This window comes from Saccoglossus kowalevskii, chromosome 19 (genome assembly GCF_978046115.1).
Source record: "Saccoglossus kowalevskii chromosome 19, keSacKowa6.1, whole genome shotgun sequence".
NCBI classification, from domain to species: Eukaryota; Metazoa; Hemichordata; class Enteropneusta; family Harrimaniidae; genus Saccoglossus; species Saccoglossus kowalevskii.
In genome coordinates, this window is record NC_140659.1 from 11,882,000 (window position 1) to 11,954,088 (window position 72,089).

Here is a 72,089-nt window from a genome sequence, read left to right on the forward strand (position 1 = left end):
TTAGTATGACAATACAATAGTGAATTGGTCCCGTTAGCTGAAGAACATCTCAGTGGTTCAGTTTAGTTCTTGTACACATAGATTTTACAATACACAATTTTCACAAACAGACAAGAAAGTGCTAAATCAAGATAACACGACGAAACTTCGACAAAGTCATCAACATTTTGGGAACGAATGTTCATATACTCGGCTATTATGACCTGGCTATCTAACCTGCTAGTCATTGACGTTTTGGGTTAACATACTCATATTGCATATTACAATTATATTCCGGCAGAGATGAAACCTCATATTTGCTTTCAGAGTTGCGTTGCATCGTCTGCGTTTGAATAACGTGTTCACGTCTCATTTGTGCCTGAGTATACAGCATAGTAATGTAAGTGAGATTTTACTAGTATTCGTGATTTGTTAACAAGTTCATTCAGATGAGAGAGACAATAATGCGATGCATACGGGTCAGATTTACACATGTGTTTTCAATAAAATACACTTTATATCTACATCCGTTTGTAATCTGATTGACGCTGATGGATTGGAAAGTGGGAAAATATTCGCTATCAAAATGCCACGGTGCAATAACAGTACAATAACACAAGTTATTGCTGTTCGTAGACGTCATAATGAGAACGATATGAGATATTGATAACTTCCTTGGGTTGATGAGTGTATTGCTCTAAAATAATACATAAACGATGTTATTGTAGTACACCAACTACTACGCCCTTATGAGCCGTAGCTAGACGTTCAATATAGAAAGTGTGGATTTTGTTTTAGGATACAAATAAAAAGTGGCGCTAGGATTGGATATGTAAAATATAATATCTGTTGAGCTATATTCTGTCAATGGTATTTAAAAAAATACGAATTTAATAATAAATATCAATTAAAAAATCGGTTCGATAACTCTGAATTAAGATATTTTTTAAAAATTAAAATAATAATCTAGAATTTTATAAATGCCTTATTAATATTGATAAAAGTAAAATTCTTGAAGACAATAACAAGTTGAATTAGAATGTTGAATGAGAAAGCAATATTCCTGGCATTAAGTTGTATAGTTTTACTACGCTAAATTGAATTCAGGAATAAAAAAAATTACGATCGATCAGAATACTGTATTCCAGATACAATAGTATCTAAAACACACACAATGCATTTAACTGATGAATAATTAAATTATTTAATTTATATTTTTAACCTTAATTTTGATCCAAATTCAACCTATAAGTTTGATAGTGGGAAAACTGGTAAACTTCTTTGATGCATAATTACCACAATTACATTAAGGATAATTGGCCTAATTGTAAACATCGCAAAGCTGATCACAATCTTATATTGTTACTCCTATAAAAAACACAATGCCGTATGAAGACTAGACATATTCATTTATTTTATAAAATATGATATCGTCGGCAAAATTGATCACCTTCAAAACAATTTACATTATTATACCCATATAATAAAACAAGCTGTCGTTATATGATATTTTTTTTCAGATTTATAATTGCAAATATTAACACTGAACCACCAACCTATACTAAATTGCAGTAAATAGTTAATATATAAGATATCTCGCCCTGGTTATCCCTTCATGCAGATGATTCATTAGTTCCTGTTGGTTGAGTCTCGTGTGTCCGGAGGCATTTTACGGACGTGCTTTGACCAATTTAATTCAAACTTTTCATAAATATGATGTATGGTGACTTGCTTGCCGATTAACTTTGTTATTTCTTCCTCTGCAGGATTCCATAATTTAGTGACAATATATTAAATTTTCTATTTTTAATAAATGGTTTTGGAATTTTTGGTCAAAAATATTTGTTTACTTCTTTTTGAAAACTTTCTACTCCGATTGGTTTTTATACTTAGTGCATATGTGCCTTGGGTTGACTTCTATTAGATTAGTTCATTTTGTGACATTAGAAGAACACTATACAAATCCATAGACATATCAATCAACCAGGGTTGTTGAAATCACTACTTAGGTACTATTAAATTTATCACTGATAAGATCTAAATATATATCAGTTAAGACTCTTATTATAGAATTACAGCCATTTGAACATTTTCACTATTCCAGAACCGGATCTCAGTCGTGTGTGGACGGACTTAGTCCACACTTGAACATAATGGGACTTTAATGTACTTGGATTGGGTCCGGACTGATGGTCACTTTGTTTTAAAGAATGTAGTCTTCACATCTACATCATGGCTGTACCGATTATGCTTAACTTCACACATACACCATACCAGAATAAACACGTGCATTTATCTCAAAAATGGCTCGCGGGTGGCCATCTTGTTTAAACGAATATAGTTCCACGGAGCCATGTCTCATACAAGCCTGGCCCAATCAAATTCAAACATCACACATTGGGTTATATATTCTGAAACCGTAAGTTACAGCGTGCCGTAATTTTGCGGCATTGCAGTGGGTATTTCCATCCTACTATAATAGGAAACGCTAATTCCAAACATGGAACGATTGCGAGCGTAAACGTCCTCTGATAATAAAAAAAAACATGGCTGCCCCCAAGGTTTGACCGGACCCCACACAAAGATGATCGCTAAATCTGATCTAAACACTTTTGGATTTCGGAATTTCCATGATGTATTCTTGGAAAAAAAGATGTATAATAATAAGGTTATTACGAGGATACTGCAATATATGCACTCAGACAATACGCTGCGCGTCGGTCGATACTCCCACTGTACTGTCTTCGTGCATACTTTGCAGTATCCTCGTAATAACCTCATATTATTCCGACCCACCTCCATATTTAGTGTAGGGTATTTTCCGAATCCACGACCCCCCCCCAATCATAACGTAGGCCTGCTACGTTATGATTGGTCAAAATGCCTTTGTGACCACACATATATTCACGATAAACATCGACTATGTTGTTTTGATTCAGTACCTAACAATGAATAGAAATTATAAATACTAAAGCATTCCAGAATTTAAAACTAGTTAACTATAGTATATGCTGAGAAATCGAAATAAAGTGATGAGTATTAGAGAATTTACTTACGGCTGAGTATCAATGAAAAGTCAGATTTCAGAATAACGCGAACAATGCTTTTTATTCGAATTTCGGTAACACTCTTTCATTCGATGGCATCGAACTAGCGTTACAACGTAAACAAGTTCATTCAGAAAATGTGTTGATTGTGATATACAAAATAACGACTGTGCGTGGTTTGAAATTTCGCTATCGCTCGGTGTATCTAAAATGCGTCAATGCCCATTCCTATTTCCCTGTAATTTAATTTGGATTTTTTTTATATTTCTAGTTGTGAAAAACGTACACCAAATTTATAGTGGTATAGAGCACCCCATGACGTTTGTTCTTACATGCAAAACCTTCTGTTTATTTCATAACTGTACAGTAATATATAACATATACTGCTCTATGTGGCGCTTCATAACTAGCCGCCAGCAGTAAACTGTCACGTGTCCGATCACTATCAGCTGATCTTCGAGACAACGTTCACAAGATAAGATTCTAAGATAATTGGAGAGATAGTATGTGAAATGTATGTAAAATCCATGATTTCATATAATTTTATATTCATATATCAGTACTTTTTTTCTGGTCTACGGAATATTTGATAAGTATCGGCAGTCTGCTGATAATTGAATTTTAAAGTTGCATTCCTACTTTATATTATATGAAGAACACTTACTATCGATAATTGTGTTTAAATTTGTCAGTTTTCTGTCTGAAAAGGGTTCTACATGCATCATCTGCAGTTGAAACAGTTGATAATAATAGGCAACCAATTAAAGCGCCCTTCATTACTAATCGTTATTTGAGCTTTAAAAATCACTATTTCGTAGGGACAAACTGGTCGTCTTTGGCTTTGGCATCCCCATTGTGGTGCACTCACCGGAGGTACAGTGGTTTCGGCCTTCTTCTGGTATAATCCGTGTGCGTATTTCTACGAATCTCTTATGTTTGAATGATTTGCTAATTTCGTGGAAATGAATCGATCACATGCGAGTAGCAAATAAAAAATAATGTTGTTTCTGAAATAATCGTTCAAGACTTTCAGGAAACTGTTGAGACACGTACAAAAGGAATTGTAATTTATCATATGCAGGCGAAAACACGTGATTTGCCAATTACTTTAAACTATTCACAGTGACGTCTTTATATTCATATGTATCTGTCATGGGGATATTGCCATCATTGCATTAAAATTATCTTTCCGTTTCATTATCGCTATTGTCTAAATATAAACTAGAGTTATAATAGTCGATGTATCTTCATGTGAAAATCTAATTGCTTCTCTTTCAAATAATACTGAATATTTTTAGCGTTTGACATTTAAATATACCATTATTCACGATATTAATCGACGCTATCTTGTTTGTGCTCTCGTACTTAAGCAGGTAAGTTCGCATGCTCATTGTGACTTATTCCTAAAGATTTGGACAGTTGTGGTTCTACGACTGAGCGGTGAGTACATTCAAAATGTAAACCCTTACGGCGTTAGATACAGTAGGGGTGTACTCATAGTGGCGGTGATCATATCCACGTGAGTTTAATTAATTGTTACTAAATCCAACCGTTAAACACGCAAATGTAGAATTGATAAGCTATATTGAACGTGTACTTTTATTTGCTTCCTTGTAAATAGTTTTAGCTGGCAGTATTATACGTTGTACTGCCATGGTATAATAACACTATACCATGGTATAATTAAACTGCTTAGAACAATCAAATGATATATTTTTTGTGAATTACTCGCGGTGAATACTTTTAGTTTGTCGAAACCATTCTAGAATGTAATAATCTTATTATATCAAATGTCTTGAAAATGGTTCGTCATACAATATGCATATTGTACTATTAATTCATTATTACGCGCTAGAAGCCAAAGATCGCTTCGAAACACTATGGTGAAAACTGCAGACGCGATGACGGAAGAGAATAGGTGATTTTCCGTACAATTGCGAGTTCTCGCGAGATGCATGAAAGACGTGCGTCGAACGTCTGCCGCAAAAATCGAACGATTTGATTTTGAACTAAAATTTCTTTATTTCGTAGCTTATATTGACCGGCCGATCTTCGACAGAGGAATATTGCTTCCGAATACCCTTACTTAATCGAAATTGCCTATCATCAAATGTGGACAGCACATTATTAAGCATGGAAATGTCCCCGAAATACTTTCGCATTTGTCGAATCCCACGCGATGTTTGACGCCACTACGACGCTATGACCTTTGTTTGTCCTGTTTTTACGTTCGATTTCACGCATAACGCGTGATTCTCGCAGTGTAAGGAAAATGGTCTATTAAAAACATGCCGGGGATCAAAAACAAGTCTAGTTCTCAACGCCACCTTGGGGCTTCTGTGTGTCTAAGAACAGTTTTTTTATGTTAATACGACAGGAAGCTACATTATAAAGGTTTATGAACAGGTTAGATAAAGAAACTATATAAATGTCAGATATAACAACGGAAAGTAATTAGTGTCGACATCCATTGGTGAAGATAATATCGTTCAACTCATGTGCAAATACTTAACTTTTCAAAATAATATATATCAAAATATTTGATGTACATATCATCTACATATATATAGAATAACTTAACGAGTGGGGGAAATAATCGTTTGTTCCGGGAATTGTCTGGAGGTCACGAATTTGATATCCTGTTTAATCCATATATCCATTTTTATGCTATTATTAGTAAACGCACAAACTGCCGCTAAAATGTGATTTGCAAGTGCGTATTCGAAACTCTTTTAATAGAGAATGTGTCTGATTTATTTAAACGATCGCCGTTTATGAATACTATTTTCGGTAAGTTTTGGAGCATAAATATGTTTACAAATTGGTGCATGACTACTAATTACACAATTCTTGAGAAATTCTCGCAGGACCTGCCTGAAATACTTTTTCGTACACCGACTAGCCGAGTTTCATACATAACCAAGCACAAATTTTAATTTCCTGTTATCTGAAACTTTCAAAATTATTCGCATAACAGATTTTCCTAATAATCTTTCAAGTAATGTAGTCTAAAACCACGGCCATATTAAGATGTTGACGTGTATTGACAAAGTCAGCAATTATGATATATATATATTTATATCAATTTGTAGTGAAAATTATAACATTTCTAATACCAACAGTCATTTGCAGATGTATTATAAGAACAGTTGTTATTGACACTAAATCTGTCATAATATAATCATAGATACGTAATTTAATGAGATATACAGAGAAAATTGACGACTTATATGTCTGTCAGTTATATTAGCTAATTTATTGTTTTTAATGCGATCGGTGTTGTCTACCCGTATCGTGGTGATATCTCGTTATAACATTGAAACGAAACAATATTTGAATACATGACAAATGGCAAAATGGTCGATTTCGATGATGCTGTCATACTTGCATTTCTTAGCTGTTTCAAGCACGAAAATCAATTACTACAACTTTCACGGTTCAAAATTTAAAATAATCACCACATTTTTTACATTGATACGGTGTATCATTCAAATAAGTACAGTTTTGAAACGTTGACAAAATACAGCTGAGGTGCCAATACATTAATATACTGGTTCGTGGGCACTCGGAGTGATTTTTGCTTTTCCTTACCAGGACAGACTTGGCTAGATAGTGTTAAAGCTTTGGAGCTTTCAGGGGTGGAACATACTCAGAAAACGATTTTAAAACAAAGGAACCGAGTCACGCATATGTGATTAATAGTCCCGAAAGTGTGCTATTTGATTGACAAGTCATTGGACTCAGTACGGTGAGGCGGTGTGTGACTTCCTGTCTTGGCTCCATCTTTATTTACCTCAAGCGCAAAACACACAAGACGTAGTCGCTCCCAGCATGCCAAGCGAAATGGAAAACACACATACACATACAAAACAAAAAAACAAAACATACGGTTGTAAATGATAAATAAACTTTTTCACGCTTATCTCGCAAACATGTCGACAACCTTTAGCGTGGCAGCTTCCGGTGGTAAACAATTTTCGTTTTCTGTAACGATCACCGCGCCGATAGCATTGTGATGCAATGGACAAACACCACTGCTGTTGATATCATCGATAACTAACTTTTCAGTGCCAAATTACGCAAGCGTAAAATCCTCGGTTTTGAAAATAAAAAATACCCTGGAAATTAAAGCAAAATTGGCAACGACATGCTGTTGTTAAACACTGCGGAAAAATCAAACACTCTGCGATGTCATCTTGGGCTACTTTAATCGGAAACCCCCTTGTCACCTAATATGCACCAGTCGCCGGCGTGTAAGCGATTGAGTAGTAAACACTGCGAATAGCCGTTGTGTAGCAAAATATTACGGCCCATTTCAACCGAGTCGTCTAACTGAAACTGGAATAGTGTTGAACTTCACACGGTTCATTTCATCGAAGATCTTGAAAAAGTTCGTCATACAAAGTATTTCTAAAGGTTTGAAGAAAGATAAATTTAGACTCAGCCCACCGAATGGTGATCGCTATGTCTGTATAACCAGGGAGCTCCCTGGTATAACTATGTATGAATATCTCATCGGCTTTACGTAATCCATTGTGTCCCTCCCTCAGTGGAAATGATAACACGACACCATGACAGTTTTCAAGCAAGGTTCGCGAACGATTTTTCGTCTGTTTCCCTCAAATTGTAAATATTTTTATTTTATTTTTTACGTGATGATTGAATATCATCAAGCGTCGATGTGTTTTGGATTTTGGCAGTTAGTTCTGATGCGATAGCCGCTTTGGGTTTATTTTTAAAGCTTTGCATTCTGTGTGAAAGTGTGAAATACTGACCGGGATTGAATTTACGGTAAATATCCTGCTCGACAACTTTCTATCTATACGCCTTGACGCAACATAGTATGAAAGTTTCATTTGAAATAAACAACAATAGTTAGAACTACTTAGTATTCAGATTTGAACGTCCCTGGCACACTGAATATCACAAGTGGATTTAATGGATAATTTGCATAACCATTCACTTTTGCTAATGCTCATTATTAATATGGCTGTAACAGTCTTGAATTTAAACCTATTCTCGTTTTGTAAAAAGCGAATATAGTGCATAGTATGGAGATCCCCCAATTACCTTTTTTCACATGTTTCCTTTTTATCATTTATGTACAGTCTTGCTAAATCTTGCTAAGCATTCAAAAGAGAGAATGTTTTTTTTTCTTATTTTTTAAAATCGTTTTTGTTTATGTTCCACTGTTCACAAAGCTGTGAAATTTTAACAATCCACAGAAAAGACTGTACGGGTGATAAAAAAAATACCCCAAGTGCCCACGAACCTGTACCTATAACTTAATTCAAAATTGGGGAAATATAGAAACCGAAAAACGAAACATAAAGTTAATTTTGGTTTGATTGTGTGTCGCGCCCGAATGAACGGTAAATTTCCAATAAGTTCCACGAAAAGTAATTCAATTGATTAAGCAATGATTCACAATCAAAACAAAACTTTCTCGGCTTTCTTTAGTCATTTATTGCTGTCACCATAGCATAATTCTGTAGTTTACAGTCACCTATAAATCAAAGCGTTAAAATTAGCGCATCGCGTCGCATTCGACGTGGGTCCGCGTGACGCGTGTAAAATGCAAGTTGTTTACATGAAATTAGAACGCGCTGAGTGGCGCATACCGCTAGTAATATAAAAAAAAACATAACATGTATATTACATACCAATGATTCAAACGAATAAATACATCATGACTGAAACGTTTTATCATAACTCGATAATAGGCCGATGAATCCAAATAACTTGTTTGGAGTTCCCGCTACCATGCGCGTCGAATAGACGTTGATTCACTTCCGTTCAGCAGAAACATGCAGTTTTAGGCATTTTTTTTAACTATAACAGCTGCGGTTTTGTGTCGTACATGTTGATTCTATTGTCCAGGTGAGCACAGATACATGAAATTATGATGAATAAAATCACTGAAACGATAATAGCTATTATATTGTTAGGGTCTAAGAATAACCAATCTACAATGTTTTATATTGCATATATGATTTAACATAGTATAAGTTAAATCAACATGAACATCAGATATGAATATTTATAAATATTTCAGCTTTCGCACCAATTATCAATATATGATGAAATGTTTCACTAAAATGATTCATAAATAATGGTGCAATGTATATATTTGACATATAATCAACAATTACAAACAGCTAAACTAATTTATTATACAAATCACTTTCAAAATGTATTCGAAAGTTTCATCTTCTGCCGTAAAATGACTAATATTTACTGGGTTTAAATTTCATTAGCATTTCAGGCCTATTCAGTGGGTTTTAACTTCACGGTTTCATCATTTAGATAATGTGTTCTATGCTCAATTTGACATATTTACTGGGTTTTTCAGTCAGCGAAACATCAAGCAAAATTAAAACCAAGTGAATAATTAACTCTTTTACATTATTGCATAAACAGGGGCCGTCATTATAACCATACATTGTTATATGATATATAATTGTTCTATACATAATCTTGGATCAGTGGGATATTTTTATTTTTTGTTGCGTGAAAAATGTATAATTTTCAGTAATACTCCCGTCAATGAGAAAAAAAACACCAGGGCAGTGCAACAGATAACCTCTGACCTGATCCGGAAGTTGAACTGAGTTACATCGCATACTGCCGAAATCGTGACTTGTCGTGCGCGCATTGATTGAAGTTAATAAACACGTACCAACCGGAGCAGTAATCGATCTCCGGGAGGTTCGAGAGTAAATCATCGCCGAAGTCGTGGCAACGAAAGGAAGCTAGGGTGAAGTTATTGGGAACGTTATTTTCAGAAACGCTTGAGAAGCTGGCGAAAGCTGTTTTAAAATAGGCACAACTAACTTACCGAAATTTAAGTTTAATTTTTTTGAAATCTTTGAAATGAAAAGTACCGTGCTGTATATAAATTTTAAAAAACAACAAAACCATGTTTTATTTTCTTGTGTTGGGAGATCTCTGGCGTGTCTTCAGTAGTTTGGTCGAGCGGCGGCGGTAATGTGGGTTATTGCGTCTTCATATTCTCAAATTTTCATCATCGGGTGTGTGCGAGTTTAGCTTGCCGTCCTAGTTAGCCGATGTTTTACATTAAATACACGTTTTGAAAATAATGCTTCCAATAACTCAGATCATGGATGACGAATCCACCATTATATACTGTCTCGTTTTAAAATGACAATCATTGTGTTCGAGTTACAAACATCGAGTTACATAAATGACCACGCCCATATTTTAGAAACCACGCTCACTTTTGAGAAACCACACCTTAATTGTAACTCGATGTTTAAATGACAGTTATCCGAACTTCTAGTTACGGGAAACATACACTTTTGTTTTTGTTGAACGCCCACATTTAGTAACTCGAACTTCGAACGAAAATTTTAATTAATTCCATTCAATTCCTATATTTTAGATACCATTGAAGTACTTTATCATGGACATGAACAAGATATTTTGGTTTATATTCATAATGGGAGTGGTGTGCTTATCGGGACCAAGTAAAGCCGCACCAACATCAGGCGTTCGCCAATCTTCGAGTGGTAAGCATATATTCATCAAACTTATAAACATTGTTCACATGAAAGATGTTTTTCTGAATTCATAATTGTCTGAATTGAGAGTAGATTTGTGTTTGCTTTTGTCCTTTGTCACAAGCTTATGTTCTTTACAAACAGACGAATTTCGTGAGGAAGTCTTCAAGCAATTGGGAGTTGTTGGTCTATTCAATTCAAGTGATGATATCATTTTACCCGAAGATATTTTCACTCTATTTCAATAGGTAATCACTATAACAATTCTGATTCGCAAAACGAATGTATTCGATTAAAGTGCTACATTCGTCGTCCGCATTATGTTTGATACGAAACCCATAGCAAGTGTTCAATGCGTGTACAATACATTGTATGTTTGAAATTCGAACACGCGCAACGCAACGACCGTAGCGCTTTAAGCGACTCTGTCGCCGCAACTGCGCTTGCCTGTGTGATGGGTTTCACCAAGCACCTATAGTTTACAAATCAAAAGCATCTACTTTAGTTTGTAATGTGATGTAATTTGCATTTGCATCCTACAAAGGTAGTAAATAGACAAATTGTGCTTGGTTCGACCACATTCGAAGAATTTTAGGGATAAATAACGACATACAACGTTGAATTATGTGTCATTTTGTAATGAAACAATGGAGTATACATGTTAGGTTTTTGTGAAATTCTCCGTTTTCATACGTTGAATAATAATTCTTTGTTTATCAACAGATCGGAATATTTGAATATACGAAGTGGTGTTAATTGGCTCCTGTACCCGATGCGCCGGTCGCTCTAGTTTCCAGACTGACTGTCATTATTCTATTAGTTACTGTAATCAAATTTCTATTTTTTTTTTCAAAAAATAAAATTAAATCCAATGTCGTGACGATCCCTAAAATATGACGTCAGTTGAGAATAGTTCAGCAGACTATTTCTAACTTTGCAGCAGTTTAAAAACATAATATGTCCACGTTGACATCGTTGCCTGTTAAAAGAAATTGGCAGAATTTGTTTTTGCATATTTATAAGCACCATATTATCTTACATTTGAATAAAGTGTGTTCTTGCAAAATATATCGACTTGTTGCCTTGTGTTGACCACGTTTTGTTGTGTTGAACATTCGTAATGTAATAATAATAATAAATAATGAGCGAAACACTAATTTAGAACTTACTTAAATATGTCTGTATTTGGTATGTAGTGAAGCACATTTTTGATTGGCCATGTCCTGGCAATAACAAATACTCCCCTGTTGTTGTACTCATTATCGATCACATATACGTTCCATAGTGAATATACGTTATGACGACACGTGATTGCGATTCGATAAAGCAGCGTGGATGTTTCAGCAAAGATTAATATCAATGAGAAAAAGCATTTATCTTTGAATTATCTTCACACACTTCGTCACACTAGCAGGGAGCGATGATGACATAACACGTATTACTGTGTTATATTAGTTTTTTCACGGTGTGCATGATGCTATTGATATCTGATATGCAAATGCAGACGAATAATGTAGTTTCAAGTAGGCATCACGTTGGAAGAATTGATGCAGTTATATGTATGTTGTATTTAAATTCAGTGACCTAGGAATGTAACAGTAGATAGTTAAATAAAATTCGTGCATGCATATTCCAAACATCAGAAGACAAAATCACCTGCATACATCTGGAGTTGTATACCCAGGCCCGAGACTAGAGGATTGGACCTGGGTCCTTGTGTAACGTACTCGGATAGGTGAAAGCAGCAAAGTAGCAGGTAAAAAGAATTAATAGTAGGTTGTCGCCGATCGTGGTCTTGAATGAGCCAGACAGCACCGAGCTTTGTCTATGCTAACAATAATTGGATAATTACATCATCGCTGTAGCCTGCTTGCACCAGGGTATTTAAAACGCGATTTCCGTTGTTGTAACTTCAGATAATGCCCATCTTTTAAAAATCAAAATTCCTTGTCACTACAAATGCGTTGAGCCTGTCTATGTTTCCCCACTCTTGAAAACATGTCAAAGAATGATGATGAACAGAATATTCCATATGTTTTTCATTAGGGCTATTGGCTGGAGGTTAGCTTGTGGTCCACCGTCTTTTTGGCAATGTGATAACTACGTCTTCTCCTAGTGTCTCAATAAAGCTTCAGTGCTCAAAACATTTACGGTATGTACGGGTCAATGAACCAAGTGCGTCGTAAACCAACTAGACTATACCTTGCAGCCATACAAAAAATGATATTATCAAGTTTAATATATGGGTGTGTAACTCCTGTGATATGCGATGAAGATCTCTGACATGCAAATATTTTCCTGGTTGCTAAGCTACTGTGCGGTAAGGAGGGGGAGTCGATTAAGCCGATCACCAGGGAAATGTATGTTTCATTTTTGTATCGAACATGTTGATTCCGTACTACGAGCATTCGGGTTAAATGTACACAATGTTATTATTCACACTCCACTCTTGGCCAGGATATAATTTATAATATGTACATTTGAAACTACCAACATGTATGTATATTCAATTTGTGAAAAAACGACTGGTTATAAAATATGACCCGCCTTACTGTCGTGAGCGCGCTCTGTAACGTAGTAACAATCATTATGGTACTAGTATCACGCAATTCCAAGTCAAATCTATAATTGTACATCGTAGGTTCAGAAGTTATTTGATGAATAAATCATTCGATGTGTTTGATATGTTACCCGTGTAAAATCTTGAGACTATAGTGCGCAATGTTATTTCACTTTAAGCGTGGCACCACAGCAATTTACCAAAATCATTCGGGTGACGATACTAGTTGTTAAATTTCATTCCGTGTTATTTAGAGACCCCTTCAACATATTGGGGTCGAGCAATTTGATTAATGGAGTGAGAAGGGCTAGAGGCTAGAGGACGAAATCCAGATTATAGTAATTGTTCATTTTTTTTTTCAGTCAATGTCAACAAAACTCAAACTACAGCCTCTCATCCAATAATGTCTGTGGCCTCGAGATTATGACAGCTTTAGCGGGATTCTCAAAACGCCGACGGGTTTTATGATCTAATCTAACCTTACAAACCTTTCTACGGATTGTGACGCATTTACAGACATACTGTACCATGCTTTGTGCTAAATGATTATATCAAAAATATTCGATTCCCGCGCCAGCAAAAATGCATGCAAAATTGAAATTGAAATGCTTTTATTTTTTACTACATCGTGTTATATCATCACAGAATTTAAAATACATTGTATAATAGTAAATTATGAATTAAATTCTTCTGATATTTTCATCATTGGTGATAAAACAGTAGCACAAATCATTGTGACAGCTTCCTCCGTCAAATTCGTTCATTTCACATGTACCCCGGCAGTTATATGGGTACGGGTTCTCCTCGTGACAGATTAAATTACCTGCGTAAAAATATATGGAGCTTTAAAAAGGACAATTTCGTCGTCAGTGTCTATGCTTGACCACAGTCAATTTACTAGGAGAGTGACTGTGGCTTGACGGTTAAAATGCATACTGTATTTCGCATATATACAGCCATACAATACGAAATGATATGAAATACGAAATGATAGGGCTAAATGAGTTTGTGACAATAGTGGGCAAAAATGAAAAAACGCACATTCTCTGCGCAATGCAAAACAATGAAATGCGAATACAAATTTCTGTCACGTCGGTGTGAAACAAAAATTTGCAGACTCCGTCCCCTATTCATGGTGTTCCGTAAAACATTAACAGTCCCACCCCAAGTATAAGCAACCCAAATAAACTGACAAACTTCAATATTACAAACTGAGAAAATATGCTGACAAACAAAATTTGTATTGTCGTTGTGATCCATTTACATCACAGAGGGCATATTACAGGACCGGTCTATTATTATAAAAATGTAAACAAATGACGTCATTATGATATACAAAACAACATGAAAACAAAACAACATTATACATTCAGTAAATCTAGAAAACTGCCTCTACAAATTCCGTTCCCGAGACATGAGAACCACTGAATAAGAACCGTATTGTTGAGTAAAAATACTCACCGTGTTCCACGTCATCCAACGGAAACCAACGCTCTTCTTGGCTCGTTCTATAAGAAAAACTTACAACAACGACGTAAACCAGCAATATAGTTGTGATCATGTACGCCTTAGGTTCCCCAGTTAGTCTGACCATCTGTAAAATATATATAACAAATGACACAGCAGTTTATAGTTAGACAGCATTTTAATAGAATGTACCAAGTTTTTCGTTTTCTTGGTGTTTTATGAGTATCAGTAACGAAATCGATAGTTGTGTTTATGTGAGATTCAATATAATACAAAAACATACGTACACTTAAAGTGAGAATGCAAGAATATGCGAACAAGTTCCAGACAATCTTATAGTCCTTTGTTTTTTTGTTCATCATCTCAGATCATCCGCTATATCATCACTGATTGGTCAAATTTATCACGTGACTGTCTTGCACGCAATTATGCAATGACACCTAACAATGTCACGCTCACCTTTAATGTATAATTTATCCTTGCAATCAGATATTCAATTCATCTATAAATATCCGATTTCATATGCGAATATTAGCAAACATATAAAATTCATGTTTTCACCGGAAATATATATATTAATTATTGATTTGTCATACTCGTCTATAAATAATAAACGTGACCATACAAAGGCGAGAATATGTTGAATGTATATTTGAAACAAATATAATAAATTTAGATGTAAATATATTGAACTTCTTGTACAGGTTTCAGTTAAATTTAGCTTTATCTACTAAACGTGTGGTCTGTAATTGCTATTGATTTCTATTGGGAACTCGCAGATCTGAAAAAGTATATATACTTGGAAAGGTGTGAAAAAACATTCTTTTTGAACATTATGCATAATGACTTATATATGCTTAGCTGTACATATTCAACGATAAATATAATTTGGATGTAAAAGTGAGGTTGGAATCTCTATGTAATTTTTATAAACAAATTCTAAAAAAGGGAGTTATATAATCATTTTAATATAAGTGTTCAATGGATGAATTATTCATTCCCAAAAAGCTACATCAATGACTTAAATGCAGTATATGGTACACTACGCTACGCCCACCACACACTCTATATGAAACTCATGATGACCATGGATTGGGTTGGCTTGATTTGAGACACGTACGTTACTGTTAGGCAGTCTGTGTACAATAACGCCCGACTGTAACGCACGTGAACGTGTGATTGCATCGAATCTAAGATATTGCATTCTGCATATTAATAGTATATGTTGTGTAAAAAGAAACATATATCTCTCAGATATTGAATTATTGATTTGTTCTTTTGTGCTAGCCATTGGCGTGGGGATGTAGTTTCAATATATAACGCGTACATTTATCAGAAACAGAATTCAGCTTGAAGTAATATGATACATTTGAATTAATATTTTAGACACAATTAAACTTTTATTTCAAATCTAGAACCCTTCTAATAATGTAAAATTTAGAACAAAAGTTCTAACAAAATGTATTAAAAGAATTTGCTGGTTTATTTGATGAATAATCGAAAATGTATGTAATATCCGTGCCAAATAGTGGATACACTGTAAAACAACTTGTCAAGGCCAAACTTCACACGCAGGTTTAATTTAAATAAAATATTATTTTAGTTATAATTACGGATTTAATTAGGTGGTAATGAGAACCATGGTAATTATCTCTTTTTTAAAGTCGTTTTCGTATTAATTACGGCGAATTGTTCACAGCGACAAAGGAACATATGCATAATCGGTTTAGAGATTTATTACCTCACTTACATCGTGACGACATTAATATTACTAAAATATTACTATAATATCTAAACAAAATCTACGCAGTATTGCGCATACTCACAATGCGATACGTGTATATACGTATATCTTTGATCGTTGTATTTCATTTTTTACAATGCGTTGCTGATTTATGAGTAGGAAGTAGAACTACATTGTATTCGCCAATTTCTCGAACACGTCAATTTATTCACATAATTAGAAGGAAATGGCCGCCGATATCTCGTTGAGATCACGGGAGCCGCGAGATTTGTATTGCCGCTCAAATAATGCTCTATTTTGATAGACAAAAACACGTCTCGCTGCTCAAAATTATATATTACATATTTGACAACTATACGCAAAAAAACTGAATAATACAAAGAATTTAAAATTTTAGAGAATTCCGAGAAATGTTTGCTTTATTCGTTTTAACGACATTGGCGTCAAAACATCTACCGTGCCTGAACATGGATGTGTATGGCGTTTAGCGAATGAACATCATAACTTACATTGTATGTAGATTGTAAATTATTGAACGAGGTGGCCATAAATTACATAAGATATATTGCAGATTCAGTTCTTGGTATAATGAAAATAATTATATTCAGGTTATGCCATCAATATTGCATGGTATGTAATGAATTGTTTATACGTTTTTACAAATACGTTACCAATGCGTTCAGTGTCAGAGCTGTTAATTGTGCATAAAATATACTATAGGACATGCATATAAACACAATATACAATTACATTCGGTCGCGCCCTCTAATGACAGAGCGGTTTTGTGACGTCATAATGACGTATATCGGCGAAGTTTTTACTATCTTTCAAATCGACAGTTGCGTTTAGTTTCTAATCGCTCGTCGACTATAATATACAACATAATCTTCATTGATGGCGACCTCAGATCAAGACGAAACTGATGTTGTAAATGACCTTCCTCTCATCCATTCACGTCATAGAAGCGCCTTGACACTATAGGGCGCGATTTGTAGAACATGTTTATTGTGGCGGTTTACTACTCCTCAAGTGTTTTGTCTGGCAAACGATTTATAGTTCAGGAAAACAAACTCTGGTCATGTCACTATAATAGGTAGAAAAGTGTTATCAGTGAGTAATAGAAAACCGAATATTGTTTCTTGTGTTGAGTGGGAAATATTTGGGAAAAAAAAATTACACAACAAAAAAAGATAACTTGCGCGCTTAAACCCAGGGACATTGTTAATAATTGATATGCATATCTGCAGACTATTATTACTAAAAAGTGTTTGTTGACGTCATCACGTCTACACATTATTACATGATTTTCTATTGTTTCGCACTCGCAGGTGGTCCAACCTTCTCATATGGTATTGATTAGAAAGAAACAAAGGACGTGAGATAATGACTATCGTCAGAACAAACTGACACGCACTTACTTTATGTGTAAGTGGCTGTATGTATGTATTTCAGTGTGATCGTGATAATGTTGTATTGAAGCGCTCATTTGACGGCAGTTCTCTTTTTGAAGGACGTGGTGGCCCTGAGAAAGGCAGTTTTTGTTTGCGTGTGTTAGGGATGCGACGGGCAAGTTGGATATGTTTGGGCATGATGGTTACACGTTTGGCGTGAATGGCACACAGGTTGGTGTCTTCGAAAAGACCTACTAGGTATGCCTCGTTGGCTTCTTGTAGGGCCATCACGGCGGAGCTCTGGAATCGAAGGTCGGTCTTGAAAATATTGTGCAACTTTTCGAACCAGACGTTGGAATGACAGCTTACGGATCAAGAGCTCTCTATATACTATATTAGCCGGCACTTCACGCCAGTTTATTGGTCGTGATTGGTGAATGAATTGATATTGTGATTGGCCGGCAGATACTGGCCGTGATTGGTCGAATTAACGGATTCATTTTGGATGAGCGTAACCTTGCGCATAAACATTACATTGGAAAATCCCGCGCATTACATCTGACATCACACGCCCGCCAAATTAAACTTTTTATCTTTTTTTTTAAATATATAGTTTTATCTACATAAGAAGATTACAATACTTTTAATCAGACATAGTGTGAAGCTTTTATGCACACGTGATTACGTCATCGTCCAAATCATATGTATATATGTATGTATACAGCAAATTCTCTTCGAAAGATCACTAAAACCTAAATATATCGCATTCATTGCTTTAAAACATGCCTAGCCGCGGATAATGCCTTCTGCGTCTTTCTATCCACACAATATATATGGCTTTGAAAAATTATATTAAAGGGTCGTGCCGCGTCCTGTTCGATATGGTACTCATAGCGACGTATACAACGCGTGTAAAATACATTGTTAATTTACATGAAATTTGAACACGCGCTGAGCAACGACCACCGCGCTTTAAAGGGTCTTGTTGGAGAATATAAACCAAGACAAGTTTCAATCTGCTATCGTATTTTTATTTCACTAATTTCATGCCTCATGCAATTACATTACAATTAACGAGTCTATCACGCCGTCACTTGAACATAATGAATCTACAACGTCATAACCTCCACTTCACAGAAATGCAGCATTTGAGTCTTGTCCTGGAGTTGAACGCTGACATATCTTCCACGCATTGATTCGCCACAACCGCAATTCATGATGAGTGTTTCTTGTCTAGACCGTTTTCCCATTACCATCATACCGCACACTGGATTGTCTTCAAAGTTCTCACTATCACCAACGCGTACTTCTGCGTTCTTCAAACGGAATGCTGGAGAACAAACACAGTAGCAATGTTAACACTGAATCCCGATTTGTTTATGCAGGTCAAAACGTATTGCACCATAGACTATTTATTTGTGGGTAAAATGAGCTTTGATTCTAGACATTATGTTTCAGCAAGTGGGATATTCAGAGACATAAAAACAGCAATACTATGAGGTTATTACGAGGATACCTCAAAGTATGCACGAAGACAATACAGCGGGAATATCGATCAACGCGCAGCGGAGGTCGATGTGATGGTGTACTGTCTGAGTGCATACTTTGAGGTATCCTCGTAATAACCTTATTATTATACATCATTTCCTTCCAAGGATACATAATGGGAATGTCGAAATCCAAAATGTTTAGAATAGAATCAGCGAACTTCTTTGTGGCAGCCATACTTAATTAATACTTTGTTTTCATTATTACAGGACTCTTACGCGCGTAATAATTCCATATTTGGAATTCGCATTTCTTAATATGGTAGGATGAAAATATCCCGTAAAATACCGCAAAATTACGGCACGCTGTAACTTATGGCGTTACGGTGACGGATGAATAATAATAATACAACTTACAACAACAGTCCTGTCTATTAGTAATAATAACTTGATATACATCTTTTGATTCGCCAAGATCTAGCTTCCACCACGGCTGAAATTCTTTGTTGGTTTGTATGCAAGATTTTCCCGCTTTCAAATCACCGTTCTTGTTTCCATCCACTGCACGGCTTGCAACAGCGCCATTCTTGTTAGTTGAGCTCTGGCTGGCAATCTTACCAACGGCGATATTGCTCAGACCATCGGGATTTATACATGCTGTAATAGAACATGTGAAACTAATTACCACAAATTATAATTACCGGAATTATAATTGTTGTGCTCACTTTTTGAAACGAAGTATTTATGTTTGTATAATTATATCATTGCTGTGTGCTGTATTGTACATTTTTATTGTTTGCTTATTCTATTGTTATTAAAGTTTACATATTCTGTCCATATCTCGACTTACCTTCAGTTGGTGGAATAGTTGTTCCTATGTTGAAATAAAATAGTGCATACGTTATTTTTTTTATAATATGTATATATATATTATGTATGTGTACACTTTATATGTGTATACAGTGAGATTCGTTAAAACACATCAATGACTATTTGTAGTAACGACGAACTAAATATTTACAGGATTGCCAATCATTGGTTGTCAAATCAACCAAAACTATCAAAAAACTAGATTACTATGAATAACCTAGCCCGTTGACACACTATTGACTACCAATCATTGCCTGGCTTGTGGCAAATAATAAATTAGAATTAACAATGAACAATCTCGACAACAATAAATAAATGTATATATTTAAATCATAAAAAAACACAACACCCTTTTTATACTTGGTTTATTGAACGATATTATTTCTTTCTTCATCATTGATTACAAATCAAGATAAGTCGTACAGATTCAGTTGACATACATTGTTATTCCACATATTTGATATCGTGGACTAATGTTATAGGAAACGATGATGAACAATACAACTAACGCGACTTACCGTCTTCTACTAGCAATGTTGTTGGGACAGGAGCTATAACAAAACGTGAAATTCGATAAGAATTAAAATGATTGTTCTTTGCCATGTTAGATTACAAACATGAACTACCATCACATTATGTTTGTCTGTTGTAAAACAGATTATAAAATAACAAATTGTATTGCAGATTTGAAGAATTGCTCATTTTGTTCCTGTTCTTTAACGAATAGAAATACTACAATTGAAATAACGTGAAAGAATGTGTAATTTATTTGCTAATCATAGCTTAATTTCGTAAAACTATTGGGTGACTTATACCCATTTTACAACTTATTAAAATATATAAATGGGCATTTAGAGGAGAAAAGTAAAACTGATTGCAGGGACTGTTAGAAGAAGATCCCAAACTTGAAACGGCTTTTACATTGCAATAGGTTCATTAAATCAAATCATGTCTATCTTGATGAGGTTTTTACTTACGTGGAGGTCTGAAAGTTCCTTCTTGACCAAAAGCCATTACCTCCACTTCACAGAAATGGAGCATTTGTTCTTTGTCTATGAGCTGAATGCTAACATAGCGACCCCTCAATGATTCGCCGCATCCACAGTTCATTATGATTGTCTCTTGTCTAGATCGCTTACCAAGCACCATCATTCCACACACTGGGTTGTCTTCAAAGTTCTCACTGTCACCAACGCGAACTTCGGCGTTCTTCATACGGAATGCTACAATATACATCAACAAGTGAAAAGATTGTCATAAACATTATGAATCGAATTTGTCAAATAAATGCCTACTGGTGCCATACTTTATGGCGAAGCTCCACATATACGTAATGTGCGATTAGTTTTAAACATGCTTTAACAACTGATGTTCAATGATAGTAGGAGTAGGAAGATTAAAGCAACATTGTCATGAATTTTGCTGAGGAAAGCTGTATCTTTCTACGAATACACATTGAGCTCAATTTAAAACTTTAAATAATGTAAAAAATCATTATCCAAAACGAGTTCTTGTAAATGCTTCTGTGAATGTGATGATGTAACAAAATTACAGTATACGGAATACAATATGACACTTCGAATACATCACTACATGTGGAATATACCACTATATGTGAAATACATCGATATACTTTAAATATCTCATTACATGTGCAATGAGTGGGTCCCACGATTATGAATGAGACTCACAGCAACAATCCATTCTATTGGTGATGACGACTTGATACACATCTGTGGGAGCTCCCAAATCTAGCTTCCACCAGGGCTGATACTCCTTATTGGTTTGTACGCATGACTTTCCAGCTTTCAGGTCACTGTCCTTGTTACCATCCACGGCACGACTAGCAACAGCCCCATTCTTATTAGTTGAGCTTTGGCTGGCACGCTTACCCACGGCGATATTTACTAGGCCATCAGGGTTTGTACATGCTGTTGAGGTAAAATTAAAAGCAAATAACAACATGTGTTTGCAAAAACAATACATATGTATAATTCATACGTATCGATAAGTGAGTGTATTTCTACTGTTGTATGTTGGTCTGTCCAAATTATGTATACATATACGTAAGGTTATACTTCGAGGAACTATAGTATCGATGAGGACTAAATATTCAAATGCAAGCACGGCAAATACATACCTAATGTTGGTGGGATAGTTGTTCCTTCCTCAGCTGTAAAAACAAACACACAATATTAAAATTAAAATTAAAAATTAAACTTCAAATACGGAATTCAGTAATTAGTTGTTTTTTTCTATAACTCATGAAAAGCAATCAATGGTGTACACATGTTTGGTAAGTATTATATCAATTAATTTCGTTATCAGCTGTGTATGTACCAGACTATACAGCCACAATCGTTATTTGCATCGTACCGCTACACCTATTTATTTATCTTCAACATTTTTGAAGTATGCCACATTGATTGGTAAATTATAAAGGTGTGCTATATAGATTGTAGCGGCAAATAGTTCATTGAAAATGACTACCGAGATCCGTGGCTACCGTTGCGACCAAAAAACCCATGATAATTGTTTATTGCCCCTCCAATAAAGTTCCATTCTACCCCGTCTTTAAAGTGTAACTGAATTGGGACAATTGACTTTCTTTGTGTGCAAAATTTATTTATAAACAACATTATGAAAACAAAACAAGTGAAAAATGAACATAAATTAAATAAACTAGCAATAATAATGTTCTGGATAAGGAAACGCCCACGTCCAATTTCTTGGCCGACTCAGAACGAGGCTTCAGCTAGAGAACCTAATTAGCATGCAAGGGTGATTTGTGACGTCACGGGGGGAACTTGTCATCGTTTCACAATGGCCGCTATACGCATGCAGTGCTCGGAAAGCGACACGGAATCTATCTTATCATCGTCTGACGAGAGTTATGAGATCGAGGAATATGATGACAACGAGAGATGTCACGATTTTGTTTTACAGTGCCAGGGACAAAGTGGCCCATACAGGTTTGAACCTGCGAGAAAATACGCGATGTGGGTGATCGTGTGCCTCCCCAAAATGACCATGACGATTCAGGCACCTGGTTAAGGCACAGGCACAGAGTTTGAACATCGTGACCGAAAATCTTAACGTTGTTATTTTTATTAAACTCCACCTGAACAATGTATCAATAATGTTAGAAAATCTGCACTCTAAAATGTAAATTTGTGTGCGTCCGGTAGGATGCGAATACCTACAACTGCAAGATCGAAACAAATGAAATTGTACTGATAAATGATTCGGGCGTAAATGATACGTATTGATAAATGATTCGGGCACTGCAGATAACGTTATGAGGAGAAGCTCCATTCCAATATTTCCTGGTGTTCTTGACGGCTTTGGTCCACTGAATTATTGTTGTTCCCCCCCCCCAAGGAGAAGACAAGCCGAAGGACCATAAAAGCATAATATTACACGACTTTGTGTATTTGTCAATTTTGCATATATTTGGTATATATATGTTCGTATATATCTAGAAAAATCACGTCTTTCGTTAATAATTTCATTTGTTTGAAAGGTCCACCGACCGTGTCCCAATAATTTGTTTGGAATATCGATCCCCGTTGGTTTCTCCAAACGGTCCCGACGTCCGCCATTCAACACAATCAGCATTTATATATAGCAATTCACCGAGATCATGTTCCGTAATTTGCTGTAAAACCAAATAATGAAACAAGTACTATTTATTATATATTTTTTTACCTCTCGAAACTACAACAGTGCGTAGAGTTATTGCAGTGGAATAGTCGCCTTGAAATCGATGGACCTTCAACTATCCATTTCTCACCTTGAAATTAAAAAAATCAAAGAGCATCGGGGGATATATTATTAACCAGTCTTGCCAATCGCTAGCTTTATGTTATTCGAATCCATAAAATTCATGAGTTTTTCGACATTTGTTGGCAACTTCGCGCTAAAAATGGATGAAAAAGTGGGTGTGGTTCTCTCGCAAAGTTCTGTCGATAATACGGACAAATATGGTTCTGTGACCCAGGTCGTGCCCCGATCAGGTGACTCTCAGCCAATCAATGGTGTTGTAACAAAGCATATTTGATGCAAATTGAAGGGTCGTCGTACCATCCAATCTCCGGCGTCGATTCACTAAGTTTTTTTGCGCTGTGACAGGCTTCACAATTATTCACTGAAAAAACATCGGCATATTTTGACCATGGAGCTCCATGTTTTGACAAACGGATGGGATTTGACCTCAGTTCAAAAAAAGAAAAAAAAACAGGGCTGAGATACAAATCAGTTTTGTGAGTTGGGAAATAAGATAAACCAGACTAGGCTGGGGTCGACGATTTTCAGTATCGAAGGACTTTCGTGTGAATCATAATTTTCAAATTGTTCATCGGCTGGTCACCAAATACGTCCATGCTGATCGTGACTTAATTTTGAAAATTGGATGTCAAATGTTATCAAAGACCGACGCCATCACAACCATCCAATCATAGGTGGGAATGTACGCACTTGTTTTGGAACTTTGTATCAAGATGACTGGCGACAACGCCGACGCACCAGGCAGCGTACGTGGGTTTTGCATGTATTAATAGTCCGGGCATGGGATCGGTTCTCTTACCAGCAAATGAAATGAGTGAAAAAATGGTAATTTTATAACAAGAACAGTTTCATTTCGTATATAGCAAATTTTGTTGTATCCGAACGACGATTGCATCGTGTGATTTAAATTTATCACAATTTTCCTTGCAGCCAATACGACACTCGTCACCTTGCCGATTGTAATTTACTTCACAAAGTTGTTGGTGCCCAATACTCGCAACACTAAAATAATTCAACAAGATATCTTTTTAGTAAAATGTCATTTTACTCTTGATTATTTTATTTTATTATTTTATTCCCCTTACCGCCCTGAATTTCAAATCGATTATATATCGAACTTCTTTACATGTGTTTTCCTTTACTGTGTGCAAATAATGAGGTCATACTCATGTCACAATACTTTGAAGCTGATGCCATGTTGATGCCATGAGACTGCGAACCTGAGGCCACGATGATGCCACAAAATAAGCGAGGCGAGCACAGCTTCAATTTTCAATGACACGAAGCTGATGCCGCAATGATGCGATGCTGGGGCGACAATGAAGCCATGCGTAGGCGACAATGATGCCACAAAGGCCAAAGCTTTCGCGAGAACTGTACTGTATGCTGGTTTACTAAACGCTTGCGTATGGAAAATGGTTAACAATCTTGTCTGCTAGCAATCTCCTGCTTTATGGTCCCCGTTGGTGGCGCCATTTCGGCAACACTCGTAATGCCGAAAAAACTCGAAGGTGACGGGAAAAGGGGGAGTGGCCCGGTTTTGGAATATCATTGACTGTTTACCCAATTTATATACCATTTTCACTTGATTTTGTTTCATAATGTTGTTTATAAATATTTTTTGCACACAAAAAAGTCAATTGGCCCAATTCAGTTACACTTTAAGTCCACTGTTCCGAACACCATATCATATATCAGAGGAACAATGGAAACAAAGACGGCAGAGAATTGAACAGTCGTGGACTTCTCCATGGGATCCCAGCAGCCATAATGAAAAACGTATTGACAAATTGCAGCGCCTTTAAAATACGAGTAATATTCCACTTACGTATCTCGGTTGGTTCACTTGATGGAAGAGCCATAACCTCGACTTCGCATATTGTTAATTCTTCAGTTACACCAAGCAGTTGAATGCTGACGTAGCGTCCAGTGATTGGCTCCCCACAATCACATATGACGTCAATAGTCTCTCCACTGTCTGAGATCTTAGCGCCGCACATGGCATTTTGTCCTGTGTTTTCACTGTCTCCGATATGAACCTCGGCATTAAGAATTTTCAAGATCACCTGTAAATACAAAACAACAGGTCTACTGTCATAATGGTATTTGCACAAGTCTAATTTACTTGGTAGCATTTCATATATAAATAATATATTATCATATACAGTACGTTGTATGGGTAGATATGCAAACATATCAACAATCAATGGAATTACTCCGGTATTACAAACTAAAATTATTAAGAGTTATCTCTACATTTAAAATGTTACCGAATAAGAAATGTTGTCAGATCGTTCAGCTGAAACGATGAATGCTCAGACTTACCGCAGCAATCTTGTCTATTGGTGATAGTGACTTTGTAAATATCCATACTCCGTCCGAGGTCAACTTTCCACCATGGATCAGATTCAAGTGTTGTTCTAGAGCACGACTTCTGTTTAAAGTCGCTGCTGTTGTTTCCGTCAATCGCTTTTTCGGCTTTACCACCTCCCTTTTTGGAACTTTGTGATGCGATTCCTTTACTAGCCACGTTGACAAGTCCCTCAGGCAGTTCGCATTCTGAAACATTGGGTTCACAGAAATGATCGGATAATGATGTGTTACATGCATTCATTGTTTCGTAGGACTATCTTAGAGATGGGTCAGATCAGGCTGGTTAGTGGTGTCATGTATGCGTAAATGTGCAAAAAACTTGAAATTTCGAAAACAGGACTTATATTAAGATAAATCCCTAAATGGCAGTCCTATAGTAGTTCTATTCTAAACTCACTATTCGTCTCATACAAAATATACGTTTGAATGCGTTATACATATATTCAAAGCAACAATAGCAGTGATTTAGATTTCGATTTAGATCATAAAGATGACCAACATATTGCATAGACACAATTAGGCCATCTTTTTTACTTGCAAGTGATTTAATGTGCAACGTAGCATTAATGATATGCTTCCAGAGTGCTCATTACGGCAATGATCGTTGGAAATTGGCACTAATGATACAAGAAATTTAAGACATAGATTATAGAAGAAATATCGACAGTTACAGCTTTGGCTGCTTTAATCTTGTTTTTCCTTTTTAAAACTTTATTTGAGGCTACAAACCTTGCTCTGTTGGTTCCTCTGTAGGCTCCACTGTAATTGGGTTTTCACTAGGTGGCGCTGCAGTGGTTGGTTGTTTCGTGGTCGGTACGGCAGTTGTTGGTGCTGCAGTGGTTGGTGCTGCAGTGGTCGGCGCTGCAGTGGTAGGGTTCTTTGTAGTTGGCGCTGCTGTTGTGGTCTGGGCTGAGTGGGAAATACATTGTAACATCATTAATATTAATCTTGTTTTAATGTGTCGTCCTAGTGACACCAGAAGAAATTTGAAAACTTCCATTAGTCTAACGTAGCTCACATCGTTATTGACTTGAAACTGTATATCATGACGTAGTTACAATACTGATATTGTTCAACTGACAGCTGACCAGATTAATGTTGTTCACTATTCAGTGGATTAGCAAGAAAGAATGATCCAAAGTTATATTATCAACGTATTTCATACCTAAGCATATGGTACACATTTGTAGCGCTTTATAATATAGCAATGCATATTGTTTATAGAATTTTGCTCTGCATTAGACTTACCTGGGCATATTTCACACATTTGTTGCGCTTGTTCCATTTCACTTGCAGACAATGCTTTGTTATATATTTGCATACACGTTATCATACCCTGGAAGTATCTTCCATCTCCAACACGTGCACCCATACGTGCTTCATATTGAGTTGAAATCTCAGTTACACCAATATTCTGACTAGCCACTTCAGCACCATTCAACCACAGTTTAGCAATACCACTACTATAATCGTAAGTAGCTCCAAAGAAATTCCAATCGTTGTGTTTCAGGACATTGACAGCTAAGTAATTGGTAAACTGCAAAGCACGATTACAAAAACGAACAAACTCTTGGGTTGGGGCAGTTTGCCATAAATGGACACCCCAGTTGTCTCGTTTAAAGTTGAATATTGGACCGCTGTTACCAGTAGGGTAGACATATGCCAGCATGGTGATGGAATAACGAGTATCATATGCACCGTTGTTTGGAAATTCAATATAAGAATTGGCATTGCCATGGAAACGATAGGCACTGCATATATCGCCAGCACCATTTGAGTCTAATGTTGCCCCGGTAACTACACCATCATTTCCATTTCCAGACTCGTCTTGTGTAAGTGACTTTGCATTCAGAGGCCAATATGCAACTGGTGTGAGCACTTCAGTTGGCATTTCTGAGAAATAAAACAATGTGGTATTCAAACGTCAGATCGTTAGGTCTCAAATCAACATTTGCAACATGTATGGAACAGTAATAAATACACTCTGAACGATAACAACGCGACTCATAATAGGCATGTCTTTTATCAAAAAGTTGTTGCAAGGTGTGCAATTTTCCCTAACACATTGACACACACAATTCATTGGGGTTGAGATATGTTTATCACTGTTCATAGTTTTGGGCAAGATGTGATCACAACTGAAAAGGTAGTATAACCGTTGTTTCAAACGTCCTTGCCAGCACATACAGTAAACTGTTGTTGACTATTAATGTTATTGAAAATAATCTTCTAATTCGATCAGTTGTTTCTAAAAAAATTATTACTGTTCATTGACAAGGTTGCTTCAAATGAATTTACATTATGTTCAAATAGTCGTTTGTAATATCATGGAACTCAAATTATAAATTCGTTATTGCACATTGACAAACTGTGTTGTATCTGTTACTATTCGTTCAAGGCTTAATACTGTGATTGAAATAAGTATGGATATAAAAAATCAACCTACACAATAGTTACTAATTTATAATATAGCAATGCATATTGTTCATAAAATGTTGCTCTGCATTAGACTTACCTGGGCATATTTCACACATTTGTTGCGCTTGTATCATTTCACTTGCAGACAATGCTTTGTCATATATTTGCATACACGTTATCATACCCTGGAAGTATCTTCCATCTCCAACACGTGCACCCATACGTGCTTCATATTGAGTTGAAATCTCAGTTACACCAATATTCTGACTAGCCACTTCAGCACCATTCAGCCACAGTTTAGCAATACCACTACTATAATCGTAAGTAGCTCCAAAGAAATTCCAATCGTTGTGTTTCAGGACATTGACAGCTAAGTAATTGGTAAACTGCAAAGCACGATTACAGAAACGAACAAACTCTTGTGTTGGGGCAGTTTGCCATAAATGGACACCCCAGTTGTCTCGTTTAAAGTTGAATATCGGACCGCTGTTACCAGTAGGGTAGACATATGCTAGCATGGTGATCGAATAACGAGTATCATACGCACCATTATTTGGAAATTCAATGTAAGAATTGGCATTGCCATGGAAACGATAGGCACTGCATATATCGCCAGCACCATTTGAATCTAATGTTGCCCCGGTAGCTACACCATCATTTCCATTTCCAGACTCGTCTTGTGTAAGTGACTTTTCATTCAGAGGCCAGTACGCTTTGAGGCCCGATGGAAAAGCAGCATCTAGGGAAAGAATAAAGTGTAAACAATTAACCAACAATAAGTTTTTATGTCAATTTCCTTAGAAATTGAAATTAGTAATTATAGTTACATAAGGTATGGCATTATGTTCAAACACCACCATAGTCTCAAACAGCATTGTATTCTTTACTCCATGTTTCTAGAAAAATGATGATACATTCAGATTTACTGGAGTACTGCACTTTGTATTTTGCTACATATACGTGTTGTGTAGTTCGCTGTCATGTAATACAAATAACGCTATCACCACATGGATCTATGTAACTCAGGGATGGATCGACCATATTACACTAGTTGAGGCTTTTTACATTAAGATTTTTTGACGAATATAATACGTGCAATTGTTTGTGTTGACGTTACATTATGATGATATCATTTGCAATAGTGCGTTATAATGCGACGACCACCTGAAATACGAAAAGTCATAAATACATATTAAGTAAACTTGCCGATTGACCAAAGTCTGTTCTTTTTTTTTCTCCAATGTAGCTATACAACACTAACATATGCCATTCTACGCCACACTGTAGCTTAGAACAACATCGTGTCCAAACGGTTTTTTTAGCCTGCGCGATATATTGCCTTTTATAATTTGCAAACATAATTGTTGAATTTCATGGTATATATATATATATGTATTTTCTTTAATTTGCATTCCTAACTTTAATTTTCAAATTGATTGTTCCAAATTATAATATAAAATTAAATTGTGGATTCATTTCCCGAACGAACACCAATACTGTATGTAAATTGAAACATACTGCATGAGGACTTGTTCCGTGTGGCCACTTAATTAATTTAGCCAGTTGAGTTGAGTAATACAATACAGAATTTAATACGTCAAAAAAACTGACCACAAACAATCTGTTTTCTGACTGGTCTGACTGTTAAGTGTTAGTGTTGGGTAGCCAATCAGGTACATTCTTGTAAGTAGTGTCATGAATTTGTTTTTGCGTATCTGTTGACCGACTTAATTAGTTGATTATTAGCTGAATTGCTGTGTTATGTCTGTCGTCGTTTAGGCCTATTTGAAGTTATGGACGGAACTTGGCTCAGTGATTTGGAACTTATTACCAGATAACCATCGCGATTATATGCCTATATATGTATTGTTTGATAACGCAAGCTTTTGTTGCCGTATGAGTTGTGTTTAGATTAACGACTTTTGAGTTCAGTTGAAGTTTATAAGCGTATATGACAGGAGTTTGATTAATAGCTTTTTTTTCATTGTTTATTAGTTACCGCTTTGCAATGCTTTAACCGAGAGACGCATCCCTGGTATTCACGTGATCATGCTGTCGACTGCAGCGATGGGCTGATCGCATGGTTACACCGCCATGCCTTAGTTTTTTTTGACCTTTTGATATAGAGTTTGTAACCTTAGTAACGGAGACAGTGCAGCGAAGGGTTATCTCATCGAACCGTTTTGAGAAAAGTGAGTCTATTGGTAGCCTTTCCCTTGTTTTTGATTTATAACCGTTGATATTTGTGACTTTATAACCATTGTATTTAGACTTTATAATCATTGTACTTAATTAGTGTGTTTTACTCTTTTTGATTTATACCTTTTATTAGTATTGTATTTAACCCTATGACGATGAGTGGCTGACGGTATCTTTGATTTATGAACGTGTTATGCCAGGAGGCACAATCTCAGTTTGGGTGAAGGGATGTGTCATGAATTTGTTTTTGCGTATCTGTTGACCGACTTAATTAGTTGATTATTAGCTGAATTGCTGTGTTATGTCTGTCATCGTTTAGGCCTATTTGAAGTTATGGACGGAACTGGGCTCAGTGATTTGGAACTTATTACCAGATAACCGTCGCGATTCTGACAGTTGGTATCCATAGTTATTAATGTAGTGAACGATTAATCAAAAGATATGACGTATTCAGTTCTTAGTGTGATTGGCTTTATGATTGAAGGTTACGCCCTAGAGTCTTTTTACTGCTTTGTAATTGGTTAAAGTTTTGAAAATGAATAAAGAGAGTTTGAGTCGGTCTTGAGGAATACTCCACGATAGACGCAGTAGAGAGAGGCAGTCCTGAAGAGTCGTGGTCCAGTCCTGGAGAGCCTTGGGACGAGTGTTGACGCAGTCTAAAAGAGTCTTGGGTCAACCTTGCGATAGTCTTGGGGACTTTTCCCCAGGGCGCTGTGTCTTATAGAGTGCTCGATTGACCGACTAAGACGAGAGCTGAAACGTAATTCGTTGTGTGTGTCTTATTTGACTGTAAGGTATAAGTGACTTTCCCGATCCCATACCTCAAGGGGACGCGATAGAGAGACGAGACGAGTTTCCCCCCTGACAAGTGTGGAGACCTTGAGAGGAGAAAGAATTTACCGCCTGACACGTTTTGGATGAACCCGGGCAGGTGTTTAACACACATTGACATCCTGAGAAGAAAAGTGAAATGGCGAAGGTGTGTCTTTCTTGCGAACCGAACTAACAGCTCCATGGCAGAGATGACTCAGAAACCGCGCTTGACGACTAACGGCTTTACCAGTATGGCACCGATGTACAACGCTGAAGAGATGAAGACTTCGAAGCCCCTTCGGAAGGACAAGTATCGTATAGGACTGTATAATTAAGAATTGAGCGACATTAAAGACAAGAAGATGACATAGAACGACCCCGGACTAACGCGATGACAAGAGGAGACGCTTATAGACTTTGACTTTAGCTATATGTGTATTGCTTAGAGAACCGCTCGTTGGACACTGTAACTGACACTGTGTAACTCAAGACATTGAACTCTTTTCCACAATCCCAACACCATTGCTCAGTAATGTAATGTATTGCTTGCTTTTCCTATCGTTTTTACCGTTTCTTTTAGTGATGTTGAATTGTATGTATGTAAGCGCCCAGAGCTTTGTTTTGAACTGATATTTAGTGACGTGCGAGGTCCTTTATAACGATTTAAGCGCGCCTCAGTGGACAAGTATTTGCAACACAGTGTTATGAGTTTTGTGAAGTTTATAGTGTTTTAATGAGTTTATGAGTACGGAATATGATGGGGAAAGTAATGCCCCAATGAGTTTTTTAAGAGTTTTGAGATTTGTCGATGTATGAGATATCGACGTTTTAAGAGTTGTTTTTGTTTATGTGTTGTTTCCGGAATACTTCTGACGCTTTTTGAGTTGATAGCACCTTTGTAACGTTTTTTAATGTCTTTTTGAGATGAGAGTTTGGTGCGCCTATATATGTATTGTTTGATAACGCAAGCTTTTGTTGCCGTATGACTTGTGTTTAGATTAACGACTTTTGAGTTCAGTTGAAGTTTATAAGCGTATATGACAGGAGTTTGATTAATAGCTTTTTTTTCATTGTTTATTAGTTACCGCTTTGCAATGCTTTAACCGAGAGACGCATCCCTGGTATTCACGTGATCATGCTGTCGACTGCAGCGATGGGCTGATTCGTATGGTTACACCGCCACGCCTTAGTTTTTTTGACCTTTTGATATAGAGTTTGTAACCTTAGTAACGGAGACAGTGCAGCGAAGGGTTATCTCATCGAACTGTTTTGAGAAAAGTGAGTCTATTGGTAGCCTTTCCCTTGTTTTTTATTTATAACCGTTGATATTTGTGACTTTATAACCATTGTATTTAGACTTTATAATTATTGTACTTAATTAGTGTGTTTTACTCTTTTTGATTTATACCTTTTATTAGTATTGTATTTAACCCTATGACGATGAGTGGCTGACGGTATCTTTGATTTATGAACGTGTTATGCCAGGAGGCACAATCTCAGTTTGGGTGAAGGGATGTGTCATGAATTTGTTTTTGCGTATCTGTTGACCGACTTAATTAGTTGATTATTAGCTGAATTGCTGTGTTATGTCTGTCATCGTTTAGGCCTATTTGAAGTTTTGGACGGAACTTGGCTCAGTGATTTGGAACTTATTACCAGATAACCGTCGCGATTCTGACAGTTGGTATCCATAGTTATTAATGTAGTGAACGATTAATCAAAAGATATGACGTATTCAGTTCTTAGTGTGATTGGCTTTATGATTGAAGGTTACGCCCTAGAGTCTTTTTACTGCTTTGTAATTGGTTAAAGTTTTGAAAATGAATAAAGAGAGTTTGAGTCGGTCTTGAGGAATACTCCACGATAGACGCAGTAGAGAGAGGCAGTCCTGGAGAGTCGTGGTCCAGTCCTGGAGAGCCTTGGGACGAGTGTTGACGCAGTCTAAAAGAGTCTTGGGTCAACCTTGCGATAGTCTTGGGGACTTTTCCCCAGGGCGCTGTGTCTTATAGAGTGCTCGATTGACCGACTAAGACGAGAGCTGAAACGTAATTCGTTGTGTGTGTCTTATTTGACTGTAAGGTATAAGTGACTTTCCCGATCCCATACCTCAAGGGGACGCGATAGAGAGACGAGACGAGTTTCCCCCCTGACAAGTGTGGAGACCTTGAGAGGAGAAAGAATTTACCGCCTGACACGTTTTGGATGAACCCGGGCAGGTGTTTAACACACATTGACATCCTGAGAAGAAAAGTGAAATGGCGAAGGTGTGTCTTTCTTGCGAACCGAACTAACAGCTCCATGGCAGAGATGACTCAGAAACCGCGCTTGACGACTAACGGCTTTACCAGTATGGCACCGATGTACAACGCTGAAGAGATGAAGACTTCGAAGCCCCTTCGGAAGGACAAGTATCGTATAGGACTGTATAATTAAGAATTGAGCGACATTAAAGACAAGAAGATGACATAGAACGACCCCGGACTAACGCGATGACAAGAGGAGACGCTTATAGACTTTGACTTTAGCTATATGTGTATTGCTTAGAGAACCGCTCGTTGGACACTGTAACTGACACTGTGTAACTCAAGACATTGAACTCTTTTCCACAATCCCAACACCATTGCTCAGTAATGTAATGTATTGCTTGCTTTTCCTATCGTTTTTACCGTTTCTTTTAGTGATGTTGAATTGTATGTATGTAAGCGCCCAGAGCTTTGTTTTGAACTGATATTTAGTGACGTGCGAGGTCCTTTATAACGATTTAAGCGCGCCTCAGTGGACAAGTATTTGCAACACAGTGTTATGAGTTTTGTGAAGTTTATAGTGTTTTAATGAGTTTATGAGTACGGAATATGATGGGGAAAGTAATGCCCCAATGAGTTTTTTAAGAGTTTTGAGATTTGTCGATGTATGAGATATCGACGTTTTAAGAGTTGTTTTTGTTTATGTGTTGTTTCCGGAATACTTCTGACGCTTTTTGAGTTGATAGCACCTTTGTAACGTTTTTTAATGTCTTTTTGAGATGAGAGTTTGGTGCGCCTATATATGTATTGTTTGATAACGCAAGCTTTTGTTGCCGTATGACTTGTGTTTAGATTAACGACTTTTGAGTTCAGTTGAAGTTTATAAGCGTATATGACAGGAGTTTGATTAATAGCTTTTTTTTCATTGTTTATTAGTTACCGCTTTGCAATGCTTTAACCGAGAGACGCATCCCTGGTATTCACGTGATCATGCTGTCGACTGCAGCGATGGGCTGATTCGTATGGTTACACCGCCACGCCTTAGTTTTTTTGACCTTTTGATATAGAGTTTGTAACCTTAGTAACGGAGACAGTGCAGCGAAGGGTTATCTCATCGAACTGTTTTGAGAAAAGTGAGTCTATTGGTAGCCTTTCCCTTGTTTTTGATTTATAACCGTTGATATTTGTGACTTTATAACCATTGTATTTAGACTTTATAATTATTGTACTTAATTAGTGTGTTTTACTCTTTTTGATTTATACCTTTTATTAGTATTGTATTTAACCCTATGACGATGAGTGGCTGACGGTATCTTTGATTTATGAACGTGTTATGCCAGGAGGCACAATCTCAGTTTGGGTGAAGGGATGTGTCATGAATTTGTTTTTGCGTATCTGTTGACCGACTTAATTAGTTGATTATTAGCTGAATTGCTGTGTTATGTCTGTCATCGTTTAGGCCTATTTGAAGTTTTGGACGGAACTTGGCTCAGTGATTTGGAACTTATTACCAGATAACCGTCGCGATTCTGACAGTTGGTATCCATAGTTATTAATGTAGTGAACGATTAATCAAAAGATATGACGTATTCAGTTCTTAGTGTGATTGGCTTTATGATTGAAGGTTACGCCCTAGAGTCTTTTTACTGCTTTGTAATTGGTTAAAGTTTTGAAAATGAATAAATAGAGTTTGAGTCGGTCTTGAGGAATACTCCACGATAGACGCAGTAGAGAGAGGCAGTCCTGAAGAGTGGTGGTCCAGTCCTGGAGAGCCTTGGGACGAGTGTTGACGCAGTCTAAAAGAGTCTTGGGTCAACCTTGCGATAGTCTTGGGGACTTTTCCCCAGGGCGCTGTGTCTTATAGAGTGCTCGATTGACCGACTAAAACGAGAGCTGAAACGTATTTCGTTGTGTGTGTCTTATTTGACTGTAAGGTATAAGTGACTTTCCCGATCCCATACCTCAAGGGGACGCGATAGAGAGACGAGACGAGTTTCCCCCTGACACGTGTAGAGAACCCGAGAGTGGAGAGATTTTCCCCCTGACAGTAGCCTCATATTGACTCGGGTTAGCTGGTTGAGTGCTCTGGAGGTAGTAACCACAAATTCACAACGTGTTTGCTGGCAATATTTGTTTTATGTCAGTTTTATTTAGCCAGCTGCGTAGTGGGTATTGTATCGGGCTATGTGGTCGGTAGACGAGTTCAAATCCTACTTTGATGGAACTACCATAACGGTTCGATCCCTCTAACTGGATGAGTGTGCCACAGACTGAATGCGAAGGCCAGATCAAATTGACCCAAATTCATTTATTGGCGTATGCGACTTCGGCCAACCTTAGTTTTAGTTTACTGGTTCTTGTTTCGAATAGTTCTGATTGACGCCTGGTAACGCATTAACTTGGCATAATTCCAATATGAATAGAAAATGTACAACCCTGTCACGTTGGCGCAAATATCGGATATGGTTCAGTCTTGGGCAGAATGTCATATTTACACTCTTTACAAAGTGGAAATAACATACCCAAACATAGATCTTGAATACAAGTCGTATATGAAATTTTACAAGCACAGGAACATAGAAAAAAGACAACAATGACATTATTCAATGTCGGGAACAACCGTCTAGTGGAAAAATAATATTTACGGTAAGTTTAAGCTGTTGATACTGTTATGAAATATAATCGTTTTCGTTCACACAAATAGACTGGCAAACAATTACACCAAATTATCATAGCTTCATTATTGTAAGCGTGGTTACCATAACAGCGGCACCGTCAAAAATGTAATCGAGTCGTATATTTTTTTTAAGTCAAGGATGTCGAGGAGTAATCCAGAGTATGACAGTGCAATAATTACAGAGATATGACATTTCATTCCGCTCTTCATTGATGTTTACGTAAGGCAAAACAATGAAAAGTTTCTGACAAATATATTCTAATACGTGACAGCTACACAGCAGACGACTCCACCGTCATAAACTTACCTCCAGTACAGATGCTCGATACTAGACATAGTAGAGACGGCAACAAAGTAAACAATTTCATCGTTTATTTTTTGCTCAGTGGACTAGACTGTCAGGGACCAGACCACTCAGCTATTGAATGAAGTAAACCAGCTCGAGTCTTTGTTTTTATAATGTTCGTTGGGTTAAAATTTGAATAAATTCGCACATTATTTAATTAAATATTACAATTATGAATACCGAAAATATGCCAGGGTCACGCAATTACAAGTGACAACAGACAACAGGTGCTAGTTAAACTATTTTTAGATGTTGTTGACCAGGTACTTTGGAAATATCGAAAAAAAATTCTTTAGTTTCAAGTCGCATTCAAGATATATGTTCCCATGTGGTAACCATCGGTAGATTTATTTTATTATCACTTTTACGCCAGCTGACTATGAATTAATATGAGGTTATTACGAAGATACCTCAAAGTATGCAGGAAGACGGTAGAGCGGGTGTCATAACCTTATTATTATTATAATCTTTTCCTCCCAAGGATACATCATGGGAATGCCGAAATCCAAAAAGTTTTGAACAGAATCAGAGAACTTTATTTAGACTACGCGGGCTTCGGTGTCACGTGATATATAGTTCAAATACGTTATCTTATCAACCATTTAGCCATCTACATGCAGAAATATATACCACGTTACGCGTATGAATGTTTAATTACCAAATTTCAGGTTTCAATGTCAAGCAATGTTTTATCACAGTGCGCCATACCATCTACAGTCTCATTTGTAGCTAGTCATGCAATAATTACTAAAATTTCCTTCCAAATATCTGTCTATCACACCACTACATAGCAAATAAATGTTTGATTTGAAACAGCTGAGAATGAAACTTTCAAACGTCTCATTTGTATTTGTGCACAAGAGACGATGGCCGTACTTCATACCAGGCCGTACGCGTTCTGAGTGAGCTTCAAACCAGACTACACGTTACAGAGTAATCGAATACAAAATCCGACTAAGTACAGCGCTATATGCCACCCCATCACCGGAATTGCCAATTAGGCACTATAGTTTACTGATCCGGTGATGGACAATACGTCACTAACCTCGTTCATGACGAGCGGCAATCTTTATTTCACTTAAAAGCGTTCTAATATATTTGTTTATAAAACTAGATTATTAAATCATACATGTTGAGTACACGTTCCATCCACTGACAGGACAACGCGTGTTCAATATTGGATTATTTTGTTTCTACATAACAGACTCACATATGCGAAATACTGTAAATATGAATAATTGTTTTCAAAACGGTTCTTGTGATACCGAAACTACTATGCAATTAGCATGTGTCGTGCAATGACATTTGATCGTGAGCATTTCACCTACTGATTAAAAAACACTCGTTCATCGCACTTTGTTATTTAAAAATACGTAATTAGTTATTCACCAATACGAAATAATTCTTTCAAAAACAAAATTCATCAATAATTTATGACAAAAACTATGAATACTCATTTTATAACTATTATGTTTTTTCGCGATAATTGGCCAAACGCAATAGATCGTAGAATCGCCGCCGAGATCTCGTTTGGAGGAGAAGGCCCACAAGACATATTGATTCATTGTCTTCCGTCTGCGCGTACACTGTTTAAAATGTCAGTTAGATATATCATATATCGATAAAACAGTGATTACCGGCTTCTTGGATGTTTGGTCCATTTTTGGTGCGGAAATTATTGAGTTCGGTGGCCATAGTTGGTGAGCAGCGACATAATGTCAAGCACAAATATTACAAAACTCAAGATATTTGATGTCTTACTTCGAATGATTTGAATCCATGGTGTTATTCAAATCGCACAGAAAGGTGTTATAACTAAATCGTATTGTATAAAATGTAACGATCCATTTTATTAACGCACAGCAAACATAATGCATATATATATATACTAAATTCAAGTTTGTAAATCACCATTTAGTTAAATATTCAGAAACATCAAGTAGGTGTTTTTTTAAAATACAAAAAAAAATGTTTTCATAAAGTTATGCAAAATAATGTCATTGATATTAGCCTATCGTATATTGACACTTCTTCAATGTGCACGTGGTGATATCTTTGAAAGGCAAGTCGCTATTAATACAGATTGCTAACTTTAATATCCGATGAAGGGAAACTGGCGTTTACTATTAATATTTGTTGATATCATTATCATTCTGTTTTTGTTTATTAATAACCTTTCATTAAGCCTTCATTAATTATGCAGAATAGCTGAAAGGCACCAACAATGTAAACGCTTGCAAATGAAGTAACATATGTTTGTTATTAAAATTTGCAAGCTATTGTTCAGAGTTACAGAAGGTTTAGAATAGACCATTATTTATGCATTGGGAACAAAAGAGTTGCGATATTTAGATACAAATTATACCGTCACGGTGGGCGTTGTTTTCCTGCTGTTATCTTTTCACTCGGTTCAATGTAAAATAGTACTGCCGGCAAACGGATTGTGGTATGTCGCAAAATTGAGAATATACACCTCATCCCATCACGTCAGTTTGTATGAAACACGGTATGCCGTAAAATCGAATGCACTTATCGCACCTTCCAGTAAACCGCCGGCGGGAAACGAACCCGTTTCCAATAGTCACTGAGTAGCCTATTCCTAGCCTACGCCAACTCAATGATATAGTCATCTTATGACCTCAAGAGAATAACAGTTCGAACAGAAAATATAAAAAAAAAACAGACGACGGTAAAATGTCATCTGCAAATTATGCAAATACGGTAGTTTCCGATTGGTTTAATCTGGTTATTACAGAAATAGATTCTGGTTACGCGAATTACTAGTACGTCACTGGTTAAAAACCTAATCTGTGCCGCTGAGGGCGCATGCAGATATACAAGTCGTTTGTTTTTATGTTTTTTGCGGTCATACAATTATTTTCCATTTTTGCTATTTTCGGGGATTTTTTTTTTTATTTTTTTTATTTCAAAACAAAAAAACAATAAAGCTTGTAAGCAAGGCTACAAGAGAACATAAAACAATAATACTAGTAGTCTAGAGTTTATATGTATATTATTTGGGGAAGTGTTATACCTTAGCGTCAATTTATTTTTAAAATGGCAAATTAAAATGAAATTCACCAAATTTTTGTCATATTAGAGTTACAAAATGTACCTTCAGATACAGAAAATGTGTGACCGACATTCTTTGCAGACTTAAGAATTCAACTGTCGTGTAGAACAGTAATCCTGAGCGACGCGCTAAAGTCACATGAACGACGCATGCAGGCTTCTTCATTGTCCCGTGACACTCCTATACCATAGCACAGACTGGACAAAGTCCATAGCGACATAGCCATTTCCCATGTTTCGACATTGCATCACGTCATTACCGTACACAATCAGACGATAAAGTGTTCCTCTATTGCGTTCCATCGACTCTGAATCAGCTCAACATTATGACGCTCAAGTCGATAACAAAAACACGTGCAACATTCCTGGCGTTGCGGGGTTTGTGATGTGAAAATATTAAGCATATTAATACAAACTAACTAAAAAAAAGCACTTTACATGAAGCATGGATTGACTTTAAATATTTGTTCACGATCGACTCGGTGTCGTCTGCGCGTTTCATCTCAGGGTGACACGACCATTCATGTTCCAGGGCCACAGAATTCTACGATACGCACCATCTGGTGATGTCAATTGAATGTTTATGTACCATACCATCATCATATGTAAGGTGTTATCACATAAACAATCACCCGCACACAATGCAAGAATTATGTGGATAAAGGCGGTGGTCGTCGCGCCGCGTCCTATTCGATATTGGACTCATAGTGACGTACACAACGCGTGTAAAATACATTGTTTATTTACATGAAATTCGAACACGCGCTACGCGACGACTACCGCCCTTTAAGAACACATACGCTAGTGAGGTTTCTCGTACAGTTGTTTGATTATTGTAACTCTAAATTGTTGACGTCCATATCCATGCAGTTGGAGGTTGCACACCATATCCATATACTAATACAGTACTAGTCATAGCGACATACTGGTTAATTAAGCCATGTTGTACTTACTCAAGGATGAGGGCAATATAATGTTTGAAACTGGAGTAGGCAATAAACATTACACTAGCTTAATATACTAAATAAAAATATCTTATATGATGTTCCCAGAATTCCCCCACAGGACCATATTTTATTTGGACTTTATTGACACTGTGGTTTCTACATTATTGTTATACTAGACCGCGTACCCCTGGCGGCTTCCGTTCTACAACTATTCTACCATTTTGCCTGCGTTTTCTTTTTTTAAAAACCAACTTCCTTTTGAATTCAACTTGAAGAAGATCATTACAACATTTTTTCCGGTGAACGCTGATGGCGTTCAACATTTACTATACCAACATATGTATAGAATTGCAACGACAATGGTATTTTAAGACTGCAAACAATAAAACACTCACAGTGCAAGGCTAGTTCACCAACATGTCTATTCTCTTGCTTGAGTGTGAAAGTACATGGTTTAGTGACTACCTCTTATGTGTTTAAATGTGATGCTTCAATTAATAAAGGTATACAGTTCACTTACCTGAAAACGTATTGGAACAGGACCTATAACTTGTACCCATATGGGACCTGCAGTCTATGTTCAGCTTAATTTGTGCGACATATAGCCAGGATTTGGAAATTACTGTGAAATAATTTATTTTCACTGGAATTAATTTTCGCTGAAAAGACTTTTTGGGTATTTTGTATATAATACATTTTTTCTGATTTTTGATGAGTTGAATGTAAAATTTAAGAAAAAAGGTAAATTGCTGGATTTGATTTTTACTGAATCACTCCTTTGGCGAAAATAGCGAAATTCCATGCGAAAATAAAGCATTTTACAGTATAAGCACTCCCATCTCTTCAATAAAAACACCGTAAATTAAAATCCGGGTTTGGCCGGTTAGTTATGTAATGACGCAAAATGGGTATTTATCCCAAAATTATCTCCATGGAACCCGAACCGAAAAAATAATGTGGTCACAACCCTTGTTGCACAGAAAATTGTCACACGGAATCCTCTTTTTGGAGATCACACAGCAGAGTACACAGCATGTGTACACAGTCATATGTACTGTTTGAAGTCGATTAATAAATTACAAGTTGCATCAATGTCTAATAAAAAATAGCATTGACGTCACTTGATAAGCTACACAATATATATATATATATATATATATATATATATATATATATATATATATATATATATATATATATATATATATATATATATATATATATATATATATATATATATATATATATATGTTCTATTTTTATAGAAGAACCTTCCCAAATAAAAAAAAAATTCTAAAATTTAAAAATATAAGAGGTAGTCACTAAACCATGTACTTTCACACTCAAGCAAGAGAATAGAGATGTTGGTGAACTAGCCTTGCACTGTGAGTGTTTTATTGTTTACACTCCAGTTTTTCCACAAATAAAAAAAAAAAAGAACTGCAGACCACACTTCTTTATATTTTTGAGTGGGCCAGCCATGTTTCCATATACAAAAATACACATAATATTTCTATTTAATTTATTTTATTTAAAGAAAAATATTTCAGAAGCATAACAATACAACGACTAGATTTGGTGTCACAGTTTGCTCCCAATTCATACTGGAATATTGCCAGCAATAATTAATAAAGCTTGTTCAGAAAACCATTTCTTCCCGACATCATATTCAATGGCTAGTTCTCAGGATCTACAACAGTAAATAAGTAAACAGAAATCATTTTGATGCCATGTTTTTAGACGACACTGCCATATCGCACAGGTATTCAACACCGCCATATCGAATTTGGTTTTGGACGATACCATTTCAAGCTGCAGGGTGTCTAAACAATGACTCAACAAACAATAAACACATCTTCCACCCACCACACAAATTTTAGCCACAATTGAACAACCAAGAAAGCAACAAATATCTGGCTGCATCTTGAAAACAACGAGATACCATGAAAACATGAAATCCTCCACCCCTCCCAGTGCACCCTACATCATTAATAGTTCCTATACTCATTTGCATCTATGTACAACAAGCTTAGCCAATAGATGCACCTGAATCATCAAACTTTTGACCAACCACTCATTCTAAATATTGTTGAGTGAGGGCGCTATTTACTAATAAGAGAAATCTTTTAAACGAATTAAACAGATTTAACATTATAAGCAGTGAATATCTAGTTATGCTTTAATTAACGAAGGTATACACTTCACTCACCTGAAAACATACCATGGCATGACTTATAACTTGTTCCTATAGATTTTGTAGCCTAGGCGCAGTGAATAGTTGTGCGATATATAATTTCATAGGTAGTGATTGAGATTTAGTTCTGAAATTACAATAAAATATTAAAATGAATTCCTTACATAATATTACAAGCAGTGAATATCTAGTTAAGCTTTAATTCATGAAGGTACACAATTCACTCACCTGAAAACATACTATGGCATGACTTGTAACTTGTTCCTATAGATTTTGTAGCCTAGGCGCAGTGAATACATGTACGATATATGTCTCAGGTAGTGATTGAGCTTCAGTTCTGGAATTAAAATAAAATATTTAAATTAATTCTTACAACATTACAAGCAATGAATATCTAGTTATGCTTTAATTAATGAAGGTATACAATTCACTCAACTGTAAACATACTATGGCATGACTTATAAGTTGTAGCCGTAGAAGGGGAGGGGGGTCAGTCTAGCCACAGTTGAAATCTTTTAAAATATGATTTCTCAGGTAGTGATTGAGCTTTAGTTCTGAAATTTAATTAAATTATTAAAATTAATTCATTAATATTACAAGCAGTGAGTATATGGTTATGCTTTAATTAATGAGGGTATACAATTCACTCATCTGAAAACATAGTATGGCATGACTTTTAACTTGTTCCAATAGATTTTGTAGCCTAGGCACAGTGAATACATGTACAGTATATGTCTGAAGTAGTGATTAAATTTAATATACCTTCATTAATTAAAGCATAACTAGATATTCACTGCTTGTAATATTAATGAATTAATTTTAATATTTTATTTTAATTTCAGAACTACAGCTAAGCACTACCTGAGAAATCATATTTTAAAAGATTTCAACTGTGGCTAGACTGACCCCCCCCCCCGCCATGGCTACAAGTTATAAGTCATGCCATAGTATGTTTTCAGGTGAGTGAATTGTATACCTTCATTAATTAAAGCATAACTAGACGAGATCCATATATATATCATGTTTAAAGTAAACATTTCAATTTTGAATTATCTTACTTGCTAATTTGTTTTAAAACAAAAAAATATTGTCTTTTGGATGACAAGCAAACATAGAAATAACTTTCTTGTGCTAAAGGCATGGGAGGCACGAATTACAATAAGAATGACAGTATATATTAGAAGCACATATTCAATTCACATAAAGCAAAAATTTTATTTATTGCATGGAAAATCATTTAAAAATGTCACATTTTGTCTTTGTCTGCGATATTAGAGTTATGCATAGTAATTAGACCACATGACCATATATGGACATGTAGTATATCACTCATATATTTCCTGTCCACTGCCTTTATCATAGCAATGGTTGCATGTTTTCATTTGCAACAATGTTCAAAGCTTATGTATATTAAGAACTAATTTATACAAGGTTGTGATTATTATACATTGTTTTCAGCCCGAAAGTGATCAGATCAGGGAACTATCAAAAACCACTTATGTGTCAATTTAGTACTCAAGATATCTGTGTAACACTTATAAATTGGTTAATTAATGCGAAATAGGTAATCAGTAAACACATAATTTAAACTTAAACTATGTGTGGTTTATTCCAGAGAACCTATGTACCAAGTTTCATTGACAAATATTCAATCTTGCATTCAATTCATTACGAAAATGTGAATTATTTCGGATATTTGCTGTTTAATTTTATTGCAAAGCCACTCCAAAGATTTAACGTTTCCTCAACACGTTTCCCATGGACGTCGTCAGCTGATTTGCATATCTTGTTCACTTTCATATAATGTTTTCCTAGTTTATATATTATTCGTTGAATTTAGTTTTTGCTACTTATTTCTGTTTTTGGTGTATGTTCGTTAATCATCGTATTAAATGAATCTTCTTAAAACAAGACATGGCATGGCATGTCACAGCCCCCGCACAGAAAGTAATTGTTTCTTCTAGATTTTTGAGGACAAAACAAGTCGTGAATGACACTACCTTCGCTTGTTGTCATCTGAAAGTTGCATGGACATAAATTGGCAAACGTGATTTCTATGACATTTTCAAGTTTATAGCACTCTTTATCCGGGTCAGCATTATTCTCAGCAAAAAAACGACAAACCAGTACAACAGGTAAAATGACAAGGAAGTATACAAATCAGTGCGTGGAAGCGTCAGTGTTGTGTCTGTTTCGATAAACTAGTTTGTGGCCCTGGATTAGTTTCAATATCTCTAGTATGGACAAGAGTACTTCTCATATGACAATGATACAAATAAAGTGCAAAAATCCATACAAATATTATCAAGTTTTAATTATCATATATTAATATTAACAAATCGTGTGAAATTTTACGTACAGAGAATTTATGCTTTGGTTGACAGCACGTCTCAACTTAATACAATTGTCAGACATGCAGCGAATAATGTGTTTTTGTAATACATGCATTTCCAGTGGCTTTGCTTTCTGAGAAAAAAAATCTGGCTCTGCAGATGCAAAAAAAAGAAAAAGAAAAAAACATTTAGTTCAAAGTAAGCAGATGTTGTAGCATATGTGCTTCTATTGGCTGTTAAAATTAATTTAAAAAAATTGTGTACAGAGTCTTTTCAGTACAAAAATATTACTTAATATATTTATACCAGCCAGAAAAAAATTGCAGTTCACACTGCGATATTTTTAACATGTTCTAGTCTAGGATGAATTAATTTACAAGTCTGTTTCCTTAATATTCACAGGATTCTGCAAAAAAATATTTAGAATGTGCAAAAAGCCAGGCTACTTGTGTTTTCAATCTCATTAAAATCTTACCAGATACACGCAGGAAATTTCACTCAAGCTGAATAGAATGGATGCCAAGATATCTAAAAAAAATTAAAAAAAATAATATTGAGAAAAATTAATACATTTAATATAAATGCAGATAGAATTGTATAACAAGCAGGCAGTCTGCTGAGATAGCTCTTCTGTTAGCACTGTACATTCCAATTAAAGAACATTAGATATCATTAGAAAATGAACAATATGTATAATATCAAAGCAATGGGACTTGCTGTTTTCAACAAGAATTCAAAAATATCACTTTTCACCAAAAATGTCAAACATAATCATCAAAATTAGCTAATTGAAGATATCATCACGAAATGAACAAATCTGAGAGAGGTCCACATGGAGTACCTATATATGTAATATCAAACAATCGGACTTGCGGTTTTTAACGAGAAGTCGAAAATATCACTTTTTACCAAAAATGACAAAAATATTCACCAAAATTAAAGAATTAAATATATCATCACGAAATGAACAAATCTGAGAGAGGTCCACATGTAGTACATATATATGTAATATCAAAGCAATTGGACTTGCTGTTTTTAACAAGAAGTCGAAAATATCACTTTTTACCAAAAATTACAAAAATATTCACCATAATTAGAGAATTAAAAATATCATCACGAAATGAACAAATCTGAGAGAGGTCCACAGGTAGTACCTATATATGTAATATCAAAGCAATCGAACTTGCCGTTTTTAACAAGAAGTTGAAAATATCAAAATAACATAAATATTTATCAAAATTAGAGAATTTGAGATTTTGACATTAATGAACAAATCTGGGAAAGAACCATCCAAGGTACTTGCATATCAAATTTGAAATTATAAAGTTGACGACGACGGACATCGACGACGACGACGACGAAGGACGATGACGGACAATCAGTAATATGAACAGCTCCGCTCCGGCTAATTTGCATATTTATTTGCATACTAATTAACATATTGTAGTTGTTTAAATAAAGATTTACTGTATACAGTAAAACAAATTTAGAAAATTGAAATGGGATATATTGCCAAAATTAGTTAATTATGTGAACTGTTTACAATTATATACAATAATATCTGGAGTTTAAAAAAAATTATGACTATTAAGTCAACATCATTAAAATTGAGGATTACTTGAATTTGACCCCCTCCCTAATCTTTTTTCTCTGCTCCCCCTAATACCTTCGCGCGTGTGCTGGAAAAAGACATGGCCGCGGTTAAGAACTATCCATCTAAAAAAAAAATTCCTGGTCATAATGGAGATTAATTAAGGTAGCTAAACATTGAAATTTCCACCCTGACTTAGTCAGTAGGAAAATAAATAGCTGCTTGGAAAAATGTGTCTCTGTTGACATAAGTTCAATTTACCGATAAATGTCAACACTGGTAGGACTATCCATGCTAAATAGATGTATCGGTCAAAGTTGTAGTAATTTCTCTGGCACTCTGATATCACTTTTACTTCAAAGGTAATTTAAAAGTGATGATAGATTCATTGATATTGAATTACAGTTACTTCTCAATTTCATCATTGCTTTCAAGCAGTCACGGTTGGCTGAACTTGACTTGTGTTTTCTTGATAATTCTAGTGCAATACGTCGTCACGAAACCAAGTTCCACACTTCCTTTTAATCTGCTAGCAAGTGCCAATGAACACCGGAAATAGCAATCGTGCATAACAGATTCACAATAAAATTATTAGATTTGATTAGTCGAGGTGAGAGTTCTTTAGCGTTGCGGTCAGCTGATTAGCGTTGTGTGCAAGCTCTCAGAGTATCAACATATTTTTTACTTGGGCTATCGTGTGATCAGTGAATTACGTAAATAAACCAACACTTTCAATGAGTACATGCCGACCCAAATAAACTTGTTTATGGCTGTTTATGAACAGCGAGGACGCATATCATAGAACAATAGCTGTGGAAATCATAGACAATTGTAAATCCAAGCAACAATACCCAACTATAATCCAAACAATCAATGTCAAACGGCAATATTTACAAATCCGAGAACACACAGGGGACACACAAACAAAACAAACAACACACTGTCAAATCGGTGAGAGAGATACATGGACATCAAGGCACAAACCAAGAGGTGATGTCAGGTGTCTCGAAAAGAGTGAGCACATCCTGCTCCACATGTGGCACCCGCCATATATCTCTCTGAGTCACAATCGTGAATTTTAGGTCATCCTCGTGCAAGACAATTGACATCCAGCGCTTCTATTACCATCTGTTTTATAGAAACATGATACTTGTCCACCAGCTTATGATACTTGCCATAGAACTTTTTAAATGACAAGATCAGTCATGCTCTTATAAACACTTGACTTAATAGTTTAAAACAGAGAAGACGATGTCGTTGTAAAAAATCAGAATACATACTACATGTTCTGCCATAACGGATAAACTGAGATATGTAAACGCCTTAAGCAGGGGGAAGAGGTATATTGCTGTTAAGGTTTGGAAAATTGATCATAGTGAAATCATTTCTTTTGTCATAAAGTCTGGTAGAAAGATGACTTTTGTTGTCAAATTCGAGGTAGATGTCAAGGTATGAGGCCGAGGAAGCTGATTCTGTAGTTTCTTTAATGTCTAGTTCTGTGCGATATATCAATGGGAGAGAATCACAAAAGTTAGGATTGTTGATGGAAAGGACATCATCAATATATCTAAATGTAAAATTAAAAGATTTAGTCGGCCAGCAAGGGAGCACAGTTGGTTCCCATTGGAATACCAATAATTTGTTGAAATATATGTCCTCCAAACTTAACAAATATATTATCTATCAAAAATTGAAGCATGAGGACAATGTCTTTTTCACTGTAAAAAGTGATGGCATTAGTTTCATTCTTGACAAATAAATGGAATTGTAGTTTAGAAAATATATTTATATCGCCGAGAACCATTCTCATGAAAAAATGCTTGATGAACAATATCTATCAATCGTGATTTCAATTTACCATGTGGTGTTGTAGTATATAACGTGGAAAAGTCGAATGTTTTAATATACTTTATTTCAGATAATGATCTAGATCTGAGTTTTTCCAGAAGTACTAGAATTGTGCAGTATCCACATGTGATTTAAGCCACTCCTGGTCAAGACAATATCACAGTACTTTTGAATTCCTTCTTTAATGGAAGACAGTATTGTAATTAATGTTTTAGACAATTCTTTAGTTGAACAATTAGAAGAACCGACAATGAATCTTTCCTTGTATGGTGTTTGGTGTAGTTTTGGTATCCAATACAAGCGGGACAAGTCATCATTCTCAACTTTGGCAGGTATTTTAAGAGAAACCATGAAAGACTTGTGATTCGCCTGGATTTCTTCCTCAGTAAAAGTGGTTTGTCTATAAGTAGGATTACCAGATGTATGTGTTAACCCTAGTTCCTAAATAAGCCTTGTGTAGTAATACGACTTACAGATAAAAACAATGTTGTTGGAAGCTTTATCTGCAGGAACAACAACATACCTGTCATGAATAGAAGACAAACATTTCAGCGCATTAGGATCTTTAAATACTGACATAGGTTTTTTATTCACACACTATTTTAATTTTTGAATGCATTTCAGTATCAAGGATCCAATTGACTTAACCCATTCAGAAAGACTGTCAAGCTCAACTTTCTCTCTTTTTGTCCACTTCCTAGCATATTCTTCAACAGAGTAATGTGCGGGAATAAAAAATGGCGATAATGAGTTTGAGCGTTTGAGTCTGGCAAGCATGGCCATTTCTCAGAGCAGTATTGCGGCGACACCACCATAGCACTGGAAGCCTCTTAAATCATGAGAGAAACTTTTAATTCCCACAACACATAATCAGTTCTTACAACAATAATAGAAAGGCAGTTTTCTGGCAAAGCTCTCAGCAGGATAGCAAGAGTTTCTCACGATCACCAAACCCAGGACACAAACGATAATTCAAAGTGTATAAATACCATGATAAGCACAGTTTCTCGCCTTTGAAATTGACGAGACAGAATTTTGTCCATATAAGCGTTGCGAAATTACGTGATACAATATACTTACACAAAAATGATGGTACTTTCCACCGAGACGAGAATTGCGCATGCGTCATCAAAACTCGGACTCGGGAAAAGGCGGATTTTCCAGCAATTTTGATGGTAAAATGTTAAAAATCAAAGAAAAACACAGTGAAACTTTGGCCAATCCAATAAAAAAATAACTTGACGTGCACTCGTAACACCATCGATTCATGTATGAGAAAAATCTGGTAACGTATACATGCACACACGGATGCATAGACACAACCCATATTATTAGCCCTCGCCCTGATCGCAGATCCGGCGGAGGCTAATAAAACCAGTGTTTCATAGGATAGTAAATTTGCAATGCATTTGAGAGAATCATCATGTAAGATCAGGTTAGGCACATCAGATGCAATGGACTCCATATCATCTCCATCATCAGATAACATGATGGGCAAAGAAAGATGGGTGGATCTCGTACCATACATTTGTTGACATTGGTTCTTATTAGTTCTGCACCAGGTTTAATTTCGTATGTTAGTTTGTCAGTTCTCGGCGTCTTAAGTCAGATAAACGAACGAGAAAAATGGCACAAAGAATGTTTGGCTGACATTATTAATTCACTAGTGGTAACAGCCCTCGTTTAACAAACCTGTTCATCTTTTTCAATAGATGTTTCCATGGTTGCATTATGATCGCCAATGCAGCTATTTAGAGTAGCTTCATTTGCAATACAAAGTTCCAAACTAAAAAAAAAAGAAAAAAAAAATTCAGACTTTCGTGACAACCAGTTTTTCAGTGATCGATAGATTTGTTGTTATCTTGGGATTATACAGGAGTGATCACATCGTCTTTTTTTCGATTAAGTTTTAGAGTTTGTATTTTCATTGATCTATTGGAAATGTCCTTGCAATTGCTTTGGGTGTGTATTTTACACCCTAAAGTAGCCCATCCAACATGAACAGTGTCGGGGGCTTAGTATCATAATACGGGCCGACGCTTATAACCCCTTCCCCACCCTTCGACCACAGCCATGCACAGTGAACATAATGCGTTCGATCTCCGCTGTCACTTTGGAGGTGGATATCAAAAATTAAGTTTTATTTTTTTTAGGATGGATAGACATAAACTTCTGTTTATAAATAACTATTTCGTGTTGTCTCGTGACTGATGAAATAATTTGGGTAATCTCGCGTTAAAAAGTAGTCTTGAATGGAGTTATTAATTTTTGTATGTAATGCGTCATAAACAGTCGTGTTTCAATGCATGCCGATTGCAAACAAATCTACTGTGACTGCATATGGCTGCATGCTGGAGCAAAGTCCGTTTTTTGCTATGATCAACACCGCGCAATACGTAGGGCTAATATAAGAGGTTTTGTTCGGATGTTTCGTACGACAGAAACCTTTTTTTTGGTTTATATTATCACTAGAAATTAAAGGGTCCACTCCCGACAGGACAACTTTAGTCGCACATACGGATGCACAGACACAACCCATATTATTAGCCCTCGTCCTGAACGCAGATCCGGCGGGGGCTAATAAAACCAGTGTTTCATGGGATAGTAAATTTTCAGTCCATTTGGGAGAATCGTCATGCAAGATCAGGTTAGGCACATCAGATGCAATGGACTCCATATCATCTCCATCATCAGATAACATGATGGGAAAAGAGAGATGGGTGGGTCTCGTACCATACATTTGTTGACATTGGTTCTTATTAGTTCTGCACCAGGTTTAATTTCGTCTGTCAGTTTGTCAGTTCTCGGCGTCTTAAGTCAGATAAACGAACGAGAAAAATATGATGGCACAGAGAATGTTTGGCTGACATTATTAATTCACTAGTGGTAACAGCCCTCGTTTAACAAACCTGTTCATCTGTTTCAATATATGTTTCCATGGTTGCATTATGATCGCCAATGCAGCTATTTAGAGTAGCTTCATTTGCAATACAAAGTTCCAAACTAAAAAAAAAAGAAAAAAAAAATTCAGACTTTCGTGACAACCAGTTTTTCAGTGATCGATAGATTTGTTGTTATCTTGGGATTATACAGGAGTGATCACATCGTCTTTTTTTCGATTAAGTTTTAGAGTTTGTATTTTCATTGATCTATTGGAAATGTCCTTGCAATTGCTTTGGATGTGTATTTTACACCCTAAAGTAGCCCTACCAACATGAACAGTGTCGGGGGCTTAGTATCATAATACGGGCCGACGCTTATAACCCCTTCCCCACCCTTCGACCACAGCCATGCACAGTGAACATAATGCGTTCGATCTCCGCTGTCACTTTCGAGGTGGATATCAAAAATTAAGTTTTATTTTTTTTAGGATGGATAGACATAAACTTCTGTTTATAAATAACTATTCTGTGTTGTCTCGTGACTGATGAAATAATTTGGGTAATCTCGCGTTAAAAAGTAGTCTTGAATGGAGTTATTAATTTTTGTATGTAATGCGTCATAAACAGTCGTGTTTCAATGCATGCCGATTGCAAACAAATCTACTATGACTGCATATGGCTGCATGCTGGAGCAAAGTCCGGTTGTTTGCTATGATCAACACCGCGCAATACGTAGGGCTAATATAAGAGGTTTTGTTCGGATGTTTCGTACGACAGAAACCTTTTTTTTGGTTTATATTATCACTAGAAATTAAAGGGTCCACTCCCGACAGGACAACTTTAGTCGCACATACGGATGCACAGACACAACCCATATTATTAGCCCTCGTCCTGAACGCAGATCCGGCGGGGGCTAATAAAACCAGTGTTTCATGGGATAGTAAATTTTCAGTCCATTTGGGAGAATCGTCATGCAAGATCAGGTTAGGCACATCAGATGCAATGGACTCCATATCGTCTCCATCATCAGATAACATGATGGGAAAAGAGAGATTGGTGGGTCTCGTACCATACATTTGTTGACATTGGTTCTTATTAGTTCTGCACCAGGTTTAATTTCGTATGTCAGTTTGTCAGTTCTCGGCGTCTTAAGTCAGATAAACGAACGAGAAAAATATGATGGCACAGAGAATGTTTGGCTGACATTATTAATTCACTAGTGGTAACAGCCCTCGTTTAACAAACCTGTTCATCTGTTTCAATATATGTTTCCATGGTTGCATTATGTTCGCCAATGCAGCTATTTAGAGTAGCTTCATTTGCAATACAAAGTCCCAAACAAAAAAAAACAAAAAAAAATCAGACTTTTGTGACAACCAGATTTTCAGTGATCGATAGATTTGTTGTTATCTTGGGATTATACAGGAGTGATCACATCGACTTTTTTTCGATTAAGTTTTAGAGTTTGTATTTTCATTGATCTATTGGAAATGTCCTTGCAATTGCTTTGGATGTGTATTTTACACCCTAAAGTAGCCCTACCAACATGAACAGTGTCGGGGGCTTAGTATCATAATACGGGCCGACGCTCATTACCCCTTCCCCACCCTTCGACCACAGCCATGCACGGTGAACATAATGCGTTCGATCTCCGCTGTCACTTTGGAGGTGGATATCAAAAATTAAGTTTTATTTTTTTTAGGATGGATAGACATAAACTTCTGTTTATAAATAACTATTTCGTGTTGTCTCGTGACTGATGAAATAATTTGGGTAATCTCGCGTTAAAAAGTAGTCTTGAATGGAGTTATTAATTTTTGTATGTAATGCGTCATAAACAGTCGTGTTTCAATGCATGCCGATTGCAAACAAATCTACTGTGACTGCATATGGCTGCATGCTGGAGCAAAGTCCGTTTTTTGCTATGATCAACACCGCGCAATACGTAGGGCTAATATAAGAGGTTTTGTTCGGATGTTTCGTACGACAGAAACCTTTTTTTTGGTTTATATTATCACTAGAAATTAAAGGGTCCACTCCCGACAGGACAACTTTAGTCGCACATACGGATGCACAGACACAACCCATATTATTAGCCCTCGTCCTGAACGCAGATCCGGCGGGGGCTAATAAAACCAGTGTTTCATGGGATAGTAAAATTTCAGTCCATTTGGGAGAATCGTCATGCAAGATCAGGTTAGGCACATCAGATGCAATGGACTCCATATCATCTCCATCATCAGATAACATGATGGGAAAAGAGAGATGGGTGGGTCTCGTACCATACATTTGTTGACATTGGTTCTTATTAGTTCTGCACCAGGTTTAATTTCGTCTGTCAGTTTGTCAGTTCTCGGCGTTTTAAGTCAGATAAACGAACGAGAAAATGGCACAAAGAATGTTTGGCTGACATTATTAATTCACTAGTGGTAACAGCCCTAGTTTAACAAACCTGTTCATCTGTTTCAATAGATGTTTCCATGGTTGCATTATGTTCGCCAATGCAGCTATTTAGAGTAGCTTCATTTGCAATACAAAGCTCCAAACAAAAAAACAAACAAAAAAATCAGACTTTTGTGACAACCAGATTTTCAGTGATCGATAGATTTGTTGTTATCTTGGGATTATACAGGAGTGATCACATCGACTTTTTTTCGATTAAGTTTTAGAGTTTGTATTTTCATTGATCTATTGGAAATGTCCTTGCAATTGCTTTGGATGTGTATTTTACACCCTAAAGTAGCCCATCCAACATGAACAGTGTCGGGGGCTTAGTATCATAATACGGGCCGACGCTCATTACCCCCCCCCCACACACACACACACACACACACACCACAGTCGTGTTTCAATGCATGCCGATTGCAAACAAATCTACTATGACTGCATATGGCTGCATGCTGGAGCAAAGTCCGGTTGTTTGCTATGATCAACACCGCGCAATACGTAGGGCTAATATAAGAGGTTTTGTTCGGATGTTTCGTACGACAGAAACCTTTTTTTTGGTTTATATTATCACTAGAAATTAAAGGGTCCACTCCCGACAGGACAACTTTAGTCGCACATACGGATGCACAGACACAACCCATATTATTAGCCCTCGTCCTGAACGCAGATCCGGCGGGGGCTAATAAAACCAGTGTTTCATGGGATAGTAAATTTTCAGTCCATTTGGGAGAATCGTCATGCAAGATCAGGTTAGGCACATCAGATGCAATGGACTCCATATCGTCTCCATCATCAGATAACATGATGGGAAAAGAGAGATTGGTGGGTCTCGTACCATACATTTGTTGACATTGGTTCTTATTAGTTCTGCACCAGGTTTAATTTCGTATGTCAGTTTGTCAGTTCTCGGCGTCTTAAGTCAGATAAACGAACGAGAAAAATATGATGGCACAGAGAATGTTTGGCTGACATTATTAATTCACTAGTGGTAACAGCCCTCGTTTAACAAACCTGTTCATCTGTTTCAATATATGTTTCCATGGTTGCATTATGTTCGCCAATGCAGCTATTTAGAGTAGCTTCATTTGCAATACAAAGTCCCAAACAAAAAAAAACAAAAAAAAATCAGACTTTTGTGACAACCAGATTTTCAGTGATCGATAGATTTGTTGTTATCTTGGGATTATACAGGAGTGATCACATCGACTTTTTTTCGATTAAGTTTTAGAGTTTGTATTTTCATTGATCTATTGGAAATGTCCTTGCAATTGCTTTGGATGTGTATTTTACACCCTAAAGTAGCCCATCCAACATGAACAGTGTCGGGGGCTTAGTATCATAATACGGGCCGACGCTTATAACCCCTTCCCCACCCTTCGACCACAGCCATGCACAGTGAACATAATGCGTTCGATCTCCGCTGTCACTTTGGAGGTGGATATCAAAAATTAAGTTTTATTTTTTTTAGGATGGATAGACATAAACTTCTGTTTATAAATAACTATTTCGTGTTGTCTCGTGACTGATGAAATAATTTGGGTAATCTCGCGTTAAAAAGTAGTCTTGAATGGAGTTATTAATTTTTGTATGTAATGCGTCATAAACAGTCGTGTTTCAATGCATGCCGATTGCAAACAAATCTACTGTGACTGCATATGGCTGCATGCTGGAGCAAAGTCCGTTTTTTGCTATGATCAACACCGCGCAATACGTAGGGCTAATATAAGAGGTTTTGTTCGGATGTTTCGTACGACAGAAACCTTTTTTTTGGTTTATATTATCACTAGAAATTAAAGGGTCCACTCCCGACAGGACAACTTTAGTCGCACATACGGATGCACAGACACAACCCATATTATTAGCCCTCGTCCTGAACGCAGATCCGGCGGGGGCTAATAAAACCAGTGTTTCATGGGATAGTAAAATTTCAGTCCATTTGGGAGAATCGTCATGCAAGATCAGGTTAGGCACATCAGATGCAATGGACTCCATATCATCTCCATCATCAGATAACATGATGGGAAAAGAGAGATGGGTGGGTCTCGTACCATACATTTGTTGACATTGGTTCTTATTAGTTCTGCACCAGGTTTAATTTCGTCTGTCAGTTTGTCAGTTCTCGGCGTTTTAAGTCAGATAAACGAACGAGAAAATGGCACAAAGAATGTTTGGCTGACATTATTAATTCACTAGTGGTAACAGCCCTAGTTTAACAAACCTGTTCATCTGTTTCAATAGATGTTTCCATGGTTGCATTATGTTCGCCAATGCAGCTATTTAGAGTAGCTTCATTTGCAATACAAAGCTCCAAACAAAAAAACAAACAAAAAAATCAGACTTTTGTGACAACCAGATTTTCAGTGATCGATAGATTTGTTGTTATCTTGGGATTATACAGGAGTGATCACATCGACTTTTTTTCGATTAAGTTTTAGAGTTTGTATTTTCATTGATCTATTGGAAATGTCCTTGCAATTGCTTTGGATGTGTATTTTACACCCTAAAGTAGCCCTACCAACATGAACAGTGTCGGGGGCTTAGTATCATAATACGGGCCGACGCTCATTACCCCCCCCCCCACACACACACACACACACACACACCACAGCCATGCACAGTGAACATAACAATGCGTTCGATCTCCGGTGTCACATTGGAGGCGGATATCAAAAATTCACTTTTATTTTTTTAGGATGGATAGACATGAACTTCTGTTTATAAATTACTATTTCGTGTTGTCTCGTGACAATAATTTGGGTAATCTCGCGTTAAAAAGTAGTCTTGAATGGAGTTATTAATTTTTGTATGTAATGCGTCATAAACAGTCGTGTTTCAATGCATGCCGATTGCAAACAAATCTACTATGACTGCATATGGCTGCATGCTGGAGCAAAGTCCGGTTGTTTGCTATGATCAACACCGCGCAATACGTAGGGCTAATATAAGAGGTTTTGTTCGGATGTTTCGTACGACAGAAACCTTTTTTTTGGTTTATATTATCACTAGAAATTAAAGGGTCCACTCCCGACAGGACAACTTTAGTCGCACATACGGATGCACAGACACAACCCATATTATTAGCCCTCGTCCTGAACGCAGATCCGGCGGGGGCTAATAAAACCAGTGTTTCATGGGATAGTAAATTTTCAGTCCATTTGGGAGAATCGTCATGCAAGATCAGGTTAGGCACATCAGATGCAATGGACTCCATATCGTCTCCATCATCAGATAACATGATGGGAAAAGAGAGATTGGTGGGTCTCGTACCATACATTTGTTGACATTGGTTCTTATTAGTTCTGCACCAGGTTTAATTTCGTATGTCAGTTTGTCAGTTCTCGGCGTCTTAAGTCAGATAAACGAACGAGAAAAATATGATGGCACAGAGAATGTTTGGCTGACATTATTAATTCACTAGTGGTAACAGCCCTCGTTTAACAAACCTGTTCATCTGTTTCAATATATGTTTCCATGGTTGCATTATGATCGCCAATGCAGCTATTTAGAGTAGCTTCATTTGCAATACAAAGTCCCAAACAAAAAAAAACAAAAAAAAATCAGACTTTTGTGACAACCAGATTTTCAGTGATCGATAGATTTGTTGTTATCTTGGGATTATACAGGAGTGATCACATCGACTTTTTTTCGATTAAGTTTTAGAGTTTGTATTTTCATTGATCTATTGGAAATGTCCTTGCAATTGCTTTGGGTGTGTATTTTACACCCTAAAGTAGCCCATCCAACATGAACAGTGTCGGGGGCTTAGTATCATAATACGGGCCGACGCTCATTACCCCTTCCCCACCCTTCGACCACAGCCATGCACAGTGAACATAATGCGTTCGATCTCCGCTGTCACTTTGGAGGTGGATATCAAAAATTAAGTTTTATTTTTTTTAGGATGGATAGACATAAACTTCTGTTTATAAATAACTATTTCGTGTTGTCTCGTGACTGATGAAATAATTTGGGTAATCTCGCGTTAAAAAGTAGTCTTGAATGGAGTTATTATTTTTTGTCTGTAATGCGTCATAAACAGTCGTGTTTCAATGCATGCCGATTGCAAACAAATCTACCGTGACTGCATATGGCTGCATGCTGGAGCAAAATCCGTTAGTTTGCTATGATCAACACCGCGCAATACGTAGGGCAAATATAAGAGGTATTGTTCAAATGTTTCGTACGACAGAAACGTTTTTTTATAAGTTTTTTATAGTATCACAAGAAATCAAACGGGCCACTCCCGACAAGACAACTTTAGTCGCTGGCTTATCTAGTGCTTCAACGCATCAACGTGAATTTTAAAATCTTTCACGATGACAATAACAGTGCACACTAGCTCAATAGGCTTGTTCAAATCGAGAAAAATAGTAACACTTCCATTAACCCTAGAAGCAACAATAATATTACGCGGATCAACTGTATGGACAATAGCTTCTACAATTCCTTAAATATTAAAATCGGCAATAGATTCATACTGGACTTCATAATTTAGGGGCAGTCCTCCAAACAAATTGGAATGTGAAGTGCTCATGGTGGGGGCCGTTATATTGAACACGCGTTATCAGGGGCCGGAAAAGGCTCACGTTCAAAAACAGCTGAAGACGTCTAAAATCAAATGAAACGTACCAGACAGCGTGGAACAGTTTTATACTCACAAGAGTAGCCAAAAAACAGTATTTCTTGCAGGAGCTGTTTTGTAACATGTGTATGCAAATACATTTACTTTGACTTATCAAGATAACGTGTACATGGTTGCCAAATATTGAAAAAATGATGAGAACAGAATGAACAATTAATTTCTAATCACTCAATCTAGACACAATGTTCCCATAACCTATACTGTATTAAGAGCAACACTTAGCACGAAATGATATGTACCAATGTAGTGTACGAGTATGTCCGCTGTTTTACTCAGTAGTGTGCATTACTCATGGCAAGCCTTAGTGTATTTTCTCAGCTACCAACCATTCCCAGCAGTCGCCTAGCAAGGAATGAAACAGAACATGCGCAAATAAAGTCACTTACGTGTGCAATATTTTATTTGGCCAATAGAAATGCTTCCAAATGGAGGGATTATTTAACACGCGCGTCAGCAAAAAAATCTTTAAATTTGGCCGAACGGACCAAATCTATCAGTTGCATGATTGTTTGTCTGGAGTCTCCATATAGCATTTTATGTTGAAGAGTATTGTAGAAAATACATAAACGATGTTACGTTTGTTATTGATTCTTGTGGTTACTAGTTTGACTCTAGCAGTCCCGCACGAGGTAGGTTTACTCTCTTATTAATCTACGACGTACTGTGTATTCTCACTTATCATCTATTCACGTATATTTCATTCTGTTCGTTTGATATATGCTGAATACAATTTAAAATTTATATATTTGTATCATTAAATCAACGACCGTAGTCTATTCTTTTCAGACGCGAAAAGACAAAAGCTTAAATGTCATATAGGAAGGTGATATCATTACTATATGGAATTATATTTCAGCATTTTCAAATTTGTTTCTAATACAAGTATTATGGGCTGTGCAAAATAGTTTATGATACATTCTAGCGTACACATCTAAATTTAATTTAGGCACCATTGTTTTGATCAAACGTTTTAACAATTTTATGTACATGTCTTAATGTTGTGTTAGTTATTTTCGGTTTCTAAAATCTAAAAATTGTATATATAAATTCTTCATTATACATAATGTCCTTGAAAACACGATTTTTCTCTTTGAAAATTGCCATATTTCTACAACACAATGTAGCATAGTCAACACCTATCGAAAAATATGTAAAGTATTCCATCGCCAATGGAGAATTTACTGATTCGAAATTACACAGGCCATTTGCCATTAACACCTAACATCTCAGCTGTATTGTTTCTTTTTATGCAGAGACTGCTTGTGCAGAGGAGTAAGTACACTCTCTTTATTAGCAAACCACTGACAATGCCATATCAGTATGTTAATCAGTAACTATGAACGTGTTCTCCCTATCAATTACTAAGTTTACAAAAAAATATGTTTAAATGTACTGAAAATGTTTGCACGGTTTTGGAAAATACAAGTGTTCAATGCTTCAATTTAACTGTTGAGTTCTATCGTGTGATTTTTCGTATTAACACTGTTACTGCATCACTTAGTAGCAAGACAATTGCATTGGTTTTATATAACACAGTTTGAATATGTATCAAACTATTCAGCAGCTACACCGAATATGTGCCTTTTTAGTTGCTAATGGATATTATTTTATCGATATGTTATTAACCGTTATCCCTGTGTGATATGCAGGTTCGACGAGCATATACAAACTTGTGGACAGCCCAGTAAACTGGTATGAAGGTAAAGAAAGTTGTGAAGCTATGGGTTGTGTACTAGCACAACCCAAATCTGAACAAGAAAACAACGCTATATTTGCTTTACTACCAATATCAGGTACAAATATGTCGTAGCAAGTCTAACCGCTTTCTATTAAGGATGTTAATCATGAAACAATGAAACCTTATTATATGTAGCCCAGTAATTGCTTTCACTTGCCTGGTTTTATTTTGAATTCAATAGGTTTTTATTGGATTGGGGTGACCGATTTCGACCACGAAGGGCGATTCACTTACTACACTGATGATCAAGACATTGTTTACAATAATTGGCGGTTCGGGGAGCCAAACAATTTCAATGGAGATCAGAATTGTGTTGATATTGGGTAAGTAATGTTAATGTCGCTTTAAGGTCACAGTTAAGAGAAAAATGACAAATAATTGTTTGGAGTGACTGTTTGTATTGTTTCTTAATTACAATATATTAAATCCCTAACCGACTGACCACGATTGATCCAATTTCCAAATGACGAAAGATGGTATGGTAATTTATTGTGGCTTATGCAGTTATATTTTAGTCAATGAACTTATATTTGTAGTGCTAGCGACTCGCAGTGGTTTGACTATAACTGTAACCTTCAGGACGATGGTGCAGTCTGCGAATGTGAGTATAGTGATTGATCTATCTTCACCATAATATCTAGTGCACTTCCATTCGAATGTATTGATGGTAATTCACGTCCTTGCTAAATAAATTATTTCTGTAGCATAAATTGATTGATGATTGTGAACAATTAGGATATAAAGAGCCATTTTTTTTGTGTTTTTCCACTCTTATTTCTCGTGATGTACAAAAGCAGAACATTCATACATAACGTGTGAGTTAATGTTTTTATTAGGCCGTCCTGATGGTGTGAGAGGTGATCCTCATATGAGGACATTCGATAGTCGTGCATATACATTCCAAGGAACAGGCTGGTACATTCTCCTAAAGGACTGCAGCAACAAGCCTCGCTTTGAAGTCACAACTAAGTTTGAACCAAGAAAAGACAGTACACCAGACCAAGTTAGAACAATAACTACCACATTCAATATAACTGTTGGAAATCAATATGCGATCGTTAATGGACTGGATGTTACAACAGTGAGTTGTAGTATTGTGATTTTGTAAACAAAATCCCCTTTTAATTTTTTAACTCCCGTGTGCACACAGTGGGAGTTTTTGCAGTTACCCTGTCTGTATGTGTCTGTGTATAGGTGTGTGTTTCTGTCTGTCCACTGATATCTCAAGAACCGTGTGTTGGTACATTCTCCTAAAGGACTGCACCAACAAGCCCCGTTTTGAAGTCACAACTAAGTTTGAACCAAGAGAAGACAGTACACTAGACCAAGTTAGAACAATAACTACCACATTCAATATAACTGTTGGAAATCAATATGTGATCGTTAATGGACTGGATGTTACAACAGTGTGTTGTAGTATTGTGATGTTGTAAACAAAATCCCCTTTTTGACTCTCTTGTGCGAAACACACAATGGGAGTTTTTGCAGTTACCCTGTCTGTATGTGTGTGTGTATGGGTATGTGTGTCTGTTCGTTCCACTGATATCTCAAGAACCGTGAGTTGGTTTTTAATGAAACTTGGTCTATAGATGCTCTGGGCTAATGCGCAGATTTGATTAGGGCTTGGTTGAAATTCATCACACATATTAATTACTTCATTTGCATGATAATTAGTTAATTTTCAGCTGTTCCTTGACTGTTCCACTAATATCTAAAGAGCCATTCATTATATTTTAATGAAACTTGGTACATATATGTTCTGTACTAATGCACAGATGTGATAAGTTTTGGGTACAAATTTATGCATATAATTAGCCTAATTTGAATAATGATTAGTCAATTTTCGGATTTTCACTGATATCTCAGGTACTAATCATCACATTTCAATGAAACTTACATAGTACATAGGACGATGCACAGACGGATATGTGAAATATTAATTACCTAATTTGCACAATTAGTCAATTTTCAGCTTTTGATATTTCAAGTAATATTACTTCATTAGTTTTCAATGAAACAATCCAAAGACCTGATTAATTTTAAGTAAAAATGTGTGCTTATTAATCAACTAATTTGTATAATTACCCAATTGTCAGCTTTTACGCTGATATCACATGTACTAATTATTCCATTTCAATTAAACTTGGTACATTGATGCTCCAGAACAATGTACAGAACCGCTCAGTTTGGGGTTAAAATTAGATCATTTTAATTACCTAATTTGCATAATAAATCATAATGTTTGGCTCTAATCACATTTCAATGAAACCTCGTACATAGATGGTATATGACAGTACTTATCTTAATTCAATGAATCTTGGTACATATTTACTATAACACAATGTTTTAGGTTAATATACATCTATAAAAATTACCTAATTTGCATAATGATTTATTTTTTAGCTTTCCACTAATTTAGTTAGGATTAATCATCACATTATAATAAAACTTTGTACATGTGCATTTGGCTTATTGAGGTAATCCACAGACATGCATTTTGATTATCTATTATTAACTCATTTCTGATATCTATAAAATGAATTCATTGTGAAGGTACTCTGGAACTAATTAATGTACTATATTTTTTTTATAATTTGAATTACATTTTTCTCATGTTATGCATCTCAAATAGCAAACAAAAATTAGTTGCCTAGCATCCTGTTTGAAAAGCAAATCTTAAAATTTTGAATTAATTTTAATGTATCTCCAATACTCTCAGCGCACGAGAGTTCTTTCTAAGATTTTATTGATTTAATGAACTGGATGTTACCAAAGTGAGTTGTAGTATTGTGTTGTTGCAAACAAAATTCCCTTTTAATTTTGTTTATGAATATAGCCATCATAACAATATTCTGAATAATTTCACAGGGAAGTACAGATGGACAAATGACTGACGAAAAAGTTATAACAATCCAGGAAGAGGATAAGAATATTAAACTGTACTTCACTTCGAAAGACACGACATTCACTTTTAATTGGACTCTGCGAAATCATGCATTGGATGTATCTTACAATGGTTCGTTTTACAACGGTAAGCTATGCGGTCTGATGGGTAATGCAGATGGTGATATTCGCAATGACTTCCAGAAACCAGATGGTAGCATTACCAAAGACGTTAATGAATTTGGTGAAAGCTGGAAAGTGAATGACAAAAAGTAAGTTGTTTGTATATTGATGTATATTTTTATAAATGTTTGCTAAATGATATTACAAAGATACTTTTTATTTCAGTATTTAACAATACATTAAGTTAAACCATATTTTTTTATTTTTATGTTATAGACGTTTCTAGGAAATCCCCAACTGAAAAGAACAAACATGGTTACACCCCGATCAGTTTTCAGAAATCTAAATATTTGGTCATTTTCTGGTGATGGTTATATGTGAAATACACAACAACATGATATTTTTTTCATTTTAAGTTAAGCTGAGCATGAGTAATATAATAAATAACACAACATGTGATTGACCACAATCTTTGGGAAATTAGTAGATAAGTAAATGTATTGTATTGTTCAACAAGGTTAGTTCATTAAAAAGATGTGCAAAAGCAGACGTTGAGTTCCATTATATTGCAAATACGAGTGTATCTTTGAGTGAAACGTAACATTCCAAGTACATACCGCGAATCTGAGTATCAGACAGTATGTACTGCATTATCGTCGATAAGTTTTGATCCGAACACAACAGTTGAAGTCACACTGCTTCTGGTGCTACTGATATAAATCACACTTTTGAAATAAAAGAATTCACACCATGCCATTTCAAACCTCCGTTTGGAACCTCCAAATCAGAACACAACTTTGTTATAAAATTCGCACACAAATACATTAAAAATGAAAATAATACTCAACAATATATCTGTATAGGGAAATGTAGGCCCAACAATGTAAATAAATGACTGACCGCAAGCGACAACAAAATCTCTCAGAACAAAAGAACTGATATATACTCGACATAATGTAGTCAAATTAGTAAGAGACTGATGTATAGACATCATGGTGTACATGAAGTTATGCATTATGATTTAGCACTTCATGTTCCTCATGTGTCACTCATCACTTATCGTTCACCTAATAGTCAAATCGTTTATGTATGAAATTATACATCACACAAGTTGCACTGATGTTAAATGAAATTTAATTTGTATTAAATCAGTGTTGAATTTGTATTATTGTAAATACCTCCAAAGTGGCAAAACAACTTTCGATTAAACTATTGTTCTAAGACAATAAATTCTGTTTAGATTGTGTAGCTATATATACAATAACTTAAAGTTCGCCCTTCATGTCGCCTCATTATAAGAATTGTGTAACAATAGGTGTTTGCCTCCTGATCAACAATTCGGCAACAGTTATTTTGGAATTGTTACTATTATTTCGAGCGGATACAGATATGTGCCTTTATTAATATTTATAGTTGAAGAATAACAACAAACATTTTTTTCATTCCACCTCCATTGAACAACATTGTGAGTCGGAAATTTAAATGATGTAATCTTCATAAAAAAGACGAGAACTGATGATAAGCATACAAGAGTTTCTTTCACATACAATGAAATATTATTTATGAAATTACAATTGGAACTAATTATTGAGCCTTGTGCCAACGAACATTTCACGTTTCATGGGATATGTTAGCTAAGTATTTCATGACGTTTAAAAATGTAGGTGTTGAACCAAATACATAAATGAAAAAATGAATGAAATACCAGTCATTTTTACTTTATCAAGTAGTTGATCAGTATTGCAAAGCAAAGCAGATTGATTTTAACTAATGGCAGATTGATTTTAAGGTAGAATGCTACTTGTGATAACTTGTGATTTTATAACACTATAAATTTGTGTTCACCACATGGCTCCGGGCAAAACTTTAATATACAAAAATCCACAAAACGGACAAAACATGTTATTTCACACTATTATTTACCTCGATTTTTCCTTACTGAGTACGGTGACTTTATATTATTATTCCATTTTCTTTATTTTTATAAAATATGTAAAAAAAAAAGATTACAATAATTTCACTTCTGTCTAGCGTTCCACTCAAGTCGAATCTGGGGAAAATTACTACTAATTAGAGATGGCTTGCAATTTGTCGCTGTCATTGTAATCGTTTTTCTGACAATATTTCGTATCTCAACAGCCATCATCCACCGCGTTTACAGTTTCCCTTAAGGCAGTTGATATGTAATGCAGAGTCGCATGGCCATGTTTTTTTCAAAAAATGGAGCAATGCGTGCAAAAGTTGAATTGAATAGTTAACTAATACAACTAAAATATTGGGTGCACTTACACCACGTAATGTCACATTGACATCGCCTCGCTCTGTATATTTAAGTTGTCTAACGATTGGTGCAGTTGAAAATGAAATGTTGAATGACAAACAATTAAATTTGAGAGTGTCAGTGCTCTTGAAACATTTCGAAAACGAGTATAAAACGCATTAGCAATCGCATTCATTCGAATCTTTAGAATTGGTCATGTTTTCGTGGATGCAAGTAGTTTAATTATTATGAATACAACATTCTGAACGTACTTGCATGTTTTAGAATTTAGTCGGGTTTTCTACGTTACAAGTTGACCCATATGCAAATTACATAACAAATCTCTACATTGGCCAAGATCTGACAAAAAAATCAATAAAATAAACGTTTCTTTGTTTTTCTTTTTTTACATTACATAATATCAATGAAGACAGTAAACATCAATTGTGTGACACACATTGGAATCTGGGAACGATGGGGGAACGTTCACCAATTACTTAATCTGTGTGACAAAAGTCCAATGCAGTTGGTGTCTTCTTGTATCTCAGACTAACATAGAACAGTTTAGCAATGCCTACTGTTGTAAGTGTGAATTGGGGATTACGCCCGTAAAATGCGTGCCTCGGCATAACTTGCCTGTAGTTTATTGATGCAAGTTTGTCCTCTAAGTCTAAAGTTAGCCTGAAGATTTCCGAAGGCACTCGCATTTACCTGCTTCGTGTGTTTTCGTAATATCATTATAATGCTGAACACACAGATCTAATGGAATAGAAATCTCTGAGTTTTATCCTTTGGATCTTCACCGTTTCAGTTCAAATCGCATTTGTCAAGATTATTTAACCAAGAAAAAATGACAATAAACTATTACTACTTACTATGTACTTCTCACGTTATTTGATAATATAATGACATCGCGTTACATGTTATAGTCGCGTTAGTTAAATTAGTTTGTTTATTGGATAAAGTTAAGCTCCAAAACAAACGTGGCACGCATCTGACCAAAGGAAATGTCGTGTTGCTAATCTGTGCAGTATTAGTTTGAGCTTGTATTAAGTAAAAAAAAACATTTTCAACGGAGTTGCCGCTAGTCAGGTGTGGATGTTGACAGTTTTTCGATTATTTTTTGCGTAAAGAAATGTACATATTGAACAATGAGCACGTGAGAATTTGTGATGTGAGTCAAACGATATATATTTTTGTAATGGGCAATTGAAAAGTTATAATATATGATTAATACAATCTTGTTCAGCATACTTTTATTTTATTTTCTGACATCATATTCAAAGGCTATAGTTCTCAGAATATAAAAAAGTAATAAATACATATAAATCATGTTAATGTCATGTTTTTAGTAGAGGGCTTCATATCAAAATATGATTAGAACCATACAATTTCAAGTAAAACCAATGATCAAACAACCAAAAAACAAATCTTCCTCTCTCAACTGAAATTGTATCTACAATTGAAATTCACACCTAGTGTTCGAATAAATATTCAATATTAAAATTACCTGAAACAAGGCATAAATTGATGTTGTCGGTATCACACTACACTACACTACACGGTACGGTACGAAACAGTACAGTACAGTACATACACATCACATACATTGCTGCTGAGTCAGTTTTCTGCACACCATACCATATGCAGATAAACGTTTCGGAAGATCGAATAATCTCTTCTCTGAGTTCCCCTAGTCCCAAGTTAATGAGCAGTTGGTGGTGCTCTTTGAAGACTTTCCATGCCGATTCTTGGTGTGATTTGAATATAATATGTGGTGTCACACCCACTTAAGGGTAAAAGAGCTGGTGCTGAATCTCTGGGTAGGTTGTTAATTAGTGTTGCAATGGGTATGTATCGTGGCTTCTACGTGGAACCTGACAGCATCCACAGGTGTTCACATTGTGCACGCGGAAAATGTGAAACTAAAAGAGCAAGAACATCTGTATTTCTTGATGATACAACAACGGTATTGAACTGGCTATGCACGGCATGTAACACTAAATGAGTGTCCGCTTCTTCATGATTGGCTCACAGATTTGTCAACTCTGTTGTTGCCTTCGACGATCTAACTTCAAGTTCCTCTCTAAACCCACCAGCAACTGCAACCTCCTTATCGGGCGCCTGAGCACCCAGCTGTTCATACAGAAAATTTGCGAGATCTGCTTTATTGTCAGCGAGTGACAGAAAGTTTGTCAATTTTTTTGGAAGAGGCACATCACGACCCTCAACAAGTCGTCTTATTGGTCGAGCTGCTTTCGTACGTATTGACCTTGTAGTACCCTTGATTGTTCCTTCCCTGTATCTGTCAAAGACAACATCAACCCGTTCATAGCTAGAAGCGGCCTTTAGTATTGTTCTTAGATATGTGTCAATAAAATCTCTGAATGTCTCTGCCTTGTCAGACCTTCCAAGGGCAACTACCAGTGCTTGTCCTTCATTTATAAGGCAAGATGATCTCCCATTAAGTTCAATTGCATCAGAACAGACAACACCTTCGGTTAACTTGTCTGCCAATGCCGACTTGTTTCCTGTACGAAGTCTTCTATTCATTTCCGCAAGTGATACGCGGACTGGCAGAAGCTCATGCTGAAGGACAGATGGCAGGTCAACTGGAATACCTGCCTTGTAGGTGGTAACAAGACGTTTGAGGATGTTTCTATCCACCTTTAGGATAGTTACCTTGTCTTCAACCACTTCATAGAGCAATGAAAACGTTTTTGTGTAACTCTTGTGTAACGGTGAATGGATTTGGAAATCCGGCTTGCCACCTTGGTCTGGTACAATTATCCTATTTTCAACAAATGTGTTCACTTCTTCCTGTCCAAGATCTTTGGCACAAAGTAACGAGTTCGGGATAGCTTCTGTTGCCAGATTCTTTGTTGCCAGATTTTGCAATGAGTCAGGACAACCTGATGCAAACACATTGAATACCTGGAAGACAGAAAGCAACGAATCCTCCTCGTCATTATCCCGCTTCTGTAGTGATTTGGTAGCTTCCTTATGAACACGTTTACTACCAGGACCATGGTTGTACATTGCATGCGTTTCTGCTGCGATTTGAGACCTCAGGTTGTAAGAAAGAGTCCATCTACAAAGTGCTTATATTGTTTTCGTAATACCAACTGGTCACTCATTTGTTTCGTCATCACCTACATCAAACGAGTCTTCAATCGAACACTATGACAAAAAATATACAAGGTCCAATTCACAGGTTGCACATTACTTTGTGATAAACGCATCTGCCGGCAATGAACCTTACTGCAACTTGCTTCTGCTTTTGAATTCACTGTCTGCGTCTCATGCAAATGTTGTATCTTTGAGCGTCGTCAGTATCTAAGACATTCTCAAGACGGTCGATGAAATTGATGTTTTAATAGTCCCGAAGCTTTCGTTTACTACTAGCGGCTGGCTTGACTATTGCGAGTCTATGGTCACTTGCTTTACTAAAAACAATGCTGCTGATATAAGTTTGACAGAATATACACACACTGTAATTTACAACTGAAGGTCTTTTTAAGCTAACTACTGTATCCATCATAACCTGCAAAAGTAACAATTAGTAACAGGGTCACAGGTCAATATGTGTAGTAACTCAGTCCTGAGGGCACCTTAACTGGCTCTCTCAGGACTGAGGTGCTGCACTTGTTGACCGTGTCATGAAGCTAAGTCACAAATGTCGGGGTCATTAGTAGTCTGAATAGGCCCTACAATTTATAGCAAATGAGAAGTTATACTATCCCTCAGATTACTAAAAAAATAGAACTGGATTAATTAATCGATTTGAGAAAATCTGGCTAATTCAACTCATCATCAAAACCAATGAGTAGCCACTGTAAAGCTAATGGGAGGGCACTGAAGGTAACATGTCAATATTATGTCATAGCTAATCATAGTGCATCAGGTGAGAAACCTGATTCAGTAAATCTCTTTGCAGAAATTGCATTAGGGAAATCCCTTTTTCAAACTTGGATTATATAAGTGTTGGCTTTCTGATTCACTAAATCCTCCTTTACTCAGCCTGAGTACTTATTACTCATTTATTTGCTCTATAGATGTCTTTAACATATTCCCTGATCCTAAAAACTTAGGTAGAGACACTTCATTTTACGTGTGTGCTTATTTAGTTACAAAGATATAGGAGAAAAACGATTTTTCAGTAATGGCGGCAGCTAATTTGCATATTTATGAGTATTGTGTTATGTTGGTTATATCAAATATGCTTTCATCATATTCCTTGAAAACATAGGTACGGGCACTTTATATGTCATGATTGCTTGCCTAGTTACCTACAAATGGCAGAAAATTTGGCGGCCATTTTGTTTATGGAAATTAGACATTTAAAAAATGCTTAGGAACCGGGCTTAACGGATTCAGCACACCTCAATTATGCTAAAAAAGTCTGGTTCCCGACTTTTACCCCAAAATGCCCCTAACATGCACATTTCCATGAAATCCCACTAGAATATAGGGACCACTGTAACCGACGACGACGCAGGATGGCTACACGTTTGACACAACATGCAAACCATTCTACGTCAGATTCAACCTACATTCATACACCAGTCAGTCTTCTGACAAAAATTGTCCAAGTTAGACATGACCCGATTACAAACAGCACAGACACTATGTTTGAATTACAGGAAGAAGCACATGTTGCAAATGAAAGAAATACTTTACCTGATAATGATCAGACTGACTCTGCTGATTTGAGCCAATAGCTGTCTGGTATAGCAAACCCACCCGCTCCTTCAACATTGGCAAACCCTGTTGATGAGAGTGGCCCATTTATCGCAAATGCAGTTGACATGCCTAGTTCATGTGTTGCAGACATTTCGGCATCTGCAACAGATGGTATGAGTGACGAGTTACAGTCTTGAATACCTGATGTCCATTCTACCAGAAGCCATACCGACTCTGTGGCTGGTGGCTCTGATCAACTTCAACCAGAAACCGCATCAACCGCCCTATCTGATAATGTGACTTCCAGTAAAAGTGGTGCAGAAGCCAAGGAAGTACATGAACCTCCAGAACCGCAGGTTGGTTCTGAGATTGCCAGTGTCACAGAAACCTTAGACTATGGTGAAAATGAACAAGAACCTAACAACATTCTTGAAGAGCCATCTTCACCAATTGTGAAAGAAAGGCGTAATCCCTTACAGGAACGACGAAAAACCAAATATTATGGATTTTCCAACAAACATACATTTGTATCAAAAGTACTTGATGCGACTGCGAAAAAGTTTTACCCAAAGCATATTGGACAGTTCCATGCTAAACAAGAAAATATTGCTTTGCCAAACTCAACTATGGTAGACATAGTTATTGACTACTGACCACTTCTAGTCAGTTATTAAAGTGGCGTAGTAATTGCTTCCGAGACCCAGGCAAGCATTTGTTTGTGTCTTTGTCAGCGACAGCATACCCGGACTCATATGGCATGTTGCCAAGTTATGTTACTTGTACACTTTCAAACCCCGCTGATGGTTCACTCAGCAGGGGGTCTCTGTTTCAGTTGTCTTGTTCGTCTTAACGTGTATCTTTTGACCATTTTCTTCCAGGGTTTCAGTTGGGAGTTTGACCCTTCCTTTGCCTGGCGGACCGATGAACAATGATGACAGACGACATTGACAGTGCTTTGCCTGTGTTTTCATGATATTATGTGATGCTTTATTAACAATTGTTTTATTCCAGAATAGTTTTCAGTTGTAGGAGGACTGTGGTCTCATCTTAACCACTAAATTTTCTCCACAGCTGGTAGATTCTTGTGCTTTTCAGACAGTGCACAAATTTTGAAATGTAAATTTTCTATTTTTCTAGGTTTGATCCACAAAGGCCTAGATTGAGAAGTGAAAACAGATGTGACACCCTTGACCATCAGGAACGTGTGTGTTCTTGTTTGACCACTGTTGTCGTTGTGCACATTTGCGAATTGTCTTGATGGATTTCCTGTAGCTGGAATGTATTACGGGAGCCACTTGTTATTCACTTATCAGCAAGGTGATAGTTACGAGGAAGGTACACACAACAGATGACAGTGAAAGAACGATTCATGGTGTATGATGCCGCATTATTAGACTCGGTAGTATGCCTGATTTTGTTACTTTCATAGGCTGAAGGCCTCGAAGATTCAAGAAAAAGTTTAATATACCCCTAGGACAGGGTTAGTTAGTGTAGTATTCCGCGCTTCCCCAGAGATCGGTAGCCG

The 72,089-nt window shown here is 36.3% G+C and overlaps 3 protein-coding genes and 2 long non-coding RNA genes across 5 annotated transcripts; 2 read left to right on the top strand and 3 right to left on the bottom strand.

The window, feature by feature from the left end:
• Positions 1–10,472: 10,472 nt before the first annotated feature.
• Positions 10,473–11,614, top strand: LOC146730278 (uncharacterized). The gene is made up of 3 exons (XR_014927471.1): positions 10,473–10,555; positions 10,691–10,794; positions 11,270–11,614. It is a non-coding gene; the product is annotated as an uncharacterized LOC146730278 (long non-coding RNA).
• Positions 11,615–13,726: 2,112 nt separating this feature from the next.
• Positions 13,727–14,950, bottom strand: LOC144349233 (uncharacterized). Its single transcript, XM_078007888.2, has 3 exons — positions 14,861–14,950; positions 14,568–14,700; positions 13,727–13,929 (listed from the first exon to the last, which is right to left on the bottom strand). The coding sequence occupies exons 1-3, from the start codon at positions 14,933–14,935 to the stop codon at positions 13,787–13,789; spliced, it is 351 nt and encodes a 116-aa protein (XP_077864014.1). The 5' UTR covers positions 14,936–14,950; the 3' UTR covers positions 13,727–13,786.
• A 3,767-nt stretch (positions 14,951–18,717) lies between these two features.
• Positions 18,718–38,615, bottom strand: LOC100367054 (uncharacterized). Its single transcript, XM_085493692.1, has 12 exons — positions 38,558–38,615; positions 28,740–29,381; positions 27,473–28,117; positions 26,954–27,133; positions 26,173–26,410; positions 25,698–25,942; positions 21,757–21,972; positions 21,043–21,288; positions 20,584–20,616; positions 20,046–20,069; positions 19,613–19,852; positions 18,718–19,038 (listed from the first exon to the last, which is right to left on the bottom strand). The coding sequence occupies exons 1-12, from the start codon at positions 38,613–38,615 to the stop codon at positions 18,818–18,820; spliced, it is 2,988 nt and encodes a 995-aa protein (XP_085349818.1). The 3' UTR covers positions 18,718–18,817.
• A 3,834-nt stretch (positions 38,616–42,449) lies between these two features.
• On the bottom strand, positions 42,450–43,439 carry LOC146730279 (uncharacterized). The gene is made up of 3 exons (XR_014927385.1): positions 43,362–43,439; positions 43,149–43,260; positions 42,450–42,629 (listed from the first exon to the last, which is right to left on the bottom strand). It is a non-coding gene; the product is annotated as an uncharacterized LOC146730279 (long non-coding RNA).
• A 15,938-nt stretch (positions 43,440–59,377) lies between these two features.
• On the top strand, positions 59,378–64,168 carry LOC102802884 (zonadhesin-like). The gene is made up of 8 exons (XM_006814474.2): positions 59,378–59,506; positions 60,131–60,149; positions 60,527–60,670; positions 60,797–60,938; positions 61,152–61,216; positions 61,452–61,696; positions 63,484–63,770; positions 63,898–64,168. The coding sequence occupies exons 1-8, from the start codon at positions 59,447–59,449 to the stop codon at positions 63,905–63,907; spliced, it is 972 nt and encodes a 323-aa protein (XP_006814537.2). The 5' UTR covers positions 59,378–59,446; the 3' UTR covers positions 63,908–64,168.
• Positions 64,169–72,089: the final 7,921 nt, after the last annotated feature.

Excerpts from the sequence above, each read along its gene's own strand:
- LOC144349233 (XM_078007888.2), bottom strand. The coding sequence starts at position 14,935 with ATGATGAACAAAAAAACAAAGGACTATAAGATTGTCTGGAACTTGTTC. Across the intron at positions 14,701-14,860 it reads CTTGCATTCTCACTTTAAGT|ATGGTCAGACTAACTGGGGA; the intron begins GTACGTATGTTT and ends TATATTTTACAG. Across the intron at positions 13,930-14,567 it reads GTTGGATGACGTGGAACACG|GTAATTTAATCTGTCACGAG; the intron begins GTGAGTATTTTT and ends ATTTTTACGCAG.
- LOC100367054 (XM_085493692.1), bottom strand. The coding sequence starts at position 38,615 with ATGGCCACCGAACTCAATAATTTCCGCACCAAAAATGGACCAAACATC. Across the intron at positions 28,118-28,739 it reads AATGTGTGAAATATGCCCAG|AAATGCCAACTGAAGTGCTC; the intron begins GTAAGTCTAATG and ends TTTATTTCTCAG. Across the intron at positions 19,039-19,612 it reads TAATAGACAGGACTGTTGTT|CATTCCGTTTGAAGAACGCA; the intron begins GTAAGTTGTATT and ends TTTGTTCTCCAG.
- LOC102802884 (XM_006814474.2), top strand. The coding sequence starts at position 59,447 with ATGTTACGTTTGTTATTGATTCTTGTGGTTACTAGTTTGACTCTAGCA. Across the intron at positions 60,939-61,151 it reads CAGAATTGTGTTGATATTGG|TGCTAGCGACTCGCAGTGGT; the intron begins GTAAGTAATGTT and ends TTATATTTGTAG. Across the intron at positions 61,697-63,483 it reads ATGGACTGGATGTTACAACA|GGAAGTACAGATGGACAAAT; the intron begins GTGAGTTGTAGT and ends ATAATTTCACAG.